A 72,089-nucleotide genomic window follows, 5' to 3' on the forward strand; every position below is an offset into this window, starting at 1 on the left:
CTGTAAAACAGTTTCAGAGACTGTTGGGTCTCATGGCAGCTGCGTCCAACGTTATTACTTTTGGCCTGCTGTACATGATACCCCTGCAGTGGTGGTTCAGGACCAAGGGATTTTCTCCGAGGGAAAATCCGTTCCGCAAGATCAAGGTCACGCGGCTATGCCTTCGTGCCTTGGTCATGTGGAAGAAACCTTGGTTCCTAGCCCAGGGCCCTGTGTTGGGGGCTTCTTGTCGACGCGTCACGCTTTCGACAGATGCTTCCCGCACGGGTTGGGGGGCGGTCATGAGTGGCCGCTCGGCGCAAGGTCTTTGGCAGGACCATCAACGTTCCTGGCACATAAATCGTCTGGAGTTGATGGCAGTATTTCAGGCTCTCAAATATTTCCTGCCAGACCTGAGAGGCCATCCGCAGTTGGTCCGCACAGACAACACTTCGGTGGTCTCCTATATCAACCATCAGGGGGGTCTGAGGTCACGTCATCTTTGCAAATTGGCCCATCAGATCCTCTTATGGGCCCAGGGGAAGTTATTGTCGTTCAGGGCGGTATATATCCCGGGGCGTCAGAATGTGGGAGCAGATGTTCTGTCGAGACAGGGGCTGAGGCCAGGAGATGGGAGACTTCACCCCGAAGTGGTGGAGCTCCTGTGGGAAGAGTTCGGTCGTGCTCAGGTAGACCTTTTCGCATCGTCAGATTCAACCCATTGTCCAATGTGGTTCTCTCTAACGCACCCAGCTCCTCTCGGTCTGGATGCGATGGTGCAGGTGTGGCCGAGGCTCCACCTGTACGCATTTCCCCCGATATCTATGCTTCCGGGGGTTCTGGTGAGGGTTCGCCGAGAGGGGGCTCGTCTGCTACTAGTAGCCCCTTACTGGCCGACCCGAGTTTGGTTCTCGGACTTAGTATCTCTTCTGGACGACTCTCCAATGGAGATTCCACTCAGGAGGGACCTGCTGTCCCGGGCAGGGGGCACGATATTTCACCCTCGGCCGGAGTTGTGGAAACTGTGGGCCTGGCCTCTGAGGGGGCCCGACTCAGGGAAACCGGTCTCTCGACCGATGTTGTAGAAACCATTCTTCAATCCAGAGCTCCTTCCACGAGAAGGCTGTATGCGTTAAAATGGAACTTTTCACCACTTGGTGTGTTGAACGTCAGATAGATCCTGTTAACTGCCCTGTTGGTTCAGTTCTTGATTTTCTGCAAGACCGTTTCTCTGCTAGGTTATCTCCTTCTACCCTAAAGGTTTACGTGGCGGCTATATCGGCCTACCACACCCCTCTGGGGGGTGCTTATATCGGTAGAAACCCTTTGATTACTCACTTTCTCCGTGGTACACTGAGGTTGAGACCTGCACTGCACTCTAGAGCACCGGCTTGGGACTTGGCCATTGTACTTGAGGGTCCGGCTTTGGCTCCCTTTCGAGCCCATCGAAGAGGTTTCAGAGAAATTCCTCACTCTAAAGACCTTATTTCTCCTTGCTATTTCATCTATCAAGAGAATTGGTGATTTACATGCTCTGTAGGTTGCTCCTTCATGTCTGGAATTTGCACCTGGTATGGTGAAAGCATTTCTCTACCCGAGACCGGGTTATATTCCTAAGGTCCCTCTGAATGTTGGGGGCCCAATAGTGCTGCAGGCCTTTTATCCTCCACCCTTTAATACCCCTGACCAGGAACAGCTTAACCTGTTATGTCCAGTCCGGGCTTTAGATGCCTACGTTCACAGAGCTGCCCTGTGGCGTAAATCTGAGCAACTATTTGTCTGTTTTGGGTCACTCAAGAGAGGATGCCCTGCATCTAAACAGGTTATGAGTAAATGGATAGTCGAGGCTATTTCATTGGCTTATGAAGCGGCCGGACAGCCTTCACCTATGGCTGTGCGGGCCCATTCTACTCGGAGTATGGCGGCCTCTATGGCCTTAATTTCGGGTGTTTCCCTTCTTGACGTTTGTAATGCGGCAGGATGGTCCTCTCCGCATACATTTGTCAGGTTTTATGACCTTGACCTCTCCACTCCGGGGCGAGGTTGCTTGCTTCTTAGTGTGCGCAGGACTTTCACACAGAACGGGCATTTGTCACTATGGCGTAGTGGGTATGGGGTTCCCACCGCGTCTCAAACGCAGCTCGAGTTCCCTTGAAAGGGAACGTCTCAGGTTACGTATGTAACCCTGGTTCCCTGATAGGGAACGAGACGCTGCGTTTGCCTGCCATACTTCCTGCATGCCCTGATCGACTTGCTTCAGGTTTTTCAGAAGCTGTTGCGGTCTGATTTCTGGGGTGCTTTATAGTTTCCTGGTCTATGACGTCACCTATGTCGTAGCGGGCTTCCATTGGACTGATTTTACACGTGCTTCACGACGTAATCGCGCAGAGCGTTCCCACATCGTCTCAAACGCAGCGTCTCGTTCCCTATCAGGGAATCAGGGTTACATACGTAACCTGCGACGATTTGCCTGTTATAAGGTCAGAATTGCGTGATATAAAGTCAGAATTGCGTGATATAAAGTCAGAATTGCGTTATATAAAGTCAGAATTGCGTGATATAAAGTCAGAATTGCGTGATATAAAGTCAGAATTGCGTGATATAAAGTCAGAATTGCGTGATATAAAGTCACAATTGCGTGATATAAAGTCAGAATTGCGTAATATAAAGTCACAATTGCGTGTTATAAAGTCAAAATTGCGTGATATAAAGTCAGAATTGCGTGATATAAAGTCAGAATTGCGTGATATAAAGTCAGAATTGCGTAATATAAAGTCAGAATTGCGTAATATAAAGTCAGAATTGCATGATATAAAGTCAGAATTGCATGATATAAAGTAAGAATTGCGTGATATAAAGTCAGAATTGCGTGATATAAAGTCAGAATTGCGTGATATAAAGTCAAAATTGCGTAATATAAAGTCAGAATTGCATGATATAAAGTCAGAATTGCGTGATATAAAGTCAGAATTGCGTGATATAAAGTCACAATTGCGTGATATAAAGTCAGAATTGCGTAATATAAAGTCACAATTGCGTGTTATAAAGTCAAAATTGCGTGATATAAAGTCAGAATTGTGTGATATAAAGTCAGAATTGCGTGATATAAAGTCAGAATTGCGTAATATAAAGTCAGAATTGCATGATATAAAGTCAGAATTGCGTGATATAAAGTAAGAATTGCGTGATATAAAGTCAGAATTGCGTGATATAAAGTCAGAATTGCGTGATATAAAGTCAGAATTGCGTAATATAAAGTCAGAATTGCGTGATATAAAGTCAGAATTGCGTAATATAAAGTCAGAATTGCATGATATAAAGTCAGAATTGCGTGATATAAAGTAAGAATTGCGTGATATAAAGTCAGAATTGCGTAATATAAAGTCAGAATTGCATGATATAAAGTCAGAATTGCGTGATATAAAGTAAGAATTGCGTGATATAAAGTCAGAATTGCGTGATATAAAGTAAGAATTGCGTGATATAAAGTCAGAATTGCGTGATATAAAGTCAGAATTGCGTGATATAAAGTCAGAATTGCGTAATATAAAGTCAGAATTGCATGATATAAAGTCAGAATTGCCTGATATAAAGTAAGAATTGCGTGATATAAAGTCAGAATTGCGTGATATAAAGTCAGAATTGCGTGATATAAAGTCAGAATTGCGTAATATAAAGTCAGAATTGCGTGATATAAAGTCAGAATTGCGTAATATAAAGTCAGAATTGCGTGATATAAAGTCAGAATTGCCTGATATATAGTCAGAATTACGTGTTATAAAGTTGCAATTGCGAGTTATAAAGTCAGAATTGAGTGATATAAAAACACAATTTCTAGTTAAGTCAAAATTACGAGTTATAATGTCAGAATTGCGTGATAAAAAGTCAGAATTGCATGATATAAAGTCGTAATTGCAAGTTACGCTGCTGCATCGCGAGAGCACGAAAATTCAGATGGAGGGCAGGAAGTGAAATAGCTGAGGATCTGCCATCAATGTTTTGCGTAGTTTACGGCTGCTCCAATCGTTCTAATCGAGAAAAGGGAAAGGGTTTTTATAGAGTACTAAAGATTGTCATTCATAAAGGTGAGAAATGTAAAAAACTCACAGAACAGCGCTGCGAAAAGTGGATTTCGTAACGTAGACGTAACGTTACGTCTGCGTCTGTGGGAGGAGCAGAGTCTGTCAATGCTGTGTCTGCAGCGACGGTATGTTAGTTAGCCAACGTGTTTTTTTTTGTGTCTGTGTTTATATAGCATTAGGTTGTCGTTCAGGGGATCAGTGGGAATGCGACATTAAATGATCAAGGTAAATTAGACTCAATAATACGGACTCTCCGCAACGGTTTCCTCCATAGACGTATTCTCCATGTTTACTTCCTGCCCTCCATTTGAAATCACCCCGCCTTCCCGCGTCATCATAATCGTCTACCTAAACACGTGACTGAAACCCAGCTATTGAGTATTAAACAATTGGCTATATTTTATGTGTGATCTAATGTTCAGCTTTTCTTTTTAATATTCAACTTAATTTCATGCGTCATCAAGCTCGGCAAACTGACACAGACACGAAGATGTACCTTTAATTTCCCCAAAACACAACAGTCATCATCTTCTCCAAGTCATTTTAAAATAAAGCAAATCCTTTTGAAAGTGACTTGACACAACAGTGGAAGATTTAGCAAATTGTTTCTCTTAAATTAATTTAAATCCACTTATTACATCTTAGCTGAGGGTGTTTGATGTTACTTGTCATAAATGTGGCATTGATAATATAGTAGGGATGCACCGATATGAAAATATTGGCCGATACGATAACCGATGGTTCCTCATATTTGAAAGCCGTCACCGATAAATCTAAATCCAAATTCTTATATAATTTTTGAGAGCCTGATTACAAAAAAAAAATCTCACTTTATCCCAATCACACAATTATAATTTTCTCATGACCATTTTATGTAGCCGATATGACAGACAACTGTTGCACTACTTACTGTATTTTCCTTTTTGAAGTGATTCCCATCATATTTCACGCAATTCAAAACCATCATGTTGAACAGTGCGTTTCTGAAGAGTCTCAGCTGAAGGAAATAATACAATATTTATTACATTTATGACATCCGGATATTGTTCTTATCGGGCCGATAACAATAACATTAAAAATGAACATATATCGGCCGATATCCGATATGGTGACCGATATCGAGCATCCCTATACAGATTAAATAAATAATAACATACTGTTTCTCCTTTTCTATTATTTTGTTTTGTCTGTATTACAATTACCCCTTTTCCACCAAAATAGAACGGGTTCGGAACTGGTGCTGGTTCAAAGTTGGTTCGGAGTTGGTTCAACTTGCGAACCTCCTCAGAACCTGTTTGTTTTTCCACTTCTAGAGCGCCCAGCGAACGACGTCGTTACGTCACTGTGTACGTCGCTTTACGTCTCAGCTAGAAACGCTTGCAAGTACAACATTACTTTGGGATTATCTCTAACTCGTGAACCAAGAAGGCTTTAAAAACAATTGAAATATGTAAGTCTTTTAATCTTTTCCTTTGATATGTAATCTTTTCTGATTAGTTATGTACACCTGTCTTGTCTTTTTTCTCTCCGTTTATTTGTTCTATTTTGTGACTGTTTTCTTCTTTGCTTACATAATGTTTTCAATGAAAAAAATTAAAAAAAAAAGCTAGAAACGCTTGCGCCAACTTCAAGCATAACAATTACAATGGCGGACTACATCGTGTTTCTGCAAATGTTTCTCCTGGCTTTGCGGTCAGAAAAGATGTTTAGGACACATCTAAACCCGCCCCCAGCCCCCGACGTAAGCATGACGTGGTAAAAGAACGGTTCTCTGGTTCTAGTCCAGCAAAGAGTTGGTGCCGCTTTGGAACCAGTTTTCCTGGCCGAGAACCGGTTCTTTGGCTGTCGAAACACAAAGAACTGGTTCGCGCGCAGGCACCGGCTCCGAACCGGCTCTCAAAACGCTTTGGTGGAAAAGGGGTAAATGTCAAGGAAGAAGTCTGACTTACTACCGGCAATGCGAACCAAGCTCCTGTTTCGGTCATACAGGGACCGGACAGCCCTTAGCAAAGGACCCCGGACCCCATACTCCCGGAGCACCCTCCACAGGCCGCCGCGAGGGACACAGTCGAATGCCTTCTCCAAATCCACAAAGCACATGTGGACTGGTTGGGCAAACTCCCATGAACCCTCTAGCACCCTGTAGAGAGTATAGAGCTGGTCCAGTGTTCCACGGCCTGGACGAAAACCGCACTGTTCCTCCTGAATCCGAGGTTCCACTATCGGCCGTATTCTCCTCTCCAGTACCCTGGCATAGACTTTCCCAGGGAGGCTGAGAAGTGTGATCCCCCTGTAGTTGGAACACACCCTCTGGTCCCCCTTCTTAAAAAGAGGGACCACCACCCCGGTCTGCCATCCCAGAGGCACTGTCCCCGACCGCCACGCGATGCTGCAGAGGCGTGTCAACCAAGACAGCCCCACAACATCCAGAGACTTGAGGTACTCAGGGCGGATCTCATCCACCCCCGGTGCCTTGCCACCGAGGAGTTTCTTGACTACCTCGGTGACCTCAGCTAGGGTGATGGACGTGTCCACCTCTGAGCCCTCAGCCTCTGCTTCCTCAATAGAAGACGTGTCGGCGGGATTGAGGAGATCCTCGAAGTATTCCTTCCACCGTCCGACGACATCCCCAGTTGAGGTCAACAGCTGCCCACCTCCACTGTAAACAGCGTTGGTAGGGCATTGTTTCCCTCTCCTGAGGCGCCGGACAGTTTGCCAGAATCTCTTCGAGGCCAGCCGATAGTCCTTCTCCATGGCCTCACCGAACTCCTCCCAGGCCCGAGTTTTTGCCTCCACAACCACCCGGGTTGCAGTCCGCTTGGCCTGCCGGTACCTGTCAGCTGCCTCAGGAGTCCCACAAGCCAACCAGGCCCGATAGGACTCCTTCTTCAGCTTAACGGCATCCTTTACTTCCGGTGTCCACCACCGGGTTCGGGGATTGCCACCTCGACAGGCACCGGAGACCTTACGGCCACAGCTCTGAGCAGCCGCTTCGACAATGGAGGTGGAGAACATGGTCCACTCAGACTCAATATCTCCAGCCTCCCTCGGGATCCGGTCGTGGCTCTGCCGGAGGTGGGAGTTGAAGATCTCTCTGACAGGAGACTCGGTCAAACGTTCCCAGCAAACCCTTACAGTACGCTTGGGTCTGCCGAGTCTGTCCAGCCTCCTCCCCCGCCATCGTATCCAACTCACCACCAGGTGGTGATCAGTTGACAGCTCCGCTCCTCTCTTCACCCGAGTGTCCAAGACATACGGCCGCAGGTCAGATGAAACGACCACAAAGTCGATCATCGACCTGCGACCTAGGGTGTCCTGGTGCCACGTGCACTGGTGGACACCCTTATGCTTGAACATGGTGTTCGTTATGGACAAACTGTAACTAGCACAGAAGTCCAATAACTGAACACCGCTCGGGTTCAGGTTGGGGGGGCCGTTCCTCCCAATCACGCCCCTCCAGGTGCCACTGTCGCTGCCCACGTGAGCGTTGAAGTCCCCCAGTAGAACGACGGAGTCCCCAGTCGGAGCACTTTCCAGCACTCCTCCCAGAGACCCCAAGAAGGCCGGGTACTCTGCACTGCCGTTTGGCCCGTAGGCACACACGACAGTGAGAGACCTATCCCCGACCCGTAGGCGCAGGGAAACGACCCTCTCGTTCACCGGGGTAAACTCCAACACATGGCGGCTGAGCTGGGGGGCTATAAGCAAACCCACACCAGCCCGCCGCCTCTCACCATGGGCAACTCCAGAGTGGTGAAGAGTCCATCCTCTCTCAAGGAGTGTGGTTCCAGAGCCCAAGCCATGCGTAGAGGTGATCCCAACTATCTCTAGTCGGAACCTCTCAACCTCACGCACCATCTCAGGCTCCTTCCCCGCCAGCGAGGTGATGTTCCACGTCCCTAAGGCTAGTTTCCGTGTCCAGGGATCGGGTCGTCGAGGTCCCCGCCTTCGACTGCCACCCGATCCTCTCTGCACCGGCCCCTTACGTCTCTTCCTGCAGGTGGTGAGCCCACGGGAAGGCGGTCCCACGTCACTCCTTCGGGCTGAGCCCGGCCGGACCCCATGGGGAGAGGCCCGGCCACCAGGCGCTCGCATACGAGCCCCAACCCCGGGCCTGGCTCCAGGGTGGGGCCCCGGCTGCGCCATACCGGGCGACGTCACGGTCCTTGAATGTTTGTCCATCATAAGGGGGGTTTGAACCGCTCTTAGTCAGACTCGTCGCCTAGGACCTGTTTGCCTTGGGAGACCCTACCAGGGGCATATAGCCCCAGACAACATAGCTCCTAGGGTCATTCGGGTACTCAAACCCCTCCACCACGTTAAGGTGGCAGTTCAAGGAGGGTGCATGTTGGACTCTGGCAGGGCTGCCCTTTGTCGCCGGTTCTGTTCATAGTTTTTATGGACAGAATTTCTAGGCGCAGCCAGGGGCCGGAGGGTGTCAGGTTTGGGGACCACACGATTTTGTCTCTGCTTTTTGCGGATGATGTTGTCGTGTTGGCCCCTTCAAAACCAGGACCTTCAGCATGCACTGGGACGGTTTGCAGCCGAGTGTGAAGCGGCTGGGATGAAAATCAGCACCTCCAAATCCGAGGCCATGGTCCTCAGTCGGAAAAGGGTGGCTTGCTCACTTCAGGTTGGTGGAGAGATCCTTCCTCAAGTGGAGGAGTTTAAGTATCTTGGGGTTTTGTTCACGAGTGAGGGAAGGATGGAACGGGAGATTGACAGACGGATCGGTGCAGCTTCTGCAGTAATGCGGTCGATGTAGCGGTCTGTTGTGGTGAAGAAGGAGCTGAGCCGTAAGGCAAAGCTCTCGATTTACCGGTCAATCTACGTTCCTACTCTCACCTATGGTCATGAGCTTTGGGTCATGACCGAAAGGACAAGATCCCGGATACAGGCGGCCGAAATGAGCTTTCTCCGCAGGGTGGCTGGCCGATCCCTTAGAGATAGGGTGAGAAGCTCGGTCACTCGGGAGGAGCTCAGAGTAGAGCCGCTGCTCCTCCACATCGAGAGGGGTCAGCTGAGGTGGCTCGGGCATCTGTTCCGGATGCCTCCTGGACGCCTTCCCGAGGAGGTGTTCCGGGCACGTCCCACTGGGAGGAGACCCCGGGGAAGACCTAGGACACGTTGGAGAGACTATGTCTCCCGGCTGGCCTGGGAACGCCTCGGTGTCCCCCCGGAAGAGCTGGAGGAAGTGTCCAGGGAGAGGGAAGTCTGGGCTTCTCTGCTCAGACTGCTGCCCCCGCGACCCGGCCCCGGATAAGCGGAGGAAGATGGATGGATGGATGGACAATGTCAAGGAGAAGCGCCCAGCATGCACCTGTTTATATTTGCATAGGTAAATAACAACAGAAGAGTAAAAAAAGACGTTCAATTTTGCATGATCTGAAAATATACTCTGCTAATCACAAACACACAATGCATTTACACAAATACAGGTGACCTCAAAACTAACAGAGAGCAAATGTTTAATGCTTTGCATCTCTGAAATCAATCTCATACTAGTGAAAAACAACAATGCAATAACGGCAAGTTGATTTAAAAAGAAGAACTTTAAAGGAGGATGGATTTCAGAAACATCTGTAAAGGATGAATAAAGTACTTTCTATCTTTCTGAGGTGACACTGTATGTTTTGCATAGACTTGTAAATCACTTTGTCCTTCAATCTGTGATTTGTATAATTTCATGTGTAACTATTTGTTATCTTGCACCTTTGCTTTATCTTGGCCAGGTCGCCGTTTCAATTGAGAACGTGTTCTCTACGTGCTCATCTGGTTAAATAAAGGTAAAAAAATTAAAAGAATATATATTATGTCTGATCAGCTACTCGAACATCAATATGAGATCAACCTCAAATCAAATCAAATCAAATCAAATCAAATCCTTTTATTGTCACACAACCATATACACAAGTGCAACAGTGGGTGAAATTCTTAGGTGCAGTTCCGAGCAACATAGCAGTATGACACGATGTGACGAAAACAATTACAGCAAACATCAGATTACATAGATTACACATCTAATGTGCGCACAATTACTCACAGTACCATATACACTAACAGAACAATAAATAATATACAATGTACAATATACAACAGTTTACAATATACAACAATATACAATATACAACAATTTACAATATACAACAGTATACAAAAATACAAAAAGAGGTAATTATACATAGAATAGATACACGTAAGGTGCAAATATATATATATATATATATATATATATATATATATATATATATATATTATGTAAATGCAGTAGGTTATGTTGTGCTGTGTTGACAGTTAGAATGTTTATGGTTATTGATCATGAGGGGTCAAGAGTTTAGAAATCTAATTGCTTGTGGGAAGAAGCTGTCATGGAGTCGGCTGGTGTGTGTCCTGATGCTGCGGTACCGCCGGCCTGAGGGTAGCAGTGAGAGCAGCCCATGGCTCGGGTGGCTAGAGTCTCTGATGATCCTCCGAGCTTTCTTCACACACCGCCTGGCATAAATATCCTGGAGGGAGGGAAGCTCACCTCCGATGATACGGCTGGCAGTGCGCACCACCCTTCGCAGGGCTTTGCGGTTACGGCTGGTAGTATTGCCATACCAGGCAGTGATGCAGCCAGTCAGGATGCTCTCGACGGTGCTGGTGTAGAACTGTGTGAGGATGTGGCGGTTCATTCCAAACTTCCTCAGCCGTCTCAGGAAGAAGAGGCGCTGATGAGCCTTCTTCACGACGGCCTCAGTGTGGACGGACCATGTGAGTTCCTCTGTGATGTGGACACCAAGGAACTTGAAGCTGCTGACTCTCTCCACCGGTGCTCCATTGATGGTGATGGGGCTGTGTTCTCTGTCGTTCTTCCTGAAGTCGACCACTAGCTCCTTGGTTTTGCTGATGTTGAGGGAGAGGTTGTTCCTCTCACACCAGTGCGTCAGAGTGAGCACCTCCTCTCTGTAGGCCGTTTCATCGTTGTCGGTGATCAGACCTACGACCGTAGTATCATCAGCAAACTTGATGATGGAATTAGAGCTGTGAGTTGCCACGCAGTCATATGTGTACAAGGAGTACAAGAGTGGGCTGAGAACACAGCCCTGTGGGGCTCCAGTGTTGAGGGTCAGTGATGAGGAGATGTTGCTGCCTATTCTAACCACCTGGCGTCTGTTTGACAGGAAGTCCAGGATCCAGCTGCACAGCAAGCTGTTTAAGCCCAGAGCCCGGAGTTTCACGTCAAGCAAGGAGGGCACTATGGTATTGAATGCTGAGCTGTAGTCAACAAATAGCATTCTCACATATGTGTTCCTCTTTTCCAGGTGGGAGAGAGCAGTGTGTATTGTAGATGCAATAGCATCATCAGTGGAGCGGTTATTGCGGTATGCAAACTGCAGTGGGTCCAGTGAGGAAGGTAGAACAGAGCAGATGTAATCTCTGACTAGTCTCTCAAAGCATTTACTGATGATGGGGGTCAGAGCAACAGGGCGCCAGTCATTTAAGCAGGTGATGTTGGTTTGCTTCGGTACAGGTACGATGATGGACGTTTTGAAGCATGTGGGGACTACAGACAAGGAGAGGGACCAATTGAAAATGTCCGTAAAAACACCAGCTAGTTGGTTCGCGCACTTTCTGATGACGCGGCCCGGAATACCGTCTGGACCCGCGGCTTTACGGATGTTCACCCGACGGAAAGATCGGGTTACATCCGCTACAGAGACGGAGAGTGTACTAACCTCTGTAGCTTCAGCCGCGAGAACTCTCTCCGCGAGGGGGATGTTAGTTCCCTCAAATCGAGCATAAAAAGTGTTCAGCTCATCTGGGAGAGAGGCAGTGTTGTTCACTGTGGAGTTTATGTTTCCTTTGTAGTCCGTAATGCTATTAATTCCCTTCCACATGCTTCTAGAGTCGGTGGTGTTGAACTGTCCTTCAATCTTGTCCCTGAATTGGCGTTTTGCTGCTCTGATAGTTTTTCGGAGGGCATAACTTGCTTGTTTTTGCTCCTCCGCACTCCCGGAGTTAAAAGCGGAGGTCCGCGCATTGAGTGCTGCACGAACATCGCCATTAATCCATGGTTTCTGGTTCGGGTAAATCCGTATTGTTTTGATCGGAACAACGTCTTCTACGCACTTCCTGATGAAACAGGTTACGCTATCAGCATAAGCCTCGATGTCGTCATCAGAGGCCGACCGGAACATCTCCCAGTCCGCGTGATCAAAACAGTCCTGAAGCATAGAGTCTGATTGGTCCGACCAGCACTGGATCGTTTTGAGGGCGGGTGTTTCCTGTTTCAGTTTCTGCCTGTAAGCGGGCAGAAGGAGAACGGAAGAGTGATCCGATTTGCCAAAAGGTGGGCGGGGGAGGGATTTGTAGCCATCGCGGAAAGGGGAGTAGCAATGATCCAAAACCCGGTCCCCTCGTGTGTTAAAGTTTATGTGTTGGTGGTATTTAGGTGCTATTTTCTTAAAGTTGGCTTTGTTAAAGTCCCCGGACACAATGAACGCGGCCTCAGGGTGCGCGGTTTCCTGCTCGCTTATTTCCCCATACAGTTCCTTTAGTGCCCGGTCTGTGTCGGCTTGTGGGGGAATGTACACAGCCGTGATAATGACCGCTGTGAATTCCCTCGGTAGCCAGAATGGTCGACACAGAAGCATGAGAAATTCCAGATCAGGAGAGCAGAAAGACTTGATAGAATGTACGTGCCTCTGATCACACCAGGATTTGTTGATCATAAAACATACACCCCCACCTCTGCTTTTACCTGAGAGGTCTTTAACTCTATCCGCTCGGTGCACTGAGAACCCCGCGGTTTCGATGGCCGAGTCTGGAATCTCAGCAGACATCCAAGTTTCTGTAAGGCAGATAATGCAGCAGTCCCTCGTCTCCCGTTGGAAAGAGATCCGCGCTCTCAGCTCACAGAGCTTGTTGTCTAGAGACTGAACGTTTGCTAGCAGAATACTGGGAAGCGGGGGTCGATTTGCACGCCGTCTTACTCTGACGAGAACGCCGGCTCTTCTTCCCCTTCTCCGGCTGCGTTTCCGCGGCCAAGCTGCCCAGACAAAGGGCTCCGCTGCCGTGTTTGTAAACAGCGGGGCATCACTGAAGAAATGAAAGTCCGGTTTTCGGTGTTCGATTGCGGAACCAATGTCCAAAAGTGTTTGTATGTCGTACTGAATAAGACAGACAACATCCGAGACAAAAAACAAAAGAACTGTAAACAGAACAAACAAAAAACTACCATGTTGTGACGGAGCTCGCAACGCAGCAGCCATACTCGGCGCCATCTTGAACATCATCTGAGAACAGAACCTGAGATCAATCTGAAATCAATCTGAGATCAATATGAGATCAATCTGAAATCAATCTGAAATCAATTTGAGATCGATACTCCATAAATGATAAGGGAACATTTAAATATATAAATGGCATGATGACTGATATTCTTGTATATTAAACTAGTTTAAATGTGTAACATCTGCTTCAAAGTATAACAATGACTCATATGATAATTAGTGTTTCTAAGACGGTCTACAAAAAAGACTCCTGTAGGAGGAGCCACAAAACATAATTCAATTCACACTTTGCATATTTGAGAGTGAAATTCCCTTCTTGACGTAGATAACCCATTTAAAGAGGACAAGATTGAGAAACATCCTGATAACTCGCTATCACTACAGGACCAGTGGGCCTAAACTTCATCCGTCGAGACTTCATTCAGAAGAGAACTGGTAATTACACTGTACTTTTACAGATGCAACTTCACACTTTCTCCACTGATTAATAATCTTGTAATGACAATTCCATCGACAGATTTTATGGATGTTTTGTCATTGATCAACTCTGTTTTCTGAGCATCGCCTGTTCTTGTTGTAGATATACATGTCATTTCACTGCATTATTTTCTTATGTTTTCATAATTTGGCTACACAGCACAGAACACATCCATAAAACATGAAATCACTTTTCCTCACACAAATACATTTAACCTAAGAAAAATTAAGTAAATTTGTCAACTATAGGGGTGGGCATTATGACCAAAATTCACGGTATATTTCACGATATAGTTATTCTCGAAAAATCAACAAAAAGGGCTTTGTATAATAAATAAACCCAAATACTTTAGATTTTTTTTTTTTTCGTTCTTTATGTTTAAATGTGTTCCCCGGTACATTTTTGCCATATCTGCTTATTATAGGCCTACTGCATCTTTAAGGTGCTTTTTTGCTCTTTTTGTGATATCTTTTGCAACCCGTCACCTTGAGCTTTAATCAAGATAAGTTCAGAAGCAGTGTTGTGCAAGTTACTTCCAAACTGTAATACATTATACATTACTTGTTACCGTTATTTTAAAGTAATTCATTACCTTACAATATTACTGTCTCAGAATTGTAATGTGTTACATTATCCTGTATTACTTTTGAGTTACTTTCACCAAAATAGCTATACAGTAGTAGAACTTAACATTCTAAGGCGGGAACGATATGCGATATGAAACCGAAATCGCGACACTCAGATCCACAAACCTGCAGAATCGCGACACAACCCTTCCAACTCCAAGAGTTATCCTTCCCGTCCAGATCTAATGCTACCATATCTTTAAATTAGCCTACTATTAGTATTATTTGAATTTTGAAGTTAACATAATAAAATAGTAGACCTACACCACAAAACTAGTTGAGGATAAATTATTTAAAATTGGGGAATTCCAGCGTTATGGACGTGACATTTGCAGTCAAAACGTGAAATATAAATTCTCAGAAAATGCATTTAATACCAAAATATTGAAACATCTGTTAATCCATAGGATACCCCCTTAAAAGAGTCCAGACATTAGAAAATATCAGTCTACATATGTGTTTTATATTTAATATGAGGTAAATACACACTCATTCATGCGTGACAAAAAAAATATTTAACTTTTAGGAGGCAAAAAATGTTTTTGTAATTCTGGGAATTACACTGCGCAAATCAAAAGTAATATACCCACCAGATGAAGAAGGGTTGGCTCTCCACAGAACATAAAATATTTATTTTATTTTATTTTTAGTGTCAGCATTTATGAGGAAAAAACAATGTACGTGACAGTTCTCCGTTACGGACGCGACCGCTCTGAAGCGGCACTAAAAGACTGTTTTAAAACTTTCACAGAGACCTCAAACAGAAGACACAGAGCCTATCTTTAAAGTGTATTTCGATTTGTACTAATTGTATCTTAATTTGAATCAATGTTTCATCAACCAATTGCCTGGATTTAATAAACAAGAAGTAAATATAGCAGACAATATAGGCTAATCACAACACGGAGGCGCCTGCGCGTGAACTGGAGCGCGTCTCATAAATTAACCGAAACTCAGCGTATAATAAGGTAGCCTACTTCACAGACCAGAAAAAAAAAAAAAAAATATATATATATATATATATATTAAAATGTCTACTTGTAAACAGAACAATTCAAAATGAAAGAAAACGGACTGCTCTCTGCTTATCTGTATGAAATATGCATTTCTCTCTGGCGCATTCACTAATGCGAAGATCGCGAGTCAGCAACGTCAACTTAATCTTTATTAATATACAGTTAAAATGTCTCCTTGCTATATTTGACATATTCATAATCATTGCTTTTGCCGGTTCTTTGTGACAGCTTTTAGTTGCTTTCCTTACATCATGTTACGTGAACCGTCACCACCGCATCAAAAACATGATTGCGTGATGAAAACAAGAAAAATACCACCTAAACATAGCCTAACTGTTTAGAAAGAAAACACAGAACAAATGGAGTAGCCTAATGCGCATACGTCCATCTCGCGGATGTACAGTCTTATTCATGCCATCTTCACCCATTAGCCGCTTTTCCACTGGCCAGCGCGAGCACAGAGGCCGAAATCATGTCTCGCTGCACTCCTGTAAAAAATAAATGGTTATAAAAAATGACGCTGGTATTTAGTCTTTATTTACAAACTTGGACACACGCGGCTATTGACTGACCACGAACAGATAACTTAGCCTACTTGCATTTTTCATTCGTTAATGTCTCGCGGTCTTGGTGTTTTTTTGTTGTTGTTTTTTTACAATTAAAACTAAAAGTGTGTTGTAACGCAACCGTAACTGAACATGTAATATAGTAAAATATTACTGAAAATTGATTAGTAATGCTTTACACTACTGCGTTACAGCAAAAAGTAATATGTTACTGTAATGCATTACTTTTGTAACGTGTTACTCCCAACACTGTTCAGAAGTGACTAGAAGGAGAGCAGCAGTATGAAAACCGAACAGCAGCTACTGTTAGTGTTGACTAAGTAGTTTAAATTATACACACCTTGTAACAGCGTCATTATTTTACCATAGCCCATATTATTCTACGCTCCTTCTCAGTGTGTGTGCGTGTGCACGCGCGTGTCTTTCGCATAAGTAAAATGCGATCGGTTCATTTGAGTGTCAAGTTGTAATCACGTATCGAATCAAAGGAAGATTTTTATCAGCTGGTTCAGTGGCCAATTGTTTGGAGTTAGACATATATAACTCGCGCTGAATAATTAGTAATTGTGCCTCAGATACAGGATTATACATTAACATTCGCTTTAACATGCAGGTTGTTCTTTACCACGGCAACCACTTGCATGTCATGCTGAATGCGATTTTCGTGTTTAAAAAATTAACTATACATAAGAGATGGAAAGATGCAGATAACTAGATTACTACATAACTACATTATTTAAGGTTATTTCTATCTGTTACGGTATTGATATGAACTGTTGTTGTCAAGTAAGCTTCATGCTTTCCCCGTTGCGAATGTGCACTCCTCTAAACAATAATAAACATTTGCAATAATAAACATTTACAATAATAAATTGGGGGAAACGCCTTTCCTCAGATTTATTGAAGCTTATAAAATGCATGGCAACTGCACAGTGAGCACAGTGAGAGACTGACTCACTGATTGGCTGTGCTGCAGCAACTGCACATCCAATGGTGAAGGCGCCTCTGACGTGTGCACCAATCAGCTATCAGCGCGTAGACACACAGAGCGCCTATAAAGGGAACCCGAATTCACTATTATAGCTGGTTTAAATCGACTGAAGCGACAACTTGCCATGTTACTATAGTGCGGCAGGCTGCGCAATACTCGTTCCCTAGTCTCAGGGAACCGAGGTTAAGATAGTAACCGAGTAGTACGTTCCCTTTCGAGAACGGTCACAAAAAACATTGGACGCATTGGACGCAATGTAAAATACCGCACCATGAGTAACTTTGTTGCCATGAATCCCATCAAAACTACCCCTCCTGATATTGACGGTATTTTGTTGGCTCCACTTTCGCTTTATTTTTTTCCTCATCCTCCCCGTTCTCTGCTATAGTATTGCTAAGTTTTAACCAGGATTTCATTTAAATGTATGTTTGTTTCCAGTAAAGCAACTGGCTTCCCGCTTGGCGTGATTCAAATTCTTCTTCTCTGATTTAGGTAGTTTACAATCACATTTAAAATAGAAACATTTTATATGAAAATGTAGTTTACATAAACATATTATTAAACTTATTTTCGTATGATATTTTTAGTAATCATGGATGATTTTGTATATCTTTTTAATTAATTGAAATTAATAATTGAAATTAAATTTTTTTTTTCATAAATCTCACGTACCCCTACAGTACCGCAACGTACCCCCATTTGAGAATCACTGCTCTAAACTGTAGCCTACGGGTGCTGCACTGCAAGTAAATACAGTGCTGGGCAAGCTACTTGAAAAATGTAGTGAGCTAAGCTAGCAGTTACTCTACAATAAATTAAGCTTCACTACACTGAATCTACCACCCTGGAAACTGTAGCAAGCTAAGCTACAGGAACATAGCAAAAGTAGTTCACTACATCTAAGCTATTTTTTAAAATTACATTTTTATTTTGAATCAACTTCATTCTAAATCAATGCTATCTCAGTGATCAATAAAACTGGTAGTCAAACAGATAGGCAAGCATAATTGTTCAGTTCAATTGTTAATTCAAAAACTGTTCCAAACCAATTTGGCAACAAAAACAAACGTGATCCACATAATAACAAAACCAGGTGTCGAGAGTGTGTGTGTATTCATCTGTATGTGTACGTATGCATATGCACATGTGTTTGCATGTGTATGCACAATTTAGAATTGGGCACATTTGCAGGACTGACTGTAAGTTAATTTAAAACTTAACTCATCTCAAACCACAGTAGCAAAATAATAAAGACCTGCTCCAAACAGTACCAACATGGCAAAAAAACCCCCCCAAAAAACACGTCCTCTGTGGCGAGAGTGGCGTGGTTCATTGATGTCTGTAGTGAGAGAGAGAGAAAGGAGCTGAGCGGTAAGTAAATAGGTCAAGTGCAAATGACGAACACCTGTGTCTTATTGCAGTAATTGCCGTGGAGAGGCCGCATATAAAGCCGTCTGGGACAGGGGAGCGAGAGAGAGAAGGACTCGGGACTCGTACTTTTTAACTCAAAACAAAAAGGTAGACAAAACGTCGTGCACAGAGCGCATTCACCGAAGCCCTGCTACAGCAACAATAACAATTCTTATCACAAAACACTCTTTCCACTGTAACAGCTCTCAGTCCACTTTAGATGATAACTCTTTCCGCTGTAACAGCTCTCAGTCCACTTTAGATGATAACTCTTTACGCTGTAACAGCTCTCAGTCCACTTTAAATGATAACTCTTTACGCTGTAACAGCTCTCAGTCCACTTTAGATGATAACTCTTTACGCTGAAACAGCTCTCAGTCCACTTTAGATGATAACTCTTTACGCTGTAACAGCTCTCAGTCCACTTTAGATGATAACTCTTTCCGCTGTAACAGCTCTCAGTCCACTTTAGATAACTCTTTCCGCTGTAACAGCTCTCAGTCCACTTTAGATGATAACTCTTTACGCTGTAACAGCTCTCAGTCCACTTTAAATGATAACTCTTTACGCTGTAACAGCTCTCAGTCCACTTTAAATGATAACTCTTTCCGCTGTAACAGCTCTCAGTCCACTTTAGATGGTAAATCTTTCCGCTGTAACAGCTCTCAGTCCACTTTAGATGATAACTCTTTCCGCTGTAACAGCTCTCAGTCCACTTTAGATGATAACTCTTTCCGCTGTAACAGCTCTCAGTCCACTTTAAATGATAACTCTTTACGCTGTAACAGCTCTCAGTCCACTTTAAATGATAACTCTTTACGCTGTAACAGCTCTCAGTCCACTTTAGATGATAACTCTTTCCGCTGTAACAGCTCTCAGTCCACTTTAGATGATAACTCTTTACGCTGTAACAGCTCTCAGTCCACTTTAAATGATAACTCTTTACGCTGTAACAGCTCTCAGTCCACTTTAAATGATAACTCTTTCCGCTGTAACAGCTCTCAGTCCACTTTAGATGATAACTCTTTACGCTGTAACAGCTCTCAGTCCACTTTAGATGATAACTCTTTACGCTGTAACAGCTCTCAGTCCACTTTAGATGATAACTCTTCCCGCTGTAACAGCTCTCAGTCCACTTTAGATGATAACTCTTTCCGCTGTAACAGCTCTCAGTCCACTTTAGATGATAACTCTTTCCGCTGTAACAGCTCTCAGTCCACTTTAGATGATAACTCTTCCCGCTGTAACAGCTCTCAGTCCACTTTAGATGATAACTCTTTCCGCTGTAACAGCTCTCAGTCCACTTTAGATGATAACTCTTCCCGCTGTAACAGCTCTCAGTCCACTTTAGATGATAACTCTTTCCGCTGTAACAGCTCTCAGTCCACTTTAGATTATAACTCTTTCCGCTGTAACAGCTCTCAGTCCACTTTAGATGATAACTATTTCCGCTGTAACAGCTCTCAGTCCACTTTGGATGATAACTCTTTACGCTGTAACAGCTCTCAGTCCACTTTAGATGATAACTCTTCCCGCTGTAACAGCTCTCAGTCCACTTTAGATGATAACTCTTTCCGCTGTAACAGCTCTCAGTCCACTTTAGATAACTCTTTCCGCTGTAACAGCTCTCAGTCCACTTTAGATGATAACTCTTCCCGCTGTAACAGCTCTCAGTCCACTTTAGATGATAACTCTTCCCGCTGTAACAGCTCTCAGTCCACTTTAGATGATAACTCTTTACGCTGTAACAGCTCTCAGTCCACTTTAGATGATAACTCTTTACGCTGTAACAGCTCTCAGTCCACTTTAGATGATAACTCTTCCCGCTGTAACAGCTCTCAGTCCACATTTACATTTACATTTATTCATTTAGCTGACGCTTTTATCCAAAGCGACTTACAATTGCTATATATGTCAGAGGTCGCACGCCTCTCGAGCAACTAGGGGTTAAGTGTCTTGCTCAGGGACACATTGGTGTCTCACAGTGGATTCGAACCCGGGACTCTCACACCAAAGGCATCTTATCCACTGCGCATCTTATCCACTGTCTTATCCACTGCGCCACCACCACCCCCTGAGCCCACATTAGATGATAACTCTTCACGCTGTAACAGCTCTCAGTCCACTTTAGATGATAACTCTTTCCGCTGTAACAACTCTCAGTCCACTTTAGATGATAACGATACTCGGTTACTAACGTAACCTCGGTTCTCTCTAGAGAGGGAACGAGTATTGCGTAAGTTTAGCTTACCCTACGGGAAAGATTCATCTTCTCGAGATACTGAAGCCAAAAAATTATCCTTAATTTTGTATATCTTGTCAACGCAGTGCAGCAGCTAGCAGACCTAGAGCAGGCCATCTCGCGTGCTCATTGGCTGCCCTGCGGGCAACTGCTGCAGCCTACCAGTGCGCCCGGCGTGACGTCACGCCCAATGAAGGGCGCCCGCGCCTTTATAGCGTCTCAGCCCACCAGATAGGCGTGGCTTAGCGTTTAAAATAGGGGCTGTAGGCTGAATTCTCTGGTTTTTTGACGACTGAAGCGAAGTCGCTCTTGGCGTGAGCACGGCCGGTTACGCAATACTCGTTCCCTCTCTAGAGAGAACCGAGGTTACGTTAGTAACCGAGTATCGTTCTCTTACGAGAGGTTCTCTCGTATTGCGTAAGTTTAGCTTACGCTACGGGAACACTTTGTCAACGCCGTGCGCGCCAAGCATCCACATGAGACCCCGAGCTTAAGGGGAACCCCATAAGTGGAAAAAATAAGGTGGCCAGCCACGCGGGCCATCACTTGTACATAAGCACACATAGGGAATACAGAGCAGCGCGCCGGTCTGTATAGTCATATGGCACATACCCTACTTAGTGCAGCTCAACCAGGAGAGCTGAGTCATGAACGTGATCTGAGCAGGAGATCTGGGCAGAATACACCTCTTTTCAGACTGACAACAGTTTAGCCTGCAAGGCAGGAACTTCTAGGTTATAAAACCTGACAAAGGTAGACGGGGAGCTCCAGCCCGCCGCTACACATATGTCATGGATAGAAATTCCACGGGACCATGCCCACGACGAGGCCACACCTCTCGTGGAATGAGCCCTGATGCCCAGAGGGCATTGCAGGCCTTTTGACGCGTAAGCTGCCGCTATAGCGTCCACTATCCATCTGGACAGGCTCTGTTTCGAGGAGGCAAGCCCCTTGGCGCGCACATCAAACGAAACGAAAAGCTGTTCCGAACGCCTGAAGGAGGCGGAGCGCGTAATGTAAAACCTCAGCGCTCTGACAGGGCAGAGGAGATTCACATCACTTTCGCTGTCAGATGCTGGGAGAGCTGACAGCGAAATAACTTGCGCTCTGAATGGAGTGCCCATCACTTTAGGGACATAACCATGTCTAGGTCTGAGGATGACTTTAGAGTCATTTGGTCCGAACTCAAGACACGACGCGCTGACAGACAGCGCGTGCAGATCCCCTACACGTTTTACTGACGACAGTGCAGTCAGAAAAACGGCTTTTAGTGATAGATATTTCAACTCCACGGAGTCTAGTGGTTCAAATGGAAAAGCTTTCAGGGCCTCGAGGACCAGTGAAAGATCCCACATGGGAACCGACGGGGGGCGCGTAGATTCATCCTTTTAGCTCCTCTAAGGAATCGGATGACCAACTAATGTCTTCCCAGTGACAGGCCGTGCGTCGATTCCGCGAATGCTGCTACGGCCGCCACGTAAACTTTGAGCGTGGATGGGGATCTTCCCTTATCCAACAGCTCTTGTAGGAAAGTGAGCAGATGCGCCACCCCGCATGTCCGCGGGTCCAGACCTCTGTCGGTGCACCATCCAGAGAACACCGACCATTTAGACGCGTAGAGCCTTCTCGTGGAAGGGGCTCTAGACTGCGTGATCGTGTTCATCACTCCTTCTGGCAGGGCAACGAGTACCCGTTGATCAACCATGCATGCAGAGACCAGCGCTCTGGATGGGGATGCCAGATCGTGCCGCGAGCTTGAGAGAGGAGATCTGCCCTCACCGGAATCGGCCACGGAGCTGTATGTGACAGCCGTGCCAGTTCCGGGAACCAAGTCTGATTCTCCCAACGCGGGGCTATGAGGAGCACCGAGTGGCGCGTTTCCCTGATCCTCTTGATCACCTGTGGCAACAGAGAGACCGGAGGGAAAGCATATAGCGGGAGGCTGGGCCAAACCTGGGCCAGCGCGTCCCCGTCCTTCGAGAAGAACATTGGGCATTGAGCGTTGTCTTTTGACGCAAACAGGTCGACTTCCGCTCTGCCGAATAGGCGCCACAGTTTCTGGACCGTTTGGGGGTGCAGGGACCATTCCCCTGGGGGAACATTGTCCCTGGACAGTCTGTCTGGGCCGTCGTTCAAATGGCCAGGCACATGCGCCGCCCTCAGCGAGCGCAGGTTCGTCTGTGACCAAATAAGGAGGCGTTCCGTCAGATTGCAGAGATTTCTGGATCTGACACCGCCCTGACGGTTTACATAGGATACCACAGATGTGTTGTCCGAGCGGACAAGAACATGCTGGTCCTGTATAAACGGGAGGAAGCACTTCAGCGCGTTCTCGACCGCTATCATTTCCAGACAGTTTATGTGAAAACCCTTCTCCTGGTCTGACCACTGGCCAAGGGCCGGTCTGCCCTCGAACAGCGCGCCCCAACCCGAGTTGGACGCGTCTGTCGAGATGACCTTCCGATAAGAGATGGTTCCCATCATTACTCCATGCTGGTACCAATCGGCCACTAACCAGGGCTGCAGAGCTGTTATGCAGGTCTGAGTCACTCTGATTTTCTGGCCGCCAGACACCCAGGCTCGGCGAGGCGCGCGAGCGTTCAACCAGCGTTGGAGCGGGCGCATGCGCAGTAGGCCCAGCTGGAGCACCGCTGCAGCTGATGCCATACAGCCCAACATCCTTTGAAATGTTTTCAACGGGAGAAAGCTGCCCTTCTGGAAAGATGCGGCTAGGTGGCGCGCGCTGTGTCGATAAACGAGCCGTCATGGTCACCGAGTCCAGTTCTATTCCTAAAAAGGAAATTGACTGGCTGGGCAGTAATGAGCTCTTGGTCCAGTTGACCGTGAGACCCAAGCTTTCCAGATGACTGAGAAGCACTGTTCTGTGAGATAGTAGTTCTGTCTCTGACTGTGCCAATATCAGCCAATCGTCCAGATAGTTCATTATGCGCAGCCCCTGACTTCTCAGGGGGGCGAGCGCCGCGTCCATGCACTTTGTAAATGTACGGGGTGCTAGGGACAGGCCGAACGGCAGGACGGTGTATTGATATGCCTGACCGTCGAAGGCGAATCTCAAAAATTGCCTGTGACGGGGTACTATCTGAATCTGAAAATAGGCATCCTTCAGATCTAGAGAAATAAACCAGTCCCTCGGGCGAACGTGCGCGAGGATTTTTCTGGTCGTAAGCATTTTGAACGGTCTTTTTACAAGCACTTTGTTCAAATATCTCAGATCTAGGATAGGTCTGAAGGCTCCGTCCTTCTTGGGTACGAGAAAATATCGGCTGTAAAAGCCTGACTCGCTCAGAGAAGGCAGCACCTTTTCTATAGCCCCTTTGCACAGCAGCTTTGCTATTTCTGCGTGAAGTAGGTGTGCTACTTCCGCATTCACTATCGTCGCGGTCCGGGCTTGAAAGCGCGGAGGACGGCGAACGAATTGAAGTGCATAGCCCTGCTTTATTGTACTCAACACCCATTCTGAAATCCCTGGGATAGTTTTCCACGCAGCTATGTGAGCCGCCAGGGGGCGAATGGCCTCCGGGTTCAGACCGCCGCCATTTGCGGGCTTGTGAAACTGAACCGGAGCCGAGAGCGCGGCGCGCGCGCTCTCGGTTCTGGGCAATGGCCGCTCGCTGACAGCCGAGACCGGCTGACTTATGTGAGATGTCCCGATCATTAGGGATGGGGAACATACTTTTGCCACACTTTGACGCGCGAGCAGCGCTCTGGGCGGGAGAGCTCTCTGTAAGCGTGAGCGCGCGCACGCGGGCACGAGACTTACAATTGTATCTGACGCCCCGATCATAGTAGATGGGGAGCGTTTTATTACCGCCCTGTGTTTCGTGATAACACTTAAACGCACAGGCGGGACCCGGGGGAAGGTTTGTGTTAGCAAGCGTGAGCGCTCTCTGGCGGGCACGAGACTTACGTTCATAAGCTTCTTTGATCGTGTAACAGAGCGGGCAGATAGTGGGCACAGACCTGTGGACACATTTCTTACATTCAACACTCGAGCGGCTTTCTGCGCTTTATGAGAGTGTGCTCTGTGAGTGACACGGGATTTTGAGTGCTTATGTGTAGGGGTGAACACTGGGGCGTGGGCACATTCACTACACTTAAAACACTGACGGCGTGAGCCGGACCAGACATTATACTCTTTTTGAGATTTCTCTGGGTCGCCGTGAAAACGGCGTTTGTGTGCAGGCGAGAGGGTGAATAAACCGGCTCGTTGGCTGCTAGTTGAACCACTGCAGTAGCCTGTTCGAAGGGGACTGACAGGGAAATGAACTTTGACGGCGGTCCGGCCGCCGCGGGACACGCGCGTCTTTTCTCTCCCGCTGTTAGGAGGGCTTTGCGTGCTCAGACTTTAGCGTGAGCCTTTGCCGAGGCCCTCTGGGGGGCGGCGGTCTGCGACGGCTGTCTGAGCGCGATCTAGCGCGGCCGCCCTGACGTCGCTGCGAAGGCTGATGCTGAGGCTGTGCTGGACGCTGGGTGCTGGTTCGCACAGGAGGCTGGCTTTGTCTCTCGCGAGAGCGGCCTGTGGCGGAACTCGAGCGTCGCGGCAGGAAGAGGTTCATGGCCTGTGTGGTCTTTTGCACCATAGAGAAGCGGTCAACAATCCCGTTCACCGCTGGGCCGAAGAGACCAGTGGGGGAAAGCGGCGCGTTCAGAAAGGTGGCTCGCTCAGTTTCCCTCATATCCGCGAGCGTTAACCAGAGGTGCCTCTCCGTCACGGTTAACGCGGCCATGGCTCGTCCGATGGCCTGGGCTGCAGCTTTGGTGGCGCGGAGAGAAAGATCCGTCGCGCTTCTCAATCCGTAACCGCAGCTGGGTCCCGGCCCTTCTCATCCCATTCACGGAGGAGGTCGGCTTGCAGGATCTGAAGCACAGCCATCGAGTGTAGAGCAGACGCGGCCTGGCCGGAGGCGGCATAAGCGCGGCCGACCAAGGCGGAAGTGGCTCTGCAGGCTTTAGACGGGAGGGCTGACCGTGACCGCCATCTCGCGGAGGGCGGGCAAAGGTGCGCTGCGACCGCCTCTTCCACAGGGGGAATCGCTGTGTACCCTTTCTCGGCGGCGCCGTCCACTCGGGAGAGCGACGCGGAGGCCTGTGACTGAAGTCTAGCCGAAAAAGGTGAATTCCACGACTTCGTCAGCTCCGCATGAAGTTCCGGCAGGAATGGAGCGGGCCTGGTTTCTGAAACTGCGCAGCGGCGACTTTGAAGGAAGCAGCCGTCGAGCCTGTTCGGCGCGGGTTCCTTCGGCAGCGACCACTCGAGCCCGAGACGGTCGACAGCTTGCGTCAGCAGGCGCATAAGTTCCGCGTCAGCTCCAGCGCGGGTACGGGCGGATTCCTGGATTGACGAGGAGGCGGAGTGAAGCGACCATTCCTCGCTGTCTGATGCCAGGATAGAGCAGCAGTCTTTTGTGGCGTGTCCCACGGACTCATCCTCCGAAGTGACGGCAGTGAGGCTCGCAAGCGGCAGCTGCGCGTCAGTGAGGAGAGGTGGGGAAGGCGAGAGCGAGGCTCGAGGGAGGTTCTCCGGCGAGCGCGTCGCTGTGGCCACAGGTTCCGGCTGTCTCAGGGAACGGCGCTTCTTTCTGCGCGGTCCCACAGGGGGCGGAGTGACTGCTGTGGTGTTGAACGCTTCGAGTCGAGCCCGCAGGGTCGACAGCGGAAGCTCCTCACAGAGCTCGCAGCCGCCGGACGCGAGGGCGAGCTCTGCGTGTTCCAGGCCCAGGCAGAGAGCGCAGATCAGGTGGCGGTCTCCGGCGCTGAGCGGGGCTTTACACGAGCCGCAGGAAGTGCGAGGCATCTTTAAAAAGACGCTCGCTGCTCTTTTAGAATGGTTTGCAAAAAAGGATACGTCGCCGGATAGCGTAGCTCGCACGGATGGCTGAAGGTGGCGAAGACGGCCGGCTTCCTCAGCGCTGTCCTAAGCTGGCTGTTCGCTGTTCGACGGCGGCGGTGGCTTCTCTCAAATCCAGCGATGCGAAGAGCTCGCTGAAGAGTCGAAAAATCAGAGAATTCAGCCTACAGCCCCTATTTTATACGCTAAGCCACGCCTATCTGGTGGGCTGTGACGCTATAAAGGCGCGGGCGCCCTTCATTGGGCGTGACGTCATGCCGGGCGCACTGGTAGGCTGCAGCAGTTGCCCGCAGGGCAGCCAATGAGCACGCGAGATGGCCTGCTCTAGGTCTGCTAGCTGCCGCACTGCATTGACAAGTTATACAAAATTAAGGATCATTTTTTGGCTTCAGTATCTCGAGAAGATGAATCTTTCCCGTAGCATAAGCTAAACTTACGCAATACGAGAGAACCTCTCGTAAGAGAACTCTTTACGCTGTAACAGCTCTCAGTCCACTTTAGATGATAACTCTTTCCGCTGTAACAGCTCTCAGTCCACTTTAGATGATAACTCTTTACGCTGTAACAGCTCTCAGTCCACTTTATATGATAACTCTATCCCCTGTAACAGCTCTCAGTCCACTTTAGATGATAACTCTTTCCGCTGTAACAGCTCTCAGTCCACTTTAGATACCTCTTTCCGCTGTAACAGCTCTCAGTCCACTTTAGATGATAACTCTTTGTGCTGTAACAGCTCTCAGTCCACATTTACATTTACATTTATTCATTTAGCTGACGCTTTTATCCAAAGCGACTTACAATTGCTATGTATGTCAGAGGTCGCACGCCTCTGGAGCAACTAGGGGTTAAGTGTCTTGCTCAGGGACACATTGGTGTCTCACAGTGGATTCGAACCCGGGACTCTCACACCAAAGGCATCTGTCTTATCCACTGCGCCACCACCACCCCCTGAGCCCACATTAGATGATAACTCTTCCCGCTGTAACAGCTCTCAGTCCACTTTAGATGATAACTCTTTACGCTGTAACAGCTCTCAGTCCACTTTAGATGATAACTCTTTCCGCTGTAACAGCTCTCAGTCCACTTTAGATGATAACTCTTTCCGCTGTAACAGCTCTCAGTCCACTTTAGATAACTCTTTCCGCTGTAACAGCTCTCAGTCCACTTTAGATGATAACTCTTCCCGCTGTAACAGCTCTCAGTCCACTTTAGATGATAACTATTTCCGCTGTAACAGCTCTCAGTCCACTTTAGATGATAACTCTTTCCACTGTAACAACTCTCAGTCCACTTTAGATGATAACTCTTTATCCAAAGCGACTTACAATTGCTATATACACGCCTCTGGAGCAACTAGGTGTTAAGTGTCTTGCTCAGGGACACATTGGTGTCTCACAGTGGATTCGAACCCCGGGACTCTCACACCAAAGGCATCTGTCTTATCCACTGCGCCACCACCACCCCCAGAGTCCACATTAGATGATAACTCTTCCCGCTGTAACAGCTCTCAGTCCGCTTTAGATGATAATTATTTCCGCTGTAACAGCTCTCAGTCCACTTTAGATGATAACTCTTTCCGCTGTAACAACTCTCAGTCCACTTTAGATGATAACTCTTTACGCTGTAACAGCTCTCAGTTCACTTTAGATGATAACTCTTTCCGCTGTAACAGCTCTCAGTCCACTTTAGATGATAACTCTTTCCGCTGTAACAGCTCTCAGTCCACTTTAGATGATAACTCTTTCCGCTGTAACAGCTCTCAGTCCCCTTTAGATGATAACTCTTTCCGCTGTAACAACTCTCAGTCCACTTTAGATGATAACTCTTCCCGCTGTAACAGCTCTCAGTCCACTTTAGATGCTAACTATTTCCGCTGTAACAGCTCTCAGTCCACTTTAGATAACTCTTTCCGCTGTAACAACTCTCAGTCCACTTTAGATGATAACTCTTTCCGCTGTAACAGCTCTCAGTCCCCTTTAGATGATAACTCTTTCCGCTGTAACAACTCTCAGTCCACTTTAGATGATAACTCTTCCCGCTGTAACAGCTCTCAGTCCACTTTAGATGCTAACTATTTCCGCTGTAACAGCTCTCAGTCCACTTTAGATAACTCTTTCCGCTGTAACAGCTCTCAGTCCACTTTAGATAACTCTTTCCGCTGTAACAACTCTCAGTCCACTTTAGATGATAACTCTTTCTGCTGTAACATTTCTCAGTCCACTTTAGATGATAACTCTTTACGCTGTAACAGCTCTCAGTCCACTTTAGATGGTAACTCTTTCCGCTGTAACAGCTCTCAGTCCACTTTAGATGATAACTCTTTCCGCTGTAACAGCTCTCAGTCCACTTTAGATGATAACTCTTTCCGCTGTAACAACTCTCAGTCCACTTTAGATTATAACTCTTCCCGCTGTAACAGCTCTCAGTCCACTTTAGATGATAACTATTTCCGCTGTAACAGCTCTCAGTCCACTTTAGATGATAACTCTTTCCGCTGTAACAGCTCTCAGTCCACTATAGATGATAACTCTTTCCGCTGTAACAACTCTCAGTCCACTTTAGATGATAACTCTTCCCGCTGTAACAGCTCTCATTCCACTTTAGATGATAACTATTTCCGCTGTAACAGCTCTCAGTCCACTTTAGATGATAACTCTTTCCGCTGTAACAACTCTCAGTCCACTTTAGATGATAACTCTTTACGCTGTAACAGCTCTCAGTCCACTTTAGATGATAACTCTTTCCGCTGTAACAGCTCTCAGTCCACTTTAGATGATAACTCTTTCCGCTGTAACAGCTCTCAGTCCACTTTAGATGATAACTCTTTCCGCTGTAACAGCTCTCAGTCCACTTTAGATGATAACTCTTTCCGCTGTAACAACTCTCAGTCCACTTTAGATGATAACTCTTTACGCTGTAACAGCTCTCAGTCCACTTTAAATGATAACTCTTTCCGCTGTAACAGCTCTCAGTCCACTTTAGATGATAACTCTTTCCGCTGTAACAGCTCTCAGTCCACTTTAGATAACTCTTTCCGCTGTAACAGCTCTCAGTCCACTTTAGATGATAACTCTTTCCGCTGTAACAACTCTCAGTCCACTTTAGATGATAACTCTTTACGCTGTAACAGCTCTCAGTCCACATTAGATGATAACTCTTCCCGCTGTAACAGCTCTCAGTCCACTTTAGATGATAACTATTTCCGCTGTAACAGCTCTCAGTCCACTTTAGATGATAACTCTTTCCGCTGTAACAACTCTCAGTCCACTTTAGATGATAACTCTTTACGCTGAAACAGCTCTCAGTCCACTTTAGATGATAACTCTTTCCGCTGTAACAACTCTCAGTCCACTTTAGATGATAACTCTCTACGCTGTAACAGCTCTCAGTCCACTTTAGATGATATCTCTTTACGCTGTAACAGCTCTCAGTCCACTTTGGATGATAACTCTTTCCGCTGTAACAGCTCTCAGTCCACTTTAGATGATAACTCTGTACGCTGTAACAGCTCTCAGTCCACATTAGATGATAACTCATCCCTGTAACAGCTCTCAGTCCACTTTAGATGATAACTCTTTCCGCTGTAACAACTCTAAGTCCCCATTAGATGATAACTTTTTCCGCTGTAACAGCTCTCAGTCCACATTAGGTGATAACTCTTTCCGCTGTAACAACTCTCAGTCCACTTTAGATGATAACTCTTTACGCTGTAACAGCTCTCAGTCCACATTAGATGATAACTCTTCCCTGTAACAGCTCTCAGTCCACTTCAGATGATAACTCTTTCCGCTGTACAGCTCTCAGTCCACTTTAGATGATAACTCTTTCCGCTGTAACAGCTCTCAGTCCACTTTAGATGATAACTCTTCCCTGTAACAGCTCTCAGTCCACTTTAGATGATAACTCTTTCCGCTGTAACAGCTCTCAGTCCAACTTTAGATGATAACTCTTCCCTGTAACAGCTCTCAGTCCACTTTAGATGATAACTCTTTCCGCTGTAACAGCTCTCAGTCCACTTTAATGATAACTCTTCACTGTAACAGCTCTCAGTCCACTTTAGATGGTAACTCTTTCCGCTGTAACAGCTCTCAGTCCACTTTAATGATAACTCTTCCCTGTAACAGCTCTCAGTCCACTTTAGATGATAACTCTTTACGCTGTAACAGCTCTCAGTCCACTTTAGATGATAACTCTTTCCGCTGTAACAGCTCTCAGTCCACTTTAGATGATAACTCTTTACGCTGTAACAGCTCTCAGTCCACTTTAGATGATAACTCTTTACGCTGTAAAAGCTCTCAGTCCACTTTAGATGATAATTCTTTACGCTGTAACAGCTCTCAGTCCACTTTAGATAATAACTATTTCCGCTGTAACAGCTCTCAGTCCACTTTAATGATAACTCTTCCCTGTAACAGCTCTCAGTCCACTTTAGATGATAACTCTTTACGCTGTAACAGCTCTCAGTCCACTTTAGATGATAACTCTTTCCGCTGTAACAGCTCTCAGTCCACTTTAGATGATAACTCTTTACGCTGTAACAGCTCTCAGTCCACTTTAGATGATAACTCTTTACGCTGTAACAGCTCTCAGTCCACTTTAGATGATAATTCTTTACGCTGTAACAGCTCTCAGTCCACTTTAGATAATAACTATTTCCGCTGTAACAGCTCTCAGTCCACATTAGATGATAACTCTTTCCGCTGTAACAGCTCTCAGTCCACTTTAGATGGTAAATCTTTCCGCTGTAACAGCTCTCAGTCCACTTTAATGATAACTCTTCCCTGTAACAGCTCTCAGTCCACTTTAGATGATAACTCTTTCCGCTGTAACAGCTCTCAGTCCACATTAGATAATAACTATTTCTGTTGTAACAGCTCTCAGTCCACATTAGATGATAACTCTTTCCGCTGTAACAGTTCTCAGTCCACTTTAGATGATATCTCTTTCCGCTGTAACAGCTCTCAGTCCACTTTAGTCACTCTTTCCGCTTGTTGTGTACGAGTCCCGAGTCCTTCTCCCTCTCTCGCTCCCCTGTCCCAGGCGGCTTTATAGGCGGTCTCTCCACGGCAATTACTGCAATAAGACACAGGTGTTCGTCATTTGCACTTGACCTATTTACTTACCGCTCAGCTCTTTTCTCTCTCTCTCTCTACAGACCTCGCTGAACCTCGCCCCCCTCGCCACATCCTCTAAATAACATTTGGTGTGTGCTTGTTTGTTTGTGGTTGTGTGTGTGTGTGTGTGTGTGTCTGTGTGTGTGAGAAAGATATCTATCTCTCTCCAGGCAAAACAAGTTTCTGCCACCACATAATATGTGCTGGCAAGGCTGGACCCCGAGCTTTTTAACAAGAGGTGTTTATTCACGCGACACAATAGAAGCTTTTTAAAATTTGCATCGGAAAGACTGTTTCTCTTTGGTCGGAAAATGTATTTTCCTACACTAAAGAGTCGTTCACAAGCTGCACTAGCAGGGACTCCTGTATAGTACTTCAAGAAGATCTTCATCATCGGCAGGTTTTGGAATGCATTGACAAGGTTGGTTTTGGGTGATTGCAAATAGCTGTCCACTTCATTCAGAACTGCTCTTGTTCTGAGTGATGGGAAGTATCCAGTTATTCCATCGCCATCATCAGTTGGGTCCTCACCATCTGTCTGCATGTGATCATCTGGGTATTGAGTTTGAAGCAGGTTAACTTCTGCTTTCAGGTTTGACACAACATCAGCCTTCTTTCCACTGGGGATGTACGCCAATCTGAACATAGGATGAGCTGCAGAGGCTATGAGCAACCTTGCATCTTGAAAAATGTATCCAAACCTCTTCTTCACCCCATTGATGATGGCATCTACCAGTGGGTTACAGTGATGCATGTTTGCCTCATGCTTCATCTGCTCCATTCTATTGAGGAGAATTGAGATTGTTGGCACCAACACTCCCGTGTAGGCCATTTTATCTTAAAATTTAACAATTACTCAAAAGTAATAATAATATAAGTTTTCTTATTTATAATCATCATCATTCTAATAAGTAGTAGTTGTTTAACATTCAGTTAGCAACCTCGGGGAAAAATTCCCTACACTAAGCTCAGTTAGAGGTATGTGGTTGCCTTTATGTTCAGACAGATACATGGATTACAGCATGAACACCGGTTAACTTAAGTGCATATCAAAATAAAGGTAATATTTACCTGAACATATTCCTGTATGAAGGTGAGTTCTGTTGCTTTGAAGCGAGTCACCAGAAGCTTCTCACAGGTCTCCTGGAGGTCTTGTTCTTTTGTCAGGATACAGGTATTCAAGCACTCCATGGCATGGTAAGTGGAGTTCCACCTTGCTGGACTGGGAACTATCAGCTGGCACCCTAGCTTGTCTTTAATAATGACTGAAGCTTGTGTGCTTCTGTGTTGCTTGTTCTACAGTCCCTGGCATCTGCCAATTGTTGATCTTGATACCTTTTTTAAAGGTCTCTGACTGGGTCAAAGAACCCTAAATGTCTCTCGTTGCAACCAGGTTGAGGGTGTGGCAGGCGCATCGCTGATGAAGTGGGAGACTGTAGTCTTCTTCTGTTTTATTAAAAATATCTGTGACATTTATGAATACAGTGTGTCCCTCCTCTTCTTCCTCATCCTCCTCTTCTTGAATGGTTCTTTGAACTTCTGCAAAGACACTTAAAGCCTTCACAAAATTTGAACCATTATCTGTGGTTGTAACGGTCACCTTGTCTTTTATTTTGAAATTTCTGTGCACATCTTGCAACATCTCAGCTAAAACATCATATGTATGGCGCCCTATGATCCTGCGACAGGCTAATGCCCCAGAGCAGATGCTTAATGTTTCTTGGTTTATCCAGTGGATGGTCACCCCAAGGAAGCTTCTGTTGTTTGAAGACCAGGCATATGCTGTGGTACATACATGATTCTGTTTGGACAAAATCATAGACAGTGTGCTTTTCATTGATGTATATTCAACCTCAACCATTCTTCCCAATGTTCACCTGGATATCAAATGCATAGAGTGTAAAATCTCTCTGAATAAATCTGTGTACTCTGGTCTCTCCACAGTGTGTAGTGGATGCAGTCCTTGAATGATGAAGTTAAGGATCAACTTGTCAAATCGCTCTTGGGTTAGGGTGGGTATACCTCCTCTGAAATACTGTGCTACACTGCCTTGTATGAGAGGAACAGGGTGTTCCTACTCCTCATTCCTGGGTGCACTCCTTTTCTTGACGTGCTCACGTTCCATTTCCATGGAAGCCATTTTAGTTCGGTGAAACGTCTATAAAATGTTAAAAACATCATCATTTCAGAATAATCTAAACTTTTCACTTTAAACTTTTCCTCTGATCCTTAATCCTTTCCCCACCTCTTCCCTCCTATATGTACTGTATTTATTTATTTATTTAAGTTTGGGTAACACTTTATAATAATGTTCAGTTATAAGTCCCTTAAAAGTTATTAGTTAATGATGAACTAATCATTTACAAAATATGACTATACATTCATAAATGATTAATATGTTTTATGCTAACATGCTAAATGTTTTAATTCAGTTAGGCTATAAGTAATTTATAAATTCTAGTACATACGTTCATAAATTATTGTGGTATGCATCACCGTATATATTTGTGATTAATAGTTTACACTTATTACACTGATATTAAGTGTTGCAGAAAGTGTAAATGACTTGTAGAAAAACAGTGATTACTCCACACAGAACACAAGTCTGTGCTGACAAGTTAATTTAACTAACATAACCTACTGGAAGCCCCTGACTGTAAGTCATTTATAAATGACCATCTGCTTGAAGACAGATAAAGTCCTCTTCTTAAAAATACTGCATGTTTGTGTTTTTTAACTCAGACCAGCTTACAACATAACAATACATCAATAAATGATATACTGATCATTTACTAATGGTTTGTTCATCATTTGTTCATGATTAACCATTGTTTATTGAGATAATGATACTAAAACAATTTTGCCATAAATACTTCAATGATTTGTGATAAATAATTTATCATCAAGTTTGTCAACAATAAACTACAAAAGATGGTGGCTTCGTGCTTCCCACATAGGTCCTGTTTTATGTTATTAATGTTTTTAATATTGACTATCATTGTACTGTATATTGTTACTTGCGTTGTTTTATTTTAAATGTACATTTTCTCTAAAATTTACACTATTGTCATTGTGTAGCACGAATTTACTCTAAAGTAGCCTACTTGAATTTATGAATGTAGTCATGTTTTATAAATGATTAGTTCATTTCTATTTCACATATATATTTCTTTATCACATCTATAATTTATAGATTACATAACTGAATAACAAAACATTTATATAAAATGTTATCATACCACTTTTTATTCATTTTTGAATATATAGTCATGATGTTTTTTAAATGATTAGTTCGTCAATAACTAATAATTTATAACTGAGTTAACAAAACCTTTATAAAATGTTACTGTTATCGTACCACTTATTAATAATTTATGAATGTATAGTAATGTTTTGTAAATGATTAGTTCATCATTAACTAATAACTTATAAGTAACTTATAATTGAACGTTACATCATTATAAAGTGTACCAATTCAAGTAATCTAGCTAGTTAGCTGTTGACAAGTGGCTAGCTGTAGACTACTGAATTGCGATGGTTGTGTTAGCTATCTTATTCGGGAATCACCTGAATGTGTGTTCTCAAATTCGTGTTTGATGTCTTCGAAGTTGAGAGCAGCTTTTTTGTTGGATCGCCCAATAAGCACCTAAGACATACTTTTTCTCTGCTGTCTCAATCAGTATCATGTACTTCTCGAGGTACGGCCACGGCAACTCCCCCCTCGGGATCAATTCCTCTCTGTCCTCACCCTCTGCCATTTTTCCATCAAGTAAATTTCTTGGGCGTCACGGTCACCCCAAGTAGACTATGTGATGTCACCTTCCGGAGCAGAAGGTGACGAAAAGGAGCAAAAAGCTGGTTGCCAACCGCCGTAAAACACAAAGAAGTCGTCATCACCGGCTTCTCGGCAGGTCCGTGTAGGGCGGTGTCACTTGATGAACCAGGATCAGTGATCCTTAGCAGTTGTATTAGCATCCGGTTTGAGCTTGTGCTTCAGAAAATGTAGCTTCAGCTTGTGTGGATTCTACCGCACTACTTGATCAACAAAAGAGCTTTGCTACTGTAAAGCTATTTGATTTAGAAAACAGCGACGCTACCACCGTGCTATTGAGAAATCTAGTTAAGCTAGTAACGTCACTACTTGTAGCGACGGGTTAGCTGTCTTGCTCATGGACACCTCGATACTTGGTCAGGTGGAACCGGGGATCAAACCACCAACTGTTCGGTTTGTAGACAACCTACATGAACCACTGAGCCACTGCCGCCCCTATTTAATTAATGTTGGGCAGTACCCAGCTGCTCCCGACGAGCTGGATGGCGCCTTGCATGGCTGACACCGCCGTCGGTGAATGAATGGGTTAGTGAATGGGTGTATGTGAGGCAACATGTAAAGCGCTTTGGTGGCCAATTGGGTCTGTTAAAGCGCTATATAAATGCAGTCCATTTACCATAAATATCACGTTAACAACAACCCTTTAGAAAACATAATTCCTTTGTGGATCCTCTTGATCTGCTTTCTCCATGTTTCTTTGACAAATTTCAGTGTCAGTCCCACGCACGCTGCACGTGAGTTAACCACGCTCACATGTTGCGGTATAGGGTATACACGTAATAAAATTTTTATTCGCCCAGCCCTATATGCATGATGCATTTTAGTGAACTAAATTTTTTTTTTGTATTTTTCTTTTTTTTCAGTGGCAAAACTACTGGCAAGATGATGGACCAAATCTGTCTTCCTCTGCTTTCTCTTTCAGGTAAAACATTATGCAAAACATTAAAATAAACAGAGAAATTACACCAAATGATTTGCATATTTTTGCCATTTTACATACAGTGATATTACGACAAACGTCTCGGTTACGTATGTAACCGTCGTTCCCTGAGTAGGGAACGGAGACGTTACGTCGGATGACGACGAAGGGGGTTTCGCTTAGAAAGCCTATCAACTTCGAGTATCACAAACGAGCCAATGGCAAAGAAATGCCATGGGTCTGCGGAATTTGCATTGCACAACTCCGCCCCACCTCGTGGGTATAAAAGGAGGACGCCGGCAACATGCAGATATGTTTCTTCGCTGAGGAGCCAAGACTGAGCTCAGGCGATCCCCGCGGTACAGCGGAAAGAGGCAGGCAGACGTAACGTCTCCGTTCCCTACTCAGGGAAACAGGGTTACATACGTAACCGAGACGTTCCCTTTCGTTGTCACTTCGAGTTACGTCGGATGACGACGAATGGGGTTACCAGTCTAATCACGCCGCCTTCTCGGCTGTCTTCCAGTGCCCTGCGTAAATCTGAGATCCTTGTCGTGAGACTGGCACGGACGAAGGACTCCTATTTAGCACAGGAATACCAAGGTACACTGGGGAGCATATCCCATAGCTTAGAGGAATATGCAATTATTGCCAGCCCAGAGGGGGGGGGGGGGGGGGGGGGGGGGGACTTAGAGAATTCGCATATGACCCAGAGGGATGCATATGGAGAACACTGGGGTGTCCAGCCGCAGGTGGAATATTTCAACCCCAGGGGTGGCAAGGTGGCTTGTCAAGGGAAAGACACATGCTCAGAAAGGCTTACAGTGGATATACACAGGTGGGGGTCGCTCAGAGGAGGGACCATGCACACGGGAGGCACCTAGCCGACGCGCAGGCAATAGACACTGGCGCCGACGTCAGGAGTGCTGGAGGAACTCAGGGCTCTCGGAGAAGCTCACCTGAGGAAATATCGCACGTATTCAGTCCGTGGAGTGGAATGGCGAGCAAGCGAAGACACCTGAGCGGGTCCAGTACTAGCTGGTTGAAGCGAGTACATGAGAGGACACTGGCTCCACTCTGAGATTGTAGAATCTGGCGAATGTGTTCGGTGTCGCCCAGCCTGCAGCTCTGCAGATGTCCGTTAGCGAGGCGCCATGCGCTAGAGCCCAAGAGGACGCCACCCTCCGGGTGGAGTGGGCAGTCCCACCAAGGGGGCACGGTCGACCTTGCTGCTGGTATGCCAAAGCAATGGCGTCCACTATCCAGTGAGTCAACCTTTGCTTGGAGAGAGCCTTTCCCTTCAGCTTCCCACCATAACAGACAAAGAGCTGGTCTGAGGTCCTGAAACACTGCGTCCTGTCTACATAGGCGCGTAGAGCACGTACTGGACAGAGCAGTGCCAAGGCTGGGTCTGCCTCCTCCAGGGGTAGCGCTTGCAAGTTCAACAACTGGCTCCGGAAGGGAGTGGTAGGAACCTTCGGCACATATCCGAACCGGGGTCTCAGGATCACGTGAGAGTAGGCCGGCCCGAATTCCAGGCATGCTTCGTCAACGGAGAAAGCGTGCAGGTCCCCTACCCCCTTGATGGAGGCCAATGCAACCAGGAGCGCTGTCTTCATTGACAGGAACTTAAGCTCCACTGATTGCAAAGGTTCAAAATGAACACCCTGCAGGGCAGTTAGAACCACTGAGAGGTCCCAAGAGGGAACGAGAGGAGGGCAAGGAGGATTCAGTCTCCTCGCTCCTCTCAGGAACCTGACGATCAGGTCGTGCTACCCAACAGACCTACCTTCGACCGGGTCATGGTGTGCGGGAATAGCGGCAACATAGACTTTCAGGGTGGAGGGAGACAGCCTTCGCTCCAACCCATCTTGAAGGAAGGAAAGCACGACACTAATCGAACATCTCCGGGGGGCTTCTCGGTGAGAAGAGCACCAGTTGACGAAGAGGTTCCACTTCAACGCATAGATGTGTCTAGTGGACGACGCTCTAGCGGAAGTGATGGTAGCCGCCACCGCCGGTGGTAGGGTACTCAAACCTGCCTCGTCCCGTCCAGGAGCCGCACGTGGACGGGCCATAGGGAGCCCCGTCCCTGAGAAAGGAGGTCCTTCCTCAGGGGGATCGGCCAAGGAGGTGCTGTCGCGAGGAGTACTTGTTCGGAGGACCAGGTCCGGGCGGGCCAGTACGGCGCGACCAGAATGACCTGCTCCTCGTCCTCCCTGACCTTGTGCAGGGTCTGCGCAAGAAGGCTCACTGTGAGAAACGCATATTTGCTGCCCCGCAGCCAGCTGTGTGCCAGTGCTTCCGTACCGAGCGTGCCCTCGGTCAGGGATTAAAACAGGGCGCAATGGGTCGAGTCGTGAGAGGCAAACAGATCTATCTGTGTGTCCCCGAACTGGTCCCAAATCAGCTGAACCGACTGGGGATGGAGTCGCCAATCTCCCGGGAGGGGCTGAAGCCGTGAGAGCTCGTCGGCTGCACAGTTCAGGGCTCCGGGGATAAAAATGGCATGAAGCGACCTCAGATGCTTCTGACTCCATATGAGGAGGTGGCGGGCGAGTTGCGACATACGGCGGGAGCGTGGACCACCTTGATGGTTGATGTACGCTACAGTGGCGGTATTGTCTGAACGGACTAGTACGTGTTGGTTCTTGAGCACGGCCCGGAAGCGACGCGAAGCAAGACGTACAGCCAGGAACTCGAGGCAGTTGACATGCCAGAGGCGTTGGGGTCCTGTCCAGGAGCCCGCGGCAGCACGTCCATTGCACATGGCACCGCAGCCCGTGGAGGAGGTATCTGTCGTTACGAAAACATGAAGCGAAGCTCGTTCCAGGGGCACTCCGGCCCGTAGAAAACTGAGCTTCGACCACGGGGTGAAGGACTGACGGCAGGTCGGAGTAACTGGTACTCGGAGGGTGCCGTGTTGCCATGCCTACCTCGGGACTCGGTCGCGAAGCCAAAGCTGAAGCGGTCTCATATGAAGCAATCCATGCGGCGTTGCCGCGGCTGTAGATGCCATATGCCCCAGGAGCCTCTGAAAAAGTTTCAGTGGAACCGCACTCTTGCCCTCGAAGTGTCTCAGGCAAGTCAGTAGTGACTGCGCGCGCTCGCTCGTAAGCTGCGCGGACATGGCGACCGAGTCGATATCCATACCGAGAAAAGAGATCCTCTGCACGGGGCAAAGTTTGCTCTTTTCCCAGTTGACCCGAAGGCCCAGACGAGCTAGGTGCCGGAGCACTAGGTCCCTGTGTTCGCAAACCTGGTCTCGAGAGTGAGCTAGTATCAGCCAGTCGTCGATATAGTTCAGGATGCGAACCCCGTGTTCCCGAAGGGGAACAAGGGCTGCCTCGACGACCTTCGTGAAGACGCGAGGAGACAGGGCTAGCCCGAAAGGGAGAACCCCGTCCTGGTATGCCTGCCCCTCGAAGGCAAACCGTAGGAACGGTCTGTGTCGAGGGAGAATGGAGAAATGGAAGTAGGCGTCCTTCAGGTCGATTGCTGCAAACCAATCCTTGGGCCGCACACATTCGAAAATGCGTTTGGCAGTGAGCATCTTGAACGGCAGCCTGTGAAGGGAGCGGTTCAGCACGCGCAGGTCCAGGATTGGCCGTAACCCACCGGTTTTCTTTGGGACAATGAAGTACGGGCTGTAAAAGCCGGTCCTCATTTCGGCCGGAGGGACGGTCTCGATCGCACCCCTCGCCAGCAGGGTAGCGATCTCTGCTCTCATGATAGGGGCATTGCCACCGACCAAAGTGGAGCGGACTCCCCTGAAGCGGGGAGGAGACCGCGCGAACTGAATCGTGTAGCCGAGCCTGATCGTCCGTGCGACCCAGCGGGACAGGAGGGGAAGTTCTAGCCATGCTCCCAAGAACTGTACCAGCGGGGTCATACGAACCACAGACTTCCCACCGGTGGTGCAGCAGGGCGGAATGACTGGCCCAGACGTGGACGGCATAGCGGCCCGGTGTGGGGGCACAGTCGTTAACCGCGCCCTGACAGAGGAGACCAGGGGTCTCTGCGGGGTCTGCTCTGCCAGGGGGCTGGCGACAGAGGCGGATGAGAGCGGCACGGTCCGGTGACGGCGCACACTGTCAAACGGCTCTGGGACAGAGGAGGACGAGGGGTGCACGGCTCGGGGGCGGCGCACCGTGTCGTCCGAGAACTCTGTGTGTTCAGGGATGGAACTGTCACTTCTTTCTTTAACCACATTAGGGTGCTTCTCATTAGCCCCGTGGTTGAGCAGCGGGGAATGGAGAACAAAAGATTCTCCCCCGGCCCTCCGCCGGGGGAAGGACTGGTCCTCCTACCATCTCCTGTGAAGTAACCTTCAACATCCCTGAGCAGCCCGTCTCAGGAGCGCTGCTTAGCCCGGCGTTTAGCTGGGGGCGGGGCTGGAGAGGGCTGGGGCGCCTTCTTACGGCTTCCTCCGCGACCGGGCCCGGGTGGAGGCTGCTGCTTGGGCCGGGCGGGAGGGGCGGGAGCCGCAGGAGGGCGCCCTCGGCGGCGACCACACGGAGTGTTCTGCCCGGTCGGCTGGGTGGAGGCAGCAGCGGGCCGTCGGGGCAGAATATGCTTAATAGCCTCAGTCTGTTTCTGGGCGGTGGAGAACTGTTGGGCGAAATCCTCCACCGCACCGCCAAATAGGCCGGCCTGGGACATGGGGGTGTCGAGCAGGCGGGACCGCTCAGCATCCCGCATGTCAGCCAGGTTCAGCCACAGATGTCTCTCCTGGACCACAGCTGTAGACATCACCAGGCCCAGGGAGCGTGCGGTCACCTTCGTCGCCTGGAGGGCGAGGTCGGTGGCGGCGCACAGCTCATCAAAGAGCCCTGGGTCCGTCCTACCCTCGTGCATGTCCCTTAGCATCTGGGCCTGGTAGACCTGCAGAGTGGCAATGGCATGCAAAGAGGCAGCCGCCTGTCCCGCCGCTCTGTAGGACTTCGCCACTAGGGTAGACGAAAACCTACAGGCTTTGGATGGGTGCTTAGGCTCGCCGCGAGAAGAAGCACTCTGAGGACACAGCTGCATCGCAACAGAGCGTTCAACCGGGGGGAGCCCAGTGTACTCACGGGCAGCTGCCCCATCGAGGGGAGGAAAGGCGGATGAAACCAGCGAGCGGTCGCGGGAAGACATGGGAGTCTTCCAGGACTTCGAGATTTCATCATGCACGTCATGGGGCAGGCTGAGGACGGGGGGGCCGCAGCTGCACCCAAAAACTAATCGTCCAGCCGCGAGCGCTCAGGACAGGGTGGAGGGGTCCACTCTAAACCAATGCTCGCGGCCGCCCGGGAAAGCATGGCCGTCATCTCTGGATCGGACTGAGCCACAGCCGTATTCACACCCGAAGGTGGCAGCTGTGATGAGTCGTCACTTCCAGATGAATCAGACCCGCCTTGTGATGCTGCGATTGACATCACGTCTTCCTCTGGAGCGCCAAAGGAAACCCGCGGGACATCAAACGACGGTCCCGCGGGAATCCCCTAAACGCTCGGGGGTTGCAACACTGGTGAAGGTGCTGTGGGGCACGGACAAAAAGTCGGCGCTTTGTTCCACACAGTCACCCTCAGATCACCCTGGCCACCAGCCGAAGTAGAGCCTCTCGAGGAGGCGCTAGATCGGGGTGTGATTGAGGGGACTCTCACTCTTGCGAGATCATTGAGTCTTGCGATGGTCATGTTCCCACAGAGAGAACAGGACTCATCCACGAGCGCTACTCTAGCGTGATTAATGCCCAAACACACTAGACAGCGCTCGTGCCCTGCAGAGTCAGACACAAGCGACCGCAACCAGAAGTGCACGGGCGAGGCATCTTTAAAAAGACGTGCCGCGTGCAAGCTCTTTTTGTGAGCGAAACTCAGTGCTGAAGCGCCCGCGGAGAACACACTCACTGGCAAACCACGCTCAGATAGGCAGGAAGTGTGCACTCGCCGGGGGATCGCCGTCACACCAACACTGGAGAGTTGCTCTTCTCGTAAGAAGCTGACAATCGAAAATAGCTTAGGGAGTGAAGAATTACACTTGGCTCCGAAGCGAAAACATATCTGCATGTTGCCGGCATGCTCCTTTTATACCCACGAGGTGGGGCGGAGTTACGCTATGCAAATTCCGCAGACCCATGGCATTTCTTTGCCATTGGCTCATTTTGTAATACTCTAAGTTGATAGGCTTTCTAAGCGAAACCCCATTTGTCGTCATCCGACTTAACTCGGAGTGACAACGAAAGGGAACTGTTCTGTGTAATATCCTACAAATCTTTATAGAGGAGAGTTATCAACTAACAATTAAAGAAAGCATCTACTAAAGAGAGCCAAAGAGAAATTAGTTCAAAAATCAAAAAGCTGTCCAGACAAGAGCCGTCACTTCACGATTACTCTGAAGGTTAATCAAGTAATAAACAAACTTGAACAACAACAAAAAGAAGCGCTAACTTAATATAATGCAAGTTATATAGTTTGTGTTATTTTAAATGAATAATTTTTATGATTGTTTATAATAATAATAATAATAATAATAATAATAATATTGTGGATCTACTTCTTAACCAGAGAACATTATCACACTGCAATTGTTGTTTTAGACTTTAAATTACAATTTTAAAATTAAATCCTTATTTAATCATGGAAAAACTATATTTTAAGTGCGCCTATTATGCTATTTTAATTTCCTCATAATACACGCAGCTCAGTTCTCTCAGTGCCTGAAATGGTTAATGTAAAGATTCAGTCTCTCTAAGCCTCAGTCTCTCTGAGAGCTGCTCTGCTCTGATTGGTCAGAAAGCAAACTCTCATTATCATATCTGAATCTCAGCTCTTGATCACAGTGATAGGAACAGTAATGATGGCGTGGGTTTTACCGTATCGATCTCAGAAAACAGCGTCTTCTCAACATGAACAACACGAACTCTTCCAGTCTCAGATTAACTAGTGTTTGAGGGCGGAGCTAAAATACGCTGTTCCGCCAATCAAGACCACAGGCTGGTATTATGCTAACTAGTTACTAACCTACATAAAAAAGTTAGACTGAATTACTGACGACTCGTTTCAGTTCAGAATCGAGTCTTTCATTTGCTAGACAAAAACTCAGTTTATCTGCACTTTGATCTTTGCAGTGGTTTTACATTTACAAACAGCTCTATTACACACTGCATGAACGGGAATATATCCAGAAAGCATAATAGGAGCACTTTAAAATCAAGATGTCTTACTAAACAATCTCAAATATTTTAGCACTGCTTTACAACAGAAATACTACAGTGACTGTAATTTCTTAAACTTCAAAATGAAAGACAAAAAGAACTTGTTCAACAATGATTTAAAAAATCCTGCCAAATAGAAACAAATATATTGAGTGGAACAGTTAAGAAGGAAAATAATATATACAAATCTAAAAATGAGTGTACTCTTTCGACAGGACTCCTGTCACTAACTCTGTGTAATCCACACGAGTATGTTCTGATCAGAGAGTTAATGCCGTGGGGAAAAGCTCAAAATTACTGCAGGGAAAACCACATCGACCTGGCCACAGTTCAGAGTGTTGAAGACTGGACCACTCTGCAAGAAGTCGCGGATGAAGAAAAGTATCGTTCATTTTCCTGGATTGGACTCTACAATGACATCAACAGCTGGCGTTGGTCTTATCAAGAGGAGAGTGTAGGGTTTCAGTTCTGGTTTCCTGGCCAGCCGGATAACTACGGTTCGGGAGAGGAGTGTGTCACAATATATTCCCCTGGAGACTGGAGGGATCGCAACTGCGATCAAAGAAGATATTTTCTGTGTAGCAACGGTGAGAAACACTATTTATTGATGCACATTATCTTTAGTGTATGCATTTCTTACATATACATCTATTTATTTACTTAGAAGATGCTTTTATCCAAAGCTAGATTCAAATTAAGAATATGGTATGGATGAAGACATTAATATAATGACATTAGGGGTGGAAGATTTAAGTAAAAAATGTATATCACAATTAGGCAGAATCATAAATTTTGTGCAGACAGTTAATTGTCGTATTAAAGATTTAATTCTGTTAGAGTTTAAGTCAATACGCTATTTATTTACTCGGAATCGTATACAATATATTAATAAAATCGGGCCATATGATGTATAATTAATTATAATGTTATTTAATATAATATAATGCAACAATACAATATAATGTAATAATATTTTATATAATGCAGTCTTATTAAAACAACAAACCTTTATAACAGTGTTTTTTTTTGTGGCAAAATGTCGAATAACCATGATCAGATGATTAATCAATAATCGTGAGAGGCCTAATCACAGTATTATTAAACTTTTTTTAAAATAATGATAAAGGTATAAACTAGGGATGTGCCGATATGAGAATTTTGGCCAATACCAACAACCGATAATTATTTATATTTGAAAGCTGATAACCGATATATTGGCCCATAAATCAAAATCAAATTTTTTTTTTTTTTGTAAGCCTGACTACAAAAACAAAAGTCTCACCATTAAAAGCCACATCCCAAATTTTTTGTAGCCGATATAACAGACCTGCAGTACTTTAATGTTTTTTTACTTTTTTAAAGTGATTCCCATCATATTTCAAGCTATTCAAAACCATCATGTTGAACAGTGCACATCTGAAGAGTCTCAGCTGAAGGAAATACTACATTATTTATCAGCTTTAATATATCGGCCAAATTGTTTTATCGGGCCGATAACAGTAACATAAAAAGGAACATATATCGGCCGATACCGACTTTATTTTGAAAGGAAAGAGTAACTTGCAGTTCAGAGGTTGATCAGAGGCAAATTCAGTGGAGGATTCATCAGACCATTTTAAATTAACCGTTAAAAAAAGCTGCTCAAATAAGTCGTTTGTTTGTGAACCGGACTATACTGCAGTTTTGCGTTTGTGTTTGTGTGCAACAACTCAAAAGAAGGATGTGCGCAATCATATTTAGACTGCGATTACATTTACAAATCAGGTAAATATGATTTTTAACGTCGTGGCACTGGAGATTCAGTATCGCAGTTTTAAGGTTTTTAGTTGTATCCAGGATTTCACCCACCCCTAAATGACTTTGTCTAACGATTAAATAATACTAGATTTATATAATCAGTTAATAACGTAATAACCTCAACTGGAATTCTAGTGGCTGCAATGAGATTTCATACCATTAAGTTCATGTCAGACTTCATAATATTTACATTTTATTAGGGATGCATGATCTATCAGCCAGCATATCGGTATCGGACGATATATGTTCATTTTTGATGTTATCATTATCGGCCAGATAAGAACATTTTGCTGTTATATTAAAGCTGATAAATAATTGATTATTTCCTTCAGCTGAGACACGATCTGGGTTACTTGACTGCAACCCTGTTCCCTGAAAACTTAGCGCATTGGGAACGTCTTTAATCGTGCTGTGAATATAGTGTGTAAACACGTCGATGGAGGTAATATAGCCTCGGTCGGTGACGTCATCGGCTCACACCCGTGACGCGAGGCTATAATTAGATGAGCCACAGGTGCATCGTCAGGATGTACTTTGTCTGAAGAGCAGTCCTGGGACATCATCAGCACGGCAATGCAGCGCAGCATCTCGTTCCGCTTTTTCAGGGAACAGGGTTACAGTCAAGTAACCCGGAACGTTCCCTTTCAAAGCTACAATCGATGCTGCACTGCTTAGCGCACTGGGAACGAGAATTCCCACGCCGCCGTGCTTGAAGGTGTCTGGACTCCTGACGGTTGTGTATGTGTGCTCACAAGAATGCAAGAAAGTCCTAGACATTAGCTTGTGATGTCGACTCAAGGACGTGAGAGCCCGGAGTGGCATGAACATCTAAACTATAAAATCGTATGAATGTGTTCGGAGAGGACAAGCCTGCCACATCACAAACAAACTGCAAGGGGGCACCTCTTGTCAAGGCAGCAGAGGAGGCAACCTCTCTGGTGGAGTGAGCCCTTAGACCCATGACAAAGCTTGGCTGCGCGCCTCATAGGCAAGAGCAATAGCATCCCTGACCCAATGTGACATGGTCTGTTTGGTGGCGGCAGCGCCTCTGTTGCTGCCCCCATAACAAACGAATAGTTGCTCTGACTTACGTCACTGGCTAGTGCGGTGGACGTAGGTCTGAAAAGCACGAACTGGACACAGCCTGTGAGATCCTTCCTTCTCCGGCGTTGTGAATGGTGCAGGGCAGAAGCCCTCTACAGTGACTGGATATACAGCTGAGAAAGGTACCTTAGGCAGGTAATCAGGATGAGGATGCAAAATCACTTTCACCATTCCTGGGGCAAAGGCTAAGCGGGATGGCGATCTTGATAGAGCCTGCATTTTCACGATTCTTTTTAGAGAGGTTATAGCCATAAGAAAAAAACATCTTTAGGGTCAGAAGTTTGTCAGACGCTGACTCTAGAGGTTCAAAGGGGGTTTCACCAGACCCTCGAGAACTATTGCTAAGTCCCATGAAGGGATCTTGGCTCTTACGGGAGGTCTCAGTCTTCTGGCCCCACGAATGAAGCGAGCAGAGGATGTCTCCCGAGTGGCACCCCGTCAACCAAGGCGTGGCAAGCCGAAAGAGCGGCCACATAAACCTTGAGAGTGGCGGGACATGTGCCTGTTGATAATTTTTCCTGCAGGAAGTCCAGAACTGAAGCAATCTGGCAGTTGACCGGATCTGCGTTATGCACAACACACCACTTTTCAAAAACACCCCATTTGTTGGCATAACTCTTTCTAGTGGAGGAGGCCCTAGCACTTAGAATGGTCGTAATAATGGCAGGTGAAAGCCCAGTGCCCCTCAGTTGGTATCCGTCAGGGGCCAAACATGAAGGTTCCACAGGTCGGGCCTTGGATGGAATATCGTGCCCTCCGCCTGGGACAGAAGGTCCCTCCTCTTCGAAATCGCCCATCTGTTGCGAGCCGTCGAGGAGAGATATTATCTCTGAGAACCCTACTCTGTTCGGCTAATGCAGCGCTATCAGTAAGAGGCAAGACCCTTGTTGGCAAACTCTGGCTAGAACTCCCGGGAGCAGAACCACTGTAGGAAACGCATAAAGGCGCATTTTGGGCCATGTGTGCGCCATCGCATCCAGACCCAGGGGGGCATAAGTAGAGGGGACATTGCACTGTCTGATAAGAGGCGAAGAGGTCCACCTCCACTTCGTAAAATCTGGTCCAGATCTGTTTTACCACCTCTGGGTGGAGTTTCCATTCCCCCATCGGTAATTTCTGTCTAGACAGTAAATCAGCTCCCACATTCAGATGCCCTGGAATGTACACTACCCTGAGTGACAGGAACTTCTCCTGGGCCCAGAGAAAAATCTGCCTCGCTATTCTGTTCAGATTGTGTGAGTGCAGACCTCCCTGATGATTTATGTAAGAGACTGTAGCTGTGTTGTCCCCCCGCACTAGGACATGACAGCCTCTCAACTGAGGGAGAAAGTATTTCAGGGCCAGAAATACAGCCATCAACTTGAGGCAACTGATTTGCCAATCTAGATAATGCCTCCCCAGATCCCTTGGGCTGGACGACCACTTAAGACCGCTACCCAGCCCGACAGGGAGGCGTCTTTCGTTAGCATTCTGAGATGGCAAGACGCACCTAGAGTAGGACCCAAGGTGAGGAACTGGGGTCTGAACCACGTAGAAAGGGAACGAAGCCACAGCGCGTAACCCTTACCACAAACATGGATTTTAGAAAGTACACGAACCATTCAGTGCGTGTCTTACCATAAACATGGATTTTTAGAAAGGACACGAAGCACTCAGCGCGTGCTCTTGCCTTTATTTGCCCTTAAGGATTGTATAGCGATTTTGAGCCACAACTGAAGTGGTCTCATGTGCAAAAGGCCCAGAGGATCACTGTGGACGCAGCTGCCATGAGAACCATGTAATGTCCTGACCTAGCCAGATGTTGCTTTAGGGTGTTTAAAATGGTCTTGACACGAGCGGGGGACAGTTGTTGCTTGAAGTGGTCGACATCAAGGGCAAAAAGACGCGTCATGTATATACATACATACATACATGTGTACACATATACACACACATATATATATATATATATATATATATATATATATATATATGAAATAAGCAAAGCGAACGCGAAGCACTTTAACTGTGAACATTCCACTGTGCTCGCAATCACCATGCTCATACGCAAGGGCAGCATGCTCTTTCCCCAAACAAACAAAGCAGTAAGTGTGTGTATCCAGTTCTGACATAGGACGATAACATGGAGGGACACAGCGCTTACTCTGTTGCTGACTCATTTCTCTTTTTGACTTTTTTTAAACTCTTTTGAGATTGTTCAGATATGAGAAATAGAAAAGTCTGCACACTGCCAGTTGTAAAAACTAAATAACTCTTAGCAAAGATCTGTAGTAGACCGAGAGAAAACAGATGCTTGCACACCAATTGAATTGCTTGAAATAGGATTGGAAACACTTCAGAAAAGAAAAAATACAGTCAAGTAGTGCAACATTTAAGTCTGTCATATCAGCTACATAAAATTACCATGAGAACATTTTAATTGTGTGTTTGGGACATGGACTTTAATGGTGAGACTTTTATTTGTGCATCTAGGCTCTCAAAAATTATATACAAATTTGGATTATTGATTTATCGGCCAATATATCGGTTATCAGTTTTCAGATATAAAGAATTATCGGTTATTGGCCAAAACTTTCATATCGGTGCATGCATCCCTAAATGTTATACTTCAAAAATTCTCGACATAGACATATGAAACTCAAAATAGGACGTTAAAGGGAAAGTTCACCCAAAAATACAATTGTTTGTCAATTACTGACCATCATGTCATTCCAAGTCTTTTGTGGAACACAAAGAAAAAAATTATACAGGTTTATACAATAAAAAATATTTGGTGGAAGATTTACAACTTTTTTTTTAGAAATTGATAGTAAATTTCACAAATAATTACAAAGAAATGGCAAGTAACACATTAAATTAAAAATTATGAAGTATAATAAATAAAATAGAGTTTTCTTGTAAAACACTTACCTTTGAACTATACCTTTATACTCTCATTTTATCCATGCTGGATCCATGTAAATACAGAAATATAATTTAAAAATTGACTTCTGGAAACAAATTTTGGCATTTTTAAGAGGCTCACACTCACTAATCTAGAGAAAATGATTTTGAAAATGAGAGTGTTATGCCTTTGATATCTCGACTCTGTTTTTCACAGAAAAAACCAATGCAACAGAAAAACTGGTTCTAATCCAAATTCAGAAGTCGTGGCTCGACGCTCAGAAGTATTGCAGAGAGCATCACACAGACCTGGCCACTGTTAGGAGTCTAGAGGACAACAAACAGATCGCCATGTTGATAAATGTTTACATTGAGCCCTGGATCGGACTGTACAGGGAGTCTTGGAAGTGGTCAGATCAGGCCAACTTCACTTCCTCAACCCAACTCACTGCTCAGAGACTCAACGGGTGGGGCGAAAACTGTGCCGGTCTTTATTATTATAGTAATTCTATTGACGATTACTATTGCACTTCACTTCATTACTTCTACTGCAACACTGGTAAGTCCTTTACTTTTGTTCTTTCGTTGTTTGTTGTCAAAAATGCAAATGCTAAAATGTATAGATAAAGATGCACTCCAAAACCCTCCATAACAAGTTAGGTCCGAAACCTGAAAATAGCTGTTTTTTCCCCTGAAATTTTTCAGTTGTCAAAATTTCTGTGCATCCCTATTTATAAATATTATATTATTTATACTAATAAAACAACACATTTACATATTCATAGTGTTGGTTAATGGTCACATGACATGCAGATAAACAACTAAAAAATGCAATCTTTTTCTTAGTAAGTGCTTTATTCTAAAATCATTCTTTTAGTTTGACACATGATTTATTTATATGCTCCCATCTTAAAATCAGTTCCACATTTTTGGTTAGGGGTGCTCCGATTGATCGGCCACTGATCGCAATCGGTCGATAATGGCTTTGGGAAGTTTGATCGACGGTCTCTATAAAAGCCAATCTCATACTGACGATACGCAGAGAACTTCACAGCTGACACAGGAATTGTCACTTGCACAATCGAGGCAGTGTCGCATCGTCACTAAAAAGAATTACAGAATTAGCTTGTAAAGTCGGTTTTGTCTTAAAGGGATACTCCACTTTTTTTGGAAATAGGCTCATTTTACAACTCCCCCAGAGTTAAACTGTTGAGTTTTACCGTTTTTGAATCCATTCAGCCGAATGCAGCCGAAGCCGAATGCTTTTAGCATAGCTTAGCATACATCATTGAAGTGGACAAGACCATTAGCATTTCTCAAAAAAAAATGACCAAAGTGTTTAGATATTTTTCCTATTTAAAACTTGACTCTTCTGTAGTTACATCTTGCACTAAGACCGACGGAAAATGTAAAGTTGCGATTTTCTAGGCTGATATGGCTAGGAACTATACACTCATTCCTGCGTAATAATCAAGAAACTTTACTGCTGTACCATGAGTGCAGCAGGCGCAATGATATGACGCAGTGCCTGAAAATAGTCTACCTTCCGTCAACTGCGCTGCGTCATATCATTGCGCCTGCTGCACTCATGGTACGGCAGTAAAGTTTCTTGATTATTACAAGAAGAGTCAAGTTTTAAATAGGAAAAATATCGAAACACTTTGGTCATTTTTTTTTTTTTTTGAGAAATGCTAATGGTCTTGTCCACTTCAATGATGTGTGCTAAGCTATGCTAAAAGTGGTACCGCCAGAACTGGAGATCGGCTGAATGGATTCAAAAACGGTAAAACTCAACAGTTTAACTCTGGGGGAGTTGTAAAATGAGCCTATTTCCCAAAAAAGTGGAGTATCCCTTTAAGTGAACAGTTGAGAAAGTTGTGTAACATTATATTGGATCCGTGCATTTGGTCTTAAAGTGACAGCACCCTGATATTCCTTCTGCTTTCTCTGCTTTTTTTAAATGTCTTTTGTTGTTTGATTAATATTAATCCTAGGAATGCACAATATATTGGCCACCATATCGGTATTGGCCGATATATGATTTTAAATGTTGTCGTTATCTGAAAATTTGGCCGATATATATATAAAGGTGATAAATAATGTATTATTTCCTTCAGATGAGATGCTTCAGATGTGCACTGTTCACTGATGGTTTTGAATGGCTTGAGATATGATTGGAATCACTTCAAAAAAGGAAAGAGCAACATGTACAGCGCGAGTCTGTCATATCGGCTGAATAAAAATTATCAGAGAACATTATAATTGTGTGTTTGGGACGTGGCTTTAAATGGTGAGACTTTTGTTTTTGTAATCAGGTTCTCAAAATTTAAATAAAAAATTTGGATTTAGATTTATCAGCCAATATATCGCTTCTCTGAGCGACGAGGTGATAAAGGCTTGTTACCGGCTCGGGGCCCAGGACGTAGATCCATGGGAACTCCCAGACATCGCTGATCTGGATTGGAGAGAGGCCCTCTCTAGATGTCTGGACAGCTCCATCCCGTGGCACGCCATATCACCATCAGAGCTTCACGTCAACCACGTCCAGCCAGAGCTTCACGTCAGTCACGTCCAGCCAGAGCTTCACGTCAGCCACGTCCAGCCAGAGCTTTACGTCTGCCACGTCCAGCCAGAGCTTCACGTCAGCCACAGCCGAGGCTTTCTTCGCCGCTGATCCCGCCCAGCTCAAGGCCTTCACCGCTGGTCCCGTCCAACACAGAGCCTTCACCGCTGGTCCCGTCCAGCACAGAGCCTTCACCGCTGGTCCCGTCCAGCACAGAGCCTTCACCGCTGGTCCCGTCCAGCACAGAGCCTTCACCGCTGGTCCCGTCCAGCACAGAGCCTTCACCGCTGGTCCCGTCCAGCACAGAGCCTTCACCGCTGGTCCCGTCCAGCACAGAGCTTTCACCGCTGGTTCCGTCCAGCACAGAGCCTTCACCGCTGGTCCCGTCCTGCACAGAGCCTTCACCGATGGTCCCGTCCATCACAGAGCCTTCACCGATGGTCCCGTCCAGCACAGAGCCTTCACCGCTGGTCCCGTCCAGCACAGAGCCTTCACCGCTGGTCCCGTCCAGCACAGAGCCTTCACCGCTGGTCCCGTCCAGCACAGAGCCTTCACCGCTGGACCCGTCCAGCACAGAGCTTTCACCGCTGGTTCCGTCCAGCACAGAGCCTTCACCGCTGGTCCCGTCCTGCACAAAGCCTTCACCGCTGGTCCCGTCCAGCACAGAGCCTTCACCGCTGGTCCCGTCCATCACTGAGTCTTCACCGCTGGTCCCGTCCAGCACAGAGCCTTCACCGCTGGTTCCGTCCAGCACAGAGCCTTCACCGCTGGTCCCGTCCTGCACAGAGCCTTCACCGATGGTCCCGTCCAGCACAGAGCCTTCACCGCTGGTCCCGTCCAGCACAGAGCCTTCACCGCTGGTCCCGTCCAGCACAGAGCCTTCACCGCTGGTCCCGTTCAGCACAGAGCCTTCACCGCTGGTCCCGTCCAGCCCAGAGCCTTCACCGCTGGTCCCGTCCAGCACAGAGGCTTCACCGCTGGTCCCGTCCTGCACAGAGCCTTCACCGATGGTCCCGTCCAGCACAGAGCCTTCACCGCTGGTCCCGTCCAGCACAGAGCCTTCACCGCTGGTCCCGTCCAGCACAGAGCCTTCACCGCTGGTCCCGTCCAGCACAGAGCCTTCACCGCTGGTCCCGTCCAGCACAGAGCCTTCACCGCTGGTCCCGTCCAGCACAGAGCCTTCACAGCTGGTCCCGTCCAGCACAGAGCCTTCGCCGCTGACGCCGTGCAGCCCAGAGCCCTCGCCGCTGACGTCGTGCAGCTCAGAGCCCTCGCCGCTGACGCCGTGCAGCCCAGAGCCCTCGCCGCTAACGCCGTGCAGCCCAGAGCCCTCGCCGCTGACGCCGTGCAGCCCAGAGACCAGCCTAGAGACTTTTTCACCGCTGGCGCCGTCCAGCCTAGAGACTTTTTCACCGTTGGCGCCGTCCAGCCCAGCGAACCCTTTACAGCTGGCTCCGTCCAGCCCAGAGACCCTTTCACCGCTGGTTCCGTCCAGCCCATAGACCCTTTCACCCTTGCACTAAACCTCCCAGAATCCCTCTTGTCGCCACACCTGATGTCACTCCCTCATTTCCTCGTCATCATCTGTCTCACCTGTTTGCACATCATTAGTGTTCATTGGTTTGTGTATTTAGTTCCCTCTGTCCAGTCATTCGTTGTCTTTGTTTATATGTCACCTTTGTTTGTATGCTTTGTGTCTGCCTTAACCTGATCCATCATTCCTTGTCGGTCTTTGTTTATACGTCACCTTTGTTTGTATGCTTTGTGTCTGCTTTAACCTGATCCTGGAAATGGAATAAATCTATGTTTGAATTGGAACCTGTCGACCATCGTCTTCTTCAACCCGCGCACACCCGTGACATTAGGAGAGATAATTATATATTTTTTGACAAATGTCTAAAAATGGACCCCCTCAAATAAAAATAAACCCCCACAAGAGTCACTTAAGGAGGGATTCCCCCATCTTCAAAAATTAAATTCAGGCCCTGAATGAATGTCTGTATAAATCTTGATTCTACTTAATAAAAAGAAGTCAAATAGATAGGTATCGGTGATCGTATCGGCAGATTCTGCTTCCTCTGAGGGAAGCAAAGGGGTTCGGCTGACAAGAAGTTTGGGAATCCCTAATCTACATATTCATAAAGTAAGATATTATGTGTGTTGTCCTGCAGTGAAGAGTAAGCAGCAGGTGATCCGAGTGCAGGTCAAGGCCAGTGAGTATGCGAACGACGGTACATTGACAGCAGTCGTCTTAAACAAGGTGGGTTTTATAATACTCAACAGACTCAAATTAACTCTAAAATTTGTAAACACACAAAAAAACAAAAAAAACATGGACTAGATTGCAACAAGTTAAATGGTGGTGTAAATAATAGTCACACTTGTGCTCCTCGCGGTCAGAAACGAGCGCATTGGAAACGAATGAGAGAGTTTCCTCTAGTGGAAGCATTTGGAACTGCAGCCGAACAACATCTCACTGAAAGATCATTTAAGATATTGTAGTGTTACAAATTTATTAAATGTTTAATTGAGGTTCCAATACAATAGTTTATAAACTGAGACAGTTTCGTATACTGAATTTAGCATTTAAGGTTATGATGGTGATGATATTTGCTGTGAAACAGTTTTCCAGCAAGAGAGTCCGGCAAATCCTGTTTTCTGTATTTGTCAGATTACTGGGCTGAGTTTCCCGAAACCTTCTTAACACTACGTCGTTCTTAAGTTACACCTTAAGCTGTACCTTATTGTTGATACGTGTTTGCTGAAACGTTTTTAGTTAAGTATACCTTAGCACTCTTAGCTATACCTTATCACTGTTGGCAGTTCACTCCGCTAGTGGGCACCACTGCAAAAAAGCTTCTTTACATCTTAGTCTATACGAATATTATTTTAAATTGAATACACCCAGTGTTCAATTAGGCTAATTCAAGTGTTTTCATGCAAATAATAAAATTGTGATCACACTGATTGTTGTTAGCTTTTTAATTATATTATCCAAAGGTACATCAGCTGGCAAACCATTTGAAAGTAAAGATTTTGATTTCTTCACAGGTTTAGAGTAAAACATGTTTTTGAAAATATATATTTAATATATAAAATATAAGTATAAAATAGTATTTTTGCAAATTTTTCATAACAATAAACTTTTTTTTAAAGTTAACTTTTTAAAACTTTTTTCACTTCAGGAATAATCTGCCAAGTGTCGTGTTTGAAAAGAGATCAAACTTCAGTCTGTCGCTCTAAAGCGTTCAAGATTTACCAGTTTAAGCTGGAAATGTAATTTTCAGGTCTACACTCAAAGACTGAATAAATGGAATACAAATACAGCGTAAATATAATTTAGTACCATTAAATCCGTTTTTGGACATTTGTTTTTGGTTACGAATGTGTTCAGATTTGAAACATTTGTTCAATGAGTTGGTCAGTCCTTCGCGTAATGACAAAATATTACTTTGTGTTTTGAGCTTCACCAGTTTCTGCACTTTCGGCAAGATTTGTAAAGTATGAGATGATAATTTTGAGGAGAAATACAAACACTTGTTTAATCAAAGCCTGTTTTGTGGTTTAGTTACAGCAGATGCTGAGCGATCAGGACGTCACACTTACATGGAAGAAACAACCCAACGGAAAAATCTTCCAGAAGAAAACGACGATACGGAAAACTAGTAATGCAAGTACTCCAGTTTGTCAAGTCAAGTCACCTTCATTTATTTAGCCTTTTTAACAATATGGACTGTTTCAAAGCAGCTTTACAGTGATAATAGGAAGTTAAAGTAACAGAGATTGTTTAGGCTTTTCAGCTGCTCTAGAATAAAGTTATTGTCCAGCTAAAGTTAGTTTTTTTTTAGTTAGTTTGCTGAAGTCATGTTCTTCCTGGAGTGAAACTGATCTCAAACCAATACTTCATTTCATTCTTAGTTACAGATATCTGAATTAAACTAGATGAATTGCATCTTACAAGTAATTAGTCAAAAATACATATACATCTATTAATTTTGCATTTATTAGTTTAGTAGACAGATATGTACACCTGAATATGAGCTAACAGATGTAAACACTGTAAAATCATCATGAAGAATAAATAAAGGCCTGTGGGGCAATATTAAAAACTGCATCAGATCTTCTCACAATAACATGAAGCAAAAAGCACTACAGGATTAAACACTAGTAAACTTCACACAAATGTGAATTAAAATAAGAATGAGAAAGATTTATTTAGAAACCCCCAAGAACTCAAAAGTTTTGCGAGTGAACTTCATTTTTCTTCCCATTTCATTTTTTTTTGTCATCATCATGTTGTTATATGAAGCTTTTGTTGTTCCTGAGTTTTCTTGTCATTAAATCCTGTTTCTCGTTTCTCCTCGTCTTTGTGTGATTCCTACCACTACGTTACTTAACACATGTCTAATAGTTATAAGTCCTTTGCATTTGTTCTCTCAGATACATGCATTTGCATTTACAATAACAAGAGAGATTACGCCACAATGTTGATTCATAAATGTAAGTGGTTTGATGGTTCTGACACAATGACTGTTCCCACAATTACTCCATAACGTACTCATTAGTTTACTGATTATCAAAGGTAAGAATGAGAAAAAATATATTAAGAAACCCACTAGAACTAAAACATTTTGCAAGTTAACGCAAAAGCAATGACATCATTTTTCTTCCCATCTCGGTGTTTTTTTTTTTTACCATCATCATGTCCCATAGTTTACCAATAAATATCTTAGATTAATAGCCTCAAGCCATCACATTTATCCCTGAAGAACACTAGCACTGAAGAACTACTCACATTATGTCCAGAATAATTTGCACGATAAACACAATGCGGGACCGTGGGAAAACGTCTCGGGTTATGACTATAACCCTTGTTCCCTGAGAAGGGAACGAGACACTGCGTCGAGAATCGACACTTTGGGGACGCTCCCTTAGCGTGCGCCTCTGAAGTAAGAATGAAACTAATCCAATCCTGATTGGTGTTGCGTCGTGATGTAACATGTGACGGCATAACCGGATGCATAAAAGTGACGCTGACACACACACACATCAGCTCCGCGATGAAGCAAGAAGCTCTAAGGCCTCGAGGGGCGTGGCAGGACGACGCAGTGTCTCGTTCCCTTCTCAGGGAACAAGGGTTATAGTCATAACCCGAGACGTTCCCTTTTGAGGGAACTCAACACTGCATCGAGAATCGACACTTTGGGGAACGAATGCCCACTAAGCCACGCACCGAAAACAGGCCTGCCCCGGGGTGAAACTGATTCAGGCACTCAGCTAGGACGAGAGCACGTGTGCGCCAAGCGTACTAGGGAGGTGCAGACTATAGAACCTAACAAAAGTGTGTGGGGTAGCCCAACCGGCTGCCTCACGGATCTCCTTGATGGGAACTCCCGAAAGGAGGGCCCTAGAGGACGCCATGCCTCTAGTAGAATGAGCCCTAACGGCCAAAGGTGAAGGGAAATTCCGCACCTTGTAGGCCTACTTATGGTTTGTATAGCCGGGAGCCCCTAATAGGTGATCCAAAACACACTACAGTAGGTCCGACCTCCTCCAAGAAGAGGACCTCTCAAGGTAATACTCGGAACTCTGACTGGCAGAGCAAGGAACCTCTCCTTTTCTGCCGACACATGAGGTGGAGGATGAAATACTTGCAGGACCATGGACCTAGCCATGATAAATTGCACTTAAGGCACATAGCTGGGTCTCGGATGCAGGATGGCCTTAACTCCGCCGGGGGCACACCCCAAGCAAACTGGCGATAATGCCAGGGCTTGGAGATCTCCCAGTCTCTTTAAAGAAATAGCTAAGAGAAAGGCTATCTTGAACGTGAGGTCCTAGGCGAAGCCGACTGGAGGTATTCGAAGGGAGCCAAGGATAGCCCTTCGAGAACCACCGCCAGGTCCCAGGAAGGAACCCTGGACCTGACTGTCAGTCTCATCCTCCAATACCATGGAGAAATAGTATGACCAGTTGGTGCCTCCCTAAAGGCCCAACATTTAGTGGTGCATGGAACGCCGCAATGGCAGCCACGTACACCCTACGTGTGGAAGGGGAGAGATTCGCAGAGAAACAATCTTGAAGAAACTCCAGAACTGAAGCCATTGGGCAGTTAACTGGGTCTAACTCAAGTTCTCTACACCAAGTAGAAAATATTTCACTTGAGGCCATATAATCTCCTAGTAGACGGAGCCCTAGAGATAAGTATGGTTTCGACCACCCCAGATGATAGACCAGCATCTAGGTACTGAGCCCCCTCAAAGGCCAGACCCACAATTTCCACAGCTCTGGATGAGGATGGAATATAGTACCCTCCGCCTGAGACAACAGACCCCTCCTCAGAGGAATCTGCCATGGCGGAGCTATCAGGGGTGAAATTAAGTCTGAAAACCATACTCGGGCTGGCCAAAACAGGGCTATCAGAAGAAGACTGATGCCCTCCTGACGGACCATCTCCAGGACCCCCGGGAGCAGAGCGATCAGGGGGAAAAGCGTACAGGCGAAGCCTCGGCCAGACCTGTACCATGGCATCCAACCCCAGCGGGGCTGGATGAGTGAGGGAGAACCAAAGTGGACAGTGGGATGGACGTCCCTCGAGACGCAAACAGATCCACTTCCACTGGTCCAAACCTCTGCCATATGAACTCCACCACCTCTGGATGGAGTCTCCATTCCCCGGGCCTCAGCCCCTGCCTCGACAGGATGTCCGCTCCCTGATTCAGATCCCCCGGGACAAATATTCCTCTTATAGATAATATTTTCCCTTGGGGCCATAAAATGATCTGATGCGCCAATCTGGAGAGAGGGCGCGATCTGAGTGTTCTTTGTCGGTTTAGATAAGCTACCACTGAGACGTGGTAACCTTTGATGTCTGTGAGGAAGCTCCTCAGAGCCCTGAACACAGCCAACATCTCTAGGCAATTTATATGCCAAGAATGATGATGGTCCTGCCACAGACCCCTGGCAAAGCGGTCGTCCGAGACCGCGCCCCAGCCAGCGAGGGAAGCGTCTGTCGAAACAGTTTCCCGGCGACATGACGCCCCTACCACTAGCCCTTGGGACAAGAACCAAGGTTTCTTACATATTAATAGGGAACGAAGGCATCTGCGCGTAACCTTTATTATATGGAACGGATTCCCCTTGGGGAAAAAACCCTTGGCTTTGAGCCACCACTGAAGGGTCCTCATGTGAAACAGGCCCAAAGGGATTATGTTGGATGCCGCTGTTATAAGGCCCAGCAGTCTTTGAAATTCCTTTACAGTGATGGCCTGGCCTAGCTTTATCCCGGACCCCATGGCCAGGATGGATTCGATACGAGCGGGAGACATACGTGCCCGCATCGTAACCGAATTCTATACCACGCCCAGAAGAGTAGTCTTCTGAGCTGGGTCCAACACATTTTTCTTAGTGTTGAGCCTCAACCCCCGGTTCTGAATGTGGCCAAGGACGACATCTCGATGCCGAACTGCCATTTCTCGAGACTGTGCCAATATGAGCCAGTCGCCGATGTAATTCAGTATACGGATGCCCTGAAGCCTCAGTGGAGCCAGAGCCGCATCCATACACTTTGTGAACGTGCGGGGAGAGAGTGCTAGGCCGAACGGAAGAACCCGATATTGGTGTGCTTCGCCCCCGAAAGCAACCTCAGGAACCTCCTGTAACATGGAAGGATGGAGACATGAAAATAAGCGTCTTTTAGATCCATTGTGACAAACCAGTCCTCGGATCTGATATGCCTCACGATAATGGGAATAGTAAGCATTTTGAACCTGAATCTCCTCAAAGAACGATTCAAAAGCCCTAGATCTAAAATTGGCCTCAGTCCGCCATCCTTCTTTGGAACTATAAAGTACCGGCTGTAAAACCCGGACTCGCTGTCTGGTAGGGGAACACATTCTAAGGCCCCTAAATTCCAGTAGAGTCTGTACCTCTTGTTCCATAACCCGAGCCTGTTCTGGAATCACTGCAGTTGGTACCACCCCAGCAAACTAGGGAGGTCGGGCACCGAACTGCAATCTGTACCCATAGAGATATATTCGGAAGGCGTTGCCATTCTTCTACAAAATCTTACGCAACACCAATCAGGATTGGATTAGTTTCATTCTTACTTCAGAGGCGCACGCTAAGGGAGCGTCCCCAAAGTGTCGATTCTCGACGCAGTGTTGAGTTCCCTCGAAAGGGAACATTTAAACAGAACCAGAGCCAAACAAGTGCAGATCCGATGAAAAAGAAGAGATGAGATATATATATATATATATATATATATATATATATATATATATATATATATATATATATGCACGCACGCACGCACACACACGCCCACACACGCACACACGCACCCACGCACGCACACACACGCACGCACGCACGCACACACACACACACACACACACACACACACACACACACACACACACACACACACACACACACACACACACAGTGCACCAGTATAGTTCAATAGAAAACACTAGATTTTAATGTGAGAAAGGCCACAGACTCCTCACTCTTGTGATCTGATGGAAAACACATTTCTAGAGCAGGACAGTGTGTGAATATGATGTTGTTGATTTGTTGTCCTCCAGACTGCAGGATCATTGTAAGATTTTACTGCAAAATTAAAATAGTGCATAATTTGATTTAATAATTTTGTTTATAGAATAAATCAGTTTTTTCCCCAGTATAACCAAACAAACCTGGACAGTGACAAGAACAGGACAGAACTTTTATCCATGAAGAATTGATTTGTTCTCTAAATGACGGGTAGTTAAAAAAGAAGAATACAAGTTATTACATGAACAATTTAGTGTTTGATTATATATACTGTACAACATTTAATCTTGTTGGCAGTGAATTTCAATCATCACCAGATTGATTTCCATCTCGACCTTCACAAGGACAATCCTGAGGCGCTTTATTCAAAGACTAGAAGCAAATCCTCACGGGTGAGTTAGGGAAATGAGTTAACTAGCCAACCAAATCATCTCTGAGGACATCCTTTACCTGTAATGATGTTCGTCTGGTGTAATTCTACACAAATTATGCATGTGAGGACACTGATATCAATATCTGAAGCTCTATAGCATATAGGTATTGATAGTTACAATTAATGTTGTCATTTTACTGATTACATTACTTCACATTACAAAAAAAGTGGTAATTCCTGGTATTCTGTCTTTTGTAAAATCATAAAATGTAAAAAATCAAATGTAAGTTTTTAAAAAGAAATTTTGTAATCATGATAATCGCATTTGAAAAAAATATTCTGGTCAAGCTCAGGTAAATACGTTTAACCATTTTATTTACTACATTATTGATACCTCAGTACATTTTTATTGTTACTGAATTATTATTATGTTTTTTTGAAAATATTGGATATATATTATTATGTTTTTATGAAAATATTGTAAAAAACAAGCCGCGTAACAGGGTGGACACACTGATAATAACAGTGATATAGAGATAAGGTTAGGGTTAGGGTTAGGTCATAATTACTCTAAGTACATAAATAAATTACTCCGCCACAAAATAAAAAAAGCTAATTCTGACTTTTTATCTTACAATTCTGACTTTTTTTCTCGCAAATGTGAGTTATGTAGTCAGAATTGCGTATCATAAAGTTGCAATTGCGAGTTCTACAGTCAGAATGTATGATAAAAAGTCACAATTGCAAGTTAAGTCAAAATTACGAGTTATAAAGTCAGAAATGCATGATATAAAGTCAGAATTGCCTGATATATAGTCAGAATTGCGTGTTATAAAGCTGCAATTGCAAGTTATAAAGTCACAATTATATGATATAAAGTCAGAATTGCCTGATATATAGTCAGAATTGCGTGTTATAAAGCTGCAATTGCAAGTTATAAAGTCACAATTATATGATATAAAGTCATAATTGCAAGTTAAGTCAAAATTACGAGTTACAAAGTCAGAATTGCGTGATAAAAAGATGCAATTGTGAGTTATAAAGTCAGAATTGAGTAATATAAAGTCAGAATTGCCTGATATACAGTCAGAATTGCGTGTTATAAAGTTGCAATTGCAAGTTAAGTCAAAATTATGAGTTACAAAGTCAGAATTGCGTGATATAAAGTCATAATTGCGTGATAAAAAGACTCAATTGCGAGTTATAAAGTCATAATTGAGTCATTTAAAGTTAGAATGGCCTGATATAAAGACGCAATTGCAAGTTGTCAAAATTACGATTTAGAGTCAAAATTGCCTGTTATAAAGTCAGAATTGCCTGATATAAAGTCAAAATTGTGTGATATAAAGTCAGAATTGCGTGTTATAAAGTTAAAATTGCCTGATATAAAGTCAGAATTGTGTGTTATAAAGTCAGAATTGCGTGTTATAAAGTTAAAATTGCCTGAAATGAAGTCAGAATTGCCTGATATAAAGTCAGAATTGTGTGTTATAAAGTTAAAATTGCCTGAAATGAAGTCAGAATTGCCTGATATAAAGTCAGAATTGTGTGTTATAAAGTTAAAATTGCCTGAAATGAAGTCAGAATTGCCTGATATAAAGTCAGAATTGTGTGTTATAAAGTTAAAATTGCCTGAAATGAAGTCAGAATTGCCTGATATAAAGTCAGAATTGTGTGTTATAAAGTTAAAATTGCCTGAAATGAAGTCAGAATTGCCTGATATAAAGTCAGAATTGCCCGCTATTGGTTACATGGTTGTGGTGCGCGTTGAAGAAGAGGCAGAGTCAAAAGGCTCCAAATCCAAACATTTACTAATATACTCTTCCAAACATGTACAGACGTGTTGAGGGGCAGAAGGTTAACTCGCACATAAAACACAGTAACATTAACAAAAACCGACGAGGACTGACTGACCTGAAGTTAACTAAATACAAGAACAAATCAAACATAACAAGGTGATCACAGGTGACACGGATGATGGAACAGGTGGGTAATTGACGAGGAACAGGTGGGTAATTGAGGGAGTGAGTTCAGGTGTGGAGACAAGGAGGATTCTGGGAAGTGTAGTGCAGACAATGACTGTGATAGCTATAACGCCAGAATTGCCTGATATAGTCAGAATTGCATGATATATAGTCAGAATTGCGTGATATAAAGTCAGAATTGCGTGATATAAAGTCGCAATTGCAAGTTAAATCAAAATTACGAGTTATAAAGTCAAAACTGCGTGATATAAAGCTGCAATTGCGAGTTATAAAGTCACAATTGCAAGTAAAATCAAATTTACCAGTTACAAAATCAGAAATGCGTGATAAAAAGACGCAATTGCGAGTTATGAAGTCAGAATTGCGTGACAAAGTCGCAATTGCAAGTTAAGTCAAAATTACGAGTTACAAAGTCAGAATTGCCTGATATAAAGTCAGAATTGCCTGATATAAAGTCAGAATTGCGTGATATAAAGTCAGAATTGCCTGATATAAAGACGCAATTGCCTGATATAAAGTCAGAATTGTGTGATAAAAAGTCAGAGTTGCATGATATATAGTCAGAATTGCGTGATATAAAGTCAGAATTGTGTGATAAAAAGTCAGAGTTGCATGATATATAGTCAGAATTGCGTGATATAAAGTCAGAATTGTGTGATAAAAAGACGCAATTGCGAGTTATAATGTCACAATTGCAAGTAAAATCAAATTTACAAGTTACAAAATCAGAATTGCGTGATAAAAAGACGCAATTGCGAGTTATAAAGTCAGAATTGCGTAATATAAAGTCAGAATTGCGTGACAAAGTCGCAATTGCAAGTTAAGTCAAAATTACGAGTTACAAAGTCAGAATTGCGTGATATAAAGTCAGAATTGCCTGATATAAAGACTCAATTTCGAGTTATAAAGTCAGAATTGAGTAATATAAAGTCAGAATTGCGTAATATAAAATTGCATATAAAGTCAGAATTGTGTGATAAAAAGTCAGAGTTGCATGATATATAGTCAGAATTGCGTGATATAAAGTCAGAATTGCCTGATATAAAGACGCAATTGCGAGTTATAAAGTCATAATTGCATGATATAAAGTCGCAATTGCAAATTAAGTCAAAATTATGAGTTATGAAGTCAGGATTGCGTGATATAAAGACGCAATTGTGAGTTTTAAAGTCAGGATTGCGTGATAAAAAGATGCAATGGCGAGTTATATAGTCAGAATTGCGTGATATAAAGTCCCAATTGCAAGTTAAATCAAAATTACGAGTTATAAAGTCAGAATTGAGTAATATAAAGTCAGATTTGCATGATATAAAGACACATTTGCGAGTTAAGTCAAAATTATGAGTCATAAAGTCAGAATTGCGTGATATAAAGTCCCTATTGGAAGTTAAGTCGAAATTAAGGGTTATAAAGTCAGAATTGAGTAATTTAAGTTCAGAATTGCGTGATATGAAGTTGCACTTTTAAATTAAGTCTAAATTATGAGTTATAAAGTCAGAATTGCGTGATAAAAAGATGCAATGGCGAGTTATAAAGTTAGAATTGCGTGATATAAAATCGCAATTGCAAGTTAAGTCAGAATTACGAGTTATAACGTCAGAATTGAGTAATATAAAGTCAGAATTGCCTGATATAAAGACGCAATTTCGAGTTATAAAGTCAGAATTGCGTGATATGAAGTCACAATTGCAAGTTAAGTCAAAATTCTGAGTAAATAATGAAGAGAGAATTCATGTGCAGGAAACTCAGGATTTTTATTAAACAAACCAAAACAAAACTATAAACCAAAACTACCCGTGGGGGTAAACAAGACAGGCATATGGCTTCAAACAAGGAACAAGAGGGAACATAGACAACGAACCAGCACAGGACTACAAACACAGAGAGACTAAATAGGAAGCAAACAAACGAAGGTAACGAACAAGGCAGGTGGGGCAAATCAATCAATTATCAGGTAACAAGATGGGAGGGGCCAGACAATTGACAAGAGAGCACAATGAATACAAGACAAGCCATGTGCTCACACCAAACCAGATAAAAACCAAACAGAGGTGACAGAACCCTGACAGTTATAAAGTCGCAATTGCAAGTCAAAATTACCAGTTATAAAGTTAGAATTGCCTGATAAAAAGACGCAATTGCGAGTTATAAAGTCAGAATTGTGTGATAAAAAGTCACAATTGCAAGTTAAGTCAAAATTACGAGTTATAAAGTCAGAATTGTGTGATATAAAGGCAAAATTGCGTGATATAAAGTTGCAATCGCAAGTTATAAAGTCAGAATTGAGTATTAAACAATTGGCTATATTTTATATGTGATCTAATGTTCAGCTTTTCTTTTTAATAGTCAACTTAATTTCATTCGTCATCAAGCTTGGCAAACACTGACACAGACACGAAGATGCAGTGGCGCAAAAAGTGGGTATGCGCTATATGTGGCGCATAGGGGCGCAAAGGGGCGCCGCATCATGGGGGCGCCAAAGCGATGGTATAAAAAAAATCGTATTTATATAAGTTATAAAAAAGTGATATAAATTTTAGAGGACTAACAGGCTAGAGTAGGCGCCGGCGCCCTCATAAGATTCCTTCATAGAATCTATTTTGACATATAAGGGTAATATCGCGAGCGGGCGAGGGCGCTGAGTGAGCGGCACAGGAGTTAGTCGTTGAAACTCAAAAAAGATGGATAAATCAAAAAAGCTGACGGGGGCGAAAAATAGAAAAAGAACGGGAAAAGGAGATGGCATGTCAAGGCATGCGACAGCAGCTAAATAAGTGGATGGTGAAAAGGCAACAGGTAGGATTTAAAATGTGACGTCTGTGCTTGGAGGAGGCTTGCAAATATTCATGTTAACAGACTAGCGTTTGCTAACACTGGGAATGTAGCAGCCAGAATGTAGCTAGCTAGCTTAGAATATGCAAAACCCAGGTTGCTGAGCTGAAAACTGAAAAATATAAGGTAGCATGTACAATAAATTACAAGAAACTGGAAAACAACTAATGCAATATCACTGGTTTACCATGGAATCATGCATAGATTTGCTTCCAAACTTGGAGGCTTGCAAATATTAATGTTAACAGTCTGGCAAGTGTTTGCTAACCTCAATGCAAAATAACATTGCTGATATCGACATTTAGATTTTGGTTAAACCCTATGGCACCAATCCCATGCATGACATATCTCAATTTTATTAAAGTAAAATAAAAACTGGTAAATATAAGGTAGCATGCACAATAAATGACTAGACGCTGGAAAACATCACTTATGCTATAAAGCTGGTTTATCATGGAAACAAATAGATTTTGTTTTACCGTTAGCTGTTCATGTTAGCTGTGCTGTCAGACATACAGGCTATAGTTACCTCTGCTGGGTGACGAAGCTGTAATTAGGGTCACATCTCTCTCTCTCTTTAAAGATCTGTGCTATATATGTATGTGTAGCCTATATGTGTATGTTTGGCCTCGAGTCAGATAGCGTAGTGTGATAGCGTAGTGCTACGTCACACGTAGGCTCACTATTGGCCGACGCTGGTCATGTGTGTGATGTGTGTGACGTATAACACAGAAACTTACGCTGTTACACTAGTGAACTCACTCGACGCCCACAGAGAAGGAAATCAATAGTTGAAATAAAGTCGTTATTTTTGTTATTTTTCTGCACAAAAAGTATTCTCGTCGTTTGATAAACTTAGGATTGAGCCACTGTAGTCATTTGGACTATTTTAACCATGTCTTTAATAACTTTTCGGGGCTGGCAAGCTTCAATCCCTTAGAGGCCTATGGAGGAGTGATCCAGCTCTCAGATTTAATCAAAAATATCTTAATTCGTGTTGCGAAGATGAACGAAGGTCTTACGGGATTGAACAACATGAGGGAGAATAATTACTGACAGAATTTACATTTTTGGGTGAACTATCCCTTTAAATCCACTTATTACATCTTAGCTGAGGCTGTTTGATGTTACTTGTCATAAATGTGGCATTGATAATATAGTAGGGATGCACCGATATGAAAATATTGGCCGATACGATAACCGATAGTTCCTCGTATTTGAAAGCCGTCAACCGATAAATCTAAATCCCAAATGTCCCAATCACACAATTATAATTTCCTTGTGATCATTTTATGTAGCCGATATGACAGACAACTGTTGATCTACTTACTGTATTTTCCTTTTTGAAGTGATTCCAATCATATTTCACGCAATTCAAAACCAATATGTTAAACAGTGCGTTTCTGAAGAGTCTCAGCTGAAGGAAATAATACAATATTTATTACATTTATGACATCCGCAAAATGTTCTTATCGGGCAAAAAAATTAAATATTTTCTATTATTATTTATTTTTCTATTATTTTGTTTTGTCTGTATTACAATGTCAAGGAGAAGTTCCCAGCATGCACCTGTTTATATTTGCATAGGTAAATAACTGCAGAAGAGTAAAAAAAGACGTTCAATTTTGCATGATCTGAAAATATACTCTGCTAATCACAAACACACGATGCATTTACACAAATACAGGTGACCTCAAAACTAACAGAGAGCAAATCTTTAATGCTTTGCATCTCTGAACTCAAGGTCATACTAGTGAAAAACAACAATGACATAAATGGAAGTTAATTTGAGAAGAAGAACTTTAAAGGAGGATGGATTTCAGAAACATCTGTAAAGGATGAATAAAGTACTTTCTATCTTTCTGAGGTGACACTGTATGTTTTGCATAGACTTGTAAATCATTTTGTCCTTCATTTACATGCTCCAAAAGGACATTTACACTGAAAAATAAAGATAGATTAAGATTACACACACTACAAACCACTCAAAACAATTAAAGTTCATATGTTTATCCCTTCATATTAATTATTTATGTCAAAATTATTGAAATGACAAGCTCTGGTTGTTATATTAGTTATGTACAATCTGAGATCATTCTGAAATCAATCTGAGATCGATACTCTACAGGAACTAAATCATGGAACATTCAAATATACAAATGGCATGATGACTGATATTCTTGTATATAAAACTAGTTTAAATGTGTAACATCTGCTTCAAAGTATAACAATGACTCATATGATAATTAGTGTTTCTAAGACGGTCTACAAAAAAGAATCCTGTAGGAGGAGCCACAAAACATAATTGAATTCCCACTTTGCATATTTGAGAGTGAAATTCCCTTCTTGACGTAGATAACCCATTTAAAGAGGACAAGATTGAGAAACGTCCTGATAACTCGCTATCACTACAGGACCAGTGGGCCTAAACTTCATCCGTCGAGACTTCATTCAGAAGAGAACTGGTAATTACACTGTACTTTTACAGATGCAACTTCACACTTTCTCCACTGATTAATAATCTTGTAATGACAATTCCATCAACAGATTTTATGGATGTTTTGTCATTGATCAACTCTGTTTTCTGAGCATCGCCTGTTCTTGTTGTAGATATACATGTCATTTCACTGCATTATTTTCTTATGTTTTCATAATTTGGCCACACTGCAGAGAACACATCCATAAATCATGAAATTATGCACTTTTACTCACACAAGTCAATTTGTCAACTATATGCATGATATGTATTTTAGTGAAATCATTTTTTTTTGTGTTTGTAATTTTTTCAGTGGCAAAACTATTGGCAAGATGATGGACCAAATTTGTCTTCCTCTGCTTTCTCTTTCAGGTAAAACATTATGCAAAACATTAAAATAAACAGAGAAATTACACCAAATGATTTGCATGTTTTGCCATGTTACATACAGTAATATTACGACAAACTGTTCTGTGTAATATCCTACAAATCTTTGTAGAGGAGAGTTATCAACTGACAATTAAAGAAAGCATCTACTAAACAGAGCCAAAGAGAAATTACTTCAAAAATCAAAAAGCTGTCCAGACAAGAGCCGTCACTTCACGATTATTCTGAAGGTTAATTAAGTAATAAACAAACTTAAATGACAACAACAAAAAGAAGCGTAATCCAAGTTATATAGTTTGTGTTATTTTAAATCATTAATTGTTATGATTGTTTATAATAATAATAATAATATCGTGGATGAACTTCTTAACCAGAAAACATTAACACACTGAAATTTTTGTTTTACACTTTAAATTACAATTTTAAAGTTAAATCCTTATTTAATCTTGAACAAACTATATTTTAAGTCCTCATAATACAAGCAGATCTTTTCTCTCAGTGCCTGAAACAGTTCGTTCGAAGATTCAGTCTCTCTAAGCCCCGCCTCTCTGAGAGCTGCTCTGTTGTGAATGGTTAGAAACCAAACGCTCATTATCATATCTGAATCTCAGCTCTTGATCACAGTGATATGAACAGAAATTATGCCGTGGGTTTTACCGTATCGATCTCAGAAAACAGTGTCTTCTCGACATGGACAACACAAACTCTACCAGTCTCAGATACACTAGTGTTTGAGAGCGGTCCTAAGAGACACTGCTCAACCAATCAAGTCCACAGGCTGGTATTATGCCAATTAGTTACAAATCTACGCAGGTTCAGCAGGAAGTGAGACTGAATTACTGACGACTTTTTTCAGTTCAGAATCGAGTCTTTCATTTACTAGACAAAAACTCAGTTTATCTGCAATTTGATCTTTGCAGAGCTTTTACATTCACAAACAGCTCTACTACACACTGCATGAACGGGAATATATCCAGAAATCATAATAGGAGCACTTTAAAATCAAGATGTCTTATTACAGTTTTTTTTAATCGCTAACATCCATTTGTCCAATCTGTAGTCACATTTTCAAAACTCTAAACACAATTAGCACAACATCTGTCTGTTGTGACTATACCAATAACACAATTCATGTTGTTTTCACATAAAATGCAGTCAATTAACACGTTTCTAGAATGCCTACATTTTCTTTACATATAAGCATACCCAATACCAAAATCATGGATCATGGGTCTTTTTTACAAATGCTTAAACGCAGCATGCCAGAAATGAAGACCTATTGTTCCAAACCATAGATACAGTATAAATCCTCTACTGCAGCAACAATATCAGCTGAAAAGTATTAAAACAAATATTAATATATATATATATATATATATATAAACAGCTGATAAGCATTTTTAAATAACTGATCATTAGAGTAAGAAATGGCTGATTCCAATCTCAATCAGAGACATAACCAGTTGTTGAACACTTTCCATTATATGGACATACACAATAAAAAGGCAGTCTTTGGATTGGTTTTGTTCAAAGCAACACAGAGGAGCAAAAAAAGAAAGAAAATGTCTGCAAGAGGGAGAGGACTAGTTAGACGAGGGAGAGGACTAGATGGTTGAGGGAGAGGACTAGATGAACCAGGGAGAGGACTAGATGGACCAGGGAGAGGACTAGATGGACCATGGGGAGGACTGGATGGACCAGGGAGAGGACTAGATGGTTGAGGGAGAGGACTAGAAGGTCGAGGGTGAGGACTAGATGGTCGAGGGAGAGAACTAGTTGGACCGGGGAGAGGACTAGATGGACCAGGGAGAGGACTAGATGGTCGGGGGAGAGGACTAGATGGACCAGGGAGAGGACTAGATGGTCGAGGGAGAGGACTAGATGGTCGAGGGAGAGAACTAGTTGGACCGGGGAGAGGACTAGTTGGACCGGGGAGAGGACTAGATGGACCAGGGAGAGGACTAGATGGTCGAAGGAGAGGACTAGATGGTCGAAGGAGAGGACTAGCTGGACCAGGGAGAGGACTAGATGGAACAGGGAGAGGACTAGATGTACCAGGGAGAGGACTAGATAGACCAGGGAGAGGACTAGAGGGACCAGGGAGAGGACTAGATGGTTGAGGGAGAGGACTAGAAGGTCGAGGGAGAGGACTAGATGGTCGAGGGAGAGAACTAGTTGGACCGGGGAGAGGACTAGATGGACCAGGGAGAGGACTAGATGGTCGGGGGAGAGGACTAGATGGACCAGGGAGAGGACTAGATGGTCGAGGGAGAGGACTAGATGGTCGAGGGAGAGGACTAGTTGGACCGGGGAGAGGACTAGTTGGACCAGGGAGAGGACTAGATGGACCAGGGATAGGACTAGATGGACCAGGGAGAGGACTAGATGGTCTAAGGAGAGGACTAGCTGGACCAGGGAGAGGACTAGACGGAACAGGGAGAGGACTAGATGTACCAGGGAGAGGACTAGATGTACCAGGGAGAGGACTAGATGGTCGAGGGAGATGAATAGATGGACCGGGGAGAGGACTAGATGGTCGAGGGAGAGGACTAGATGGTTAAGGGAGAGGACTAGATGGTTGAGGGAGAGGACTAGATGGACCGGGGAGAGGTCTAGATGGACCGGGGAGAGGACTAGATGGACCAGGGAGAGAACTAGATGGACCAGTGAGAGGACTAGATGGTTAAGGGAGAGGACTAGATGGTTGAGGGAGAGGACTAGATGGACCGGGGAGAGGACTAGATGGACCGGGGAGAGGACTAGATGGACCGGGGAGAGGACTAGATGGACCAGGGAAAGAACTAGATGGCCGAGGGAGAGGATTAGATGGTTGAGGGAGAGGACTAGTTGGACCGGGGAGAGGACTAGATGGTCGAGGGAGACGGCTAGTTGGACCAGGACAAGGGAGAAGGAAAGGGAGGGGAAGAGGAGTAAGAATGCGTGGTGCTGTTCAAAGGAGAGTAAGAGCTGTTGTCATGGATGAAATAAGATCCACCATCACAGACCATGTGATAAACCATGGTCTGTCATTGAGAGAGGCTGGTGAAAGAGTCCAGCCTAATCTCAGACAGTCAACCGTTGCTTCCATTATCCGGATTTTTCAACAAACCAACAAGTAAGTCATGCATTTCATGAGAGCTATCAATATACGTAGTTGCTATTTACTGTATTACAGTAACTGCTGGCCACCAGCAGTTACAAATACAAATATGTTGTATGTTTTTTCCTCTAAAGGAAACAACAACTTCCTCGCTCTGGGGGAAGAAGAAAGCTTCTCAGTGAAGACCAAGAACACGCCCTTGTAGGATGGGTCATTGCTGACAATGCAATTAAACAGAGAAATTCAGACGAGAATTTTAGAGGACAACCTGGTATTCAAAACGTGGAAAGCATCAGCCTGACTACCATCGCTCGGACCAAACACAGAATTCGAATGTACACAGTTCTGTACACAGCTGTACACAGTTCCCTTTGAGAGAAACAGTGATAGGGTCAAGGAACTCCGGCACCAATACGTCCAGGTATGGTGTCTATAC

At 44.7% G+C, this 72,089-nt stretch overlaps 1 protein-coding gene and 1 long non-coding RNA gene across 2 annotated transcripts in view; both read left to right on the forward strand.

The window, feature by feature from the left end:
* The first annotated feature begins 13,661 nt into the window (after positions 1–13,661).
* Positions 13,662–44,043, forward strand: LOC143736514 (uncharacterized). Its single transcript, XR_013203462.1, has 3 exons — positions 13,662–13,771; positions 36,344–36,402; positions 43,813–44,043. It is a non-coding gene; the product is annotated as an uncharacterized LOC143736514 (long non-coding RNA).
* A 24,008-nt stretch (positions 44,044–68,051) lies between these two features.
* The window catches only part of LOC143736725 (putative C-type lectin domain family 20 member A), a 40,230-nt gene continuing 36,192 nt past the window's right edge, over positions 68,052–72,089 (forward strand). The window contains exons 1-2 of the mRNA XM_077227369.1: positions 68,052–68,155; positions 68,480–68,538. Coding sequence (XP_077083484.1) covers positions 68,499–68,538 — 40 coding nt within the window. The 5' untranslated portion in view covers positions 68,052–68,155; positions 68,480–68,498. The remainder of the gene's footprint in view (positions 68,156–68,479; positions 68,539–72,089) is intronic.

Source organism: Siphateles boraxobius, unplaced genomic scaffold (assembly GCF_051911475.1).
Source record: "Siphateles boraxobius isolate OS27281-9 unplaced genomic scaffold, OSU_SipBor_1 130, whole genome shotgun sequence".
In the NCBI taxonomy this organism is placed as follows: domain Eukaryota; kingdom Metazoa; phylum Chordata; class Actinopteri; order Cypriniformes; family Leuciscidae; genus Siphateles; species Siphateles boraxobius.